This window comes from Periophthalmus magnuspinnatus, chromosome 16 (assembly GCF_009829125.3).
Source record: "Periophthalmus magnuspinnatus isolate fPerMag1 chromosome 16, fPerMag1.2.pri, whole genome shotgun sequence".
Lineage (NCBI taxonomy): Eukaryota > Metazoa > Chordata > Actinopteri > Gobiiformes > Gobiidae > Periophthalmus > Periophthalmus magnuspinnatus.
The window spans coordinates 1-51,606 of NC_047141.1; the positions used below are offsets into that span (position 1 = coordinate 1).

Sequence of the window (51,606 nt, forward strand, 5' to 3'; positions counted from 1 at the left end):
GCTAACCCCAACCCAAACCCTAACCCTAACCCTGCACAAAACCTAACCCAAACCAAACCCTAACCCTAACGCTATCGCTAACCCTAACCCTAACCCTGCACAAACCCTAACCCTAACCCCAACCCTAACCTTAACCCTAACCCTGCACAGACCCTAATCCCAACCCTAACCCCAACACTAACCCTGCACAAAATCCTAACCCTAAACCCAACCCTAACCCCAACCCTAACCCTAACCCCAACCCCAACCCTAACCCTAACCCTAACCCCAACCCTAACCCTAACCCCAACCCTAACGCTATCGCTAATCCTAAACGCTAACCCTAAAGGCTAACCCCAACCCTAACCCTAACCCTAACCCTAGACAAACCCTAACCCCAACCCAAACCCTAACCCTAAACGTAACCCCAACCCCAACCCCAACCCTAACCCCTAACGCTAACCCCAACCCTAACCCTAACCCTGCACAACCCTAACCCCAACCCTAACGCTAACCCTAACGCTAACCCCACCCCATCCCTAACCCTAACGCTAACCCCAACCCTAACCCTGCACTATCCCTAACCCTAAACCTAACCCCAACCCCAACCCTAACCCTAACCTCAACCCTAACCCTAACCCTGCACAAACTCTAACCGTAACCCTAACCCCAACCCTAACCCTCATGCTAACTCCAACCCTAACCCTAACCCCAACCCTAACCCTAACCCTGCACAAACCCTAACCCAAACCCCAACCTTAACCCCAACCCTACACAAACCCTAACCCCAACCCTAACCTCAACCCTAACCCCAACCCTAACCCTAGCCCCAACCCAAACCTTAACCTCAACCCTAACCCCAACCCTAACCTAAACCCTAACCCCAAACCTAACCTCAACCCTAACCCCAACCCTAACCCTAACCCTGCACAAATCCTAACCCTAACCCAAACCCCAACCCTAACCCTACCTCTCCAACCCTAACCCTAACGCTAAACCCCACACCCTACTTTGCACAGCAAGAATTAAGTTGATATGTATTGTGGATTTTTAACAATTTCACTTTTAAAGTTTAGGGTGCCTATGGGAAATTGCATTGAATTCCGCCTAAAGTCATATGAGTGCCCTGCACAAACCCTAACCCCAACCCCTAACCCTAAACCCCTAAGACCGAACCCTAACTCTACCCTAACCCTAATCCCTAACCCTGCACAAACCTAACCCCAACCCTAACCCCATCCTAACCCTGCAAAAACCCTAACCCTAACCCCACCCTAACCCTAACCTCAACCCTAACCTAACCTCAAAACCCTAACCCCAACCCTAACCACCCCAACCCTAACCCTAACCTAACCCTACTAACCCAACCCTAACCCAACCCAACCCTAACCCTAACCCTAACCCCAACCCTAACCCTAACCCAACCCTAACCCAACCCTAACCCTAACCCTAACCCTAACCCTAACCCTGCACAAACCCTAAACCTAACCCTAACCCCAACCCTATCCCTAACCCCAACCCTAACCCTGCACAAAACCTAACCCAAACCCTAACCCCAACCCTAACGCTAACCCTAACGCTACCCCTAACCCAAACCCTAACGCTAACCCCAACCCTAAACCCTAACCCTGCACAAACCCTAACTCCAACCCTAATCCTAAACCTAACCCCAACCCTAACCCTAACCCTGCACAAACCCTAACCCTAACCCCAACTACAACCCTAACCCCAACCCTAACCCTAACCCCAACCCTAACCCTAACGCTAACCCTAAGGCTAACCCTAAGTCTAACACTATCCTAACGTTAAACCCCACGCCCTACTTTGCACAGCAAGAATTATTTCGATATGTATTGTGGATTTTTCACAATTTCACTTTCAAGTTTAGGGTGCTTATGGGAATTTGCAATGAATTCCGCCTAAATTCATATTAGTTCCCTTCACAAACCCTAACCCCAACCCCAACCCTAACCCTAACCCTAACCCTAAGCCTGCACAAACCCTAACCCCAACCCTAACCCTAACCCTGCACAAACCCTAACCCCAACCCTAACCGCTAACCCTAACGCTACCCTAATCCTAACCCTAACCCCAACCCTGACCCTAACCCTAACCCTAAACCTAACCCTGCACAAACCCTAACCCTAACCCCAACCCTGCCCCAACCCCAACCATAACCCCAACCCTAACCCTAACGCTATCGCTAACCCTAACCCTAACCCTAACCCTGCACAAACCCTAACCCCAACCCCAACCCTAACCCTAACCCTAACCCTAACCCTGCACAAACCCTAACCCTAAACCCAATCCCAACCCTAACCCCAACCCTAACCCTGCACAAAACCCTAACCCCAACCCCAACCCTAACCCCAACCCCAACCCTAACCATAACCCTAAGCCTGCACAAACACCTAACCCTAACCCAACCCTAACCCTAACCCTGCACAAACCCTAACCCCAACCCCAACCCCAACCCTAACCCTAACGCTAACCCTAACGCTAACCCTAACCCTAATGCTAAACCCCACACCCTACTTTGCACAGCAAGAATTAAGTTGATATGTATTGTGGATTTTTCACAAATTTCACTTTTAAAGTTTAGGGTGCCTATGGGAAATTGCATTGAAATCCGCCTAAAGTCATATGAGTGCCCTGCACAAACCCTAACCCCAACCCCAACCCTAACCCTGCAAAAACCCTAACCCTAACCCCAACCCTAACCCCAACCCTAACCCTAACCCTGCACAAACCCTAACCCCAACCCTAACGCTAACCCTAACGCTAACCCTAATCCTAACTCTAACCCCAACCCTAACCCTAACCTTAACCCTAACCCTGCTCAAACCCTAACCCTAACCCCAACCCTGCCCCAACCCCAACCCTAACCCCAACCCTAACCCTAACCCTAACCCTGCACAAACCCTAACCCCAACCCCTAACGCTAACGCTAACGCTAACCCTAACCCTAACGCTAACACTAACGCTAAACCCCACACCCTACTTTGCACAGCAAGAATTAAGTTGATATGTATTGTGGATTTTTCACAATTTCACTTTTAAAGTTCAGGGTGCCTATGTGAAATTGCATTGAATTCCGCCTAAAGTCATATAAGTGCCCTGCACAAACCCTAACCCTAACCCCAACCCCAACCCCTAACCCTAACCCCAACCCTAACCCTAACCCTGCACAAACCCTAACCCTAACCCCCAACCCTAACCCTAACCCCTACCCTAACGCTAATGCTAACCCTAACGCTAACCCCAACCCTAACTCCAACCCTAACCCTAATCCTAACCCTGCACAAAACCTATCCCTAACCCTAACCCCAACCCTAACCCTGCACAAACCCTAACCCTAACCCCAACCCCAACCCTAACCCCAACCCTAACGCTAACCCTAACCCAAACCCTAACGCTTAACCCCACACCCTACTTTGCAAAGCAAGAATAAAGTTGATATGTATTGTGGATTTTTCAAAATTTCACTTGTAAAGTTTAGGGTGCCTATGAGAAATTGCATTGAATTCCGCCTAAAGTCATATGAGTGCCCTGCACAAACCGTATTAGTTATGAGTGAGTTTGCTGCTGAAATATACTCATTTTTACTTGAGAAGCACCCACAATGTATGAAAGCACAATTCTGATCACTTATATCAGAGTACTGTGAAGTTGGCGAAAATGAGCTTTTCAGCGCCTGAAAATGCAATTGCATCAATGAAAGATGAAAATGCCCAGGACTTTAGTTTACAAGGTGAAAAACCCAAACTTTAAAATGTATTTTGTACAAGTCCCCATGCCTTACTTTGCACAGCAAGAATTAAGTTGATATGTATTGTGGATTTTTCACAATTTCACTTTTAAAGTTCAGGGTGCCTATGGGAAATAACATTGAATTCCGCCTAAAGTCATATGAGTGCCCTGCAAAAACCTTAACCCTAACCCCAACCCTAACCCTAATCCTAAACCTAACCCCAACCCTAACCCTAACCCTAACGCTAACCCTAACCCTGCACAAACCCTAACCCTAACCCCAACCCTAACCCCAACCCTAATCCCAACCCTAACCCTAATCCTAACCCTGCAAAAAACCTAACCCCAACCCTGACCCAACCCTAACCCTAGCGCTAACCCTAACCCTGCACAAACCCTAACCCTAACCCCAACCCTAATCCCAACCCTAACCCTAACCCTGCACAAACCCTAAACCTAACCCTAACCCCAACCCTATCCCTAACCCCAACCCTAACCCTGCACAAAACCTAACCCCAACCCCAACCCCAACCCTAACCCAAACCCTAACGCTAACCCCAACCCTAACCCTAACCCTGCTCAAACCCTAACCCCAACCCTAACCATAACACTAACCCCAACCCTAACCCTAACCCTGCACAAACCCTAACCCTAACCCCAACTACAACCCTAACCCTAACCCCAACCCTAACCCTAACCCCAACCCTAACCCTAACGCTAACCCTAAGGCTAACCCTAAGTCTAACACTAATCCTAACGTTAAACCCCACGCCCTACTTTGCACAGCAAGAATTATTTCGATATGTATTGTGGATTTTTCACAATTTCACATTTTATAAGTTTAGGGTGCTTATGGGAAATTGCAATGAATTCCGCCTAAATTCATATGAAAGCCCTGCACAAACCCTAACCCCAACCCCAACCCTAACCCTAACCCTAAGCCTGCACAAACCCTAACCCTAACCCCAACCCTAACCCTAACCCTGCACAAACCCTAACCCCAACCCCAACCCCAACCCTAACCCTAACGCTAACCCTAACGCTAACCCTAACGCTAACCCTAACCCTAATGCTAAACCCCACACCCTACTTTGCACAGCAAGAATTAAGTTGATATGTATTGTGGATTTTTCAAAATTTCACTTTTAAAGTTTAGGGTGCCTATGGGAAATTGCATTGAAATCCGCCTAAAGTCATATGAGTGCCCTGCACAAACCCTAACCCCAACCCCAACCCTAACCCTGCAAAAACCCTAACCCTAACCCCAACCCTAACCCCAACCCTAACCCTAACCCTGCACAAACCCTAACCCCAACCCTAACGCTAACCCTAATCCTAACTCTAACCCCAACCCTAACCCTAACCTTAACCCTAACCCTGCTCAAACCCTAACCCTAACCCCAACCCTGCCCCAACCCCAACCCTAACCCCAACCCTAACCCTAACCCTAACCCTGCACAAACCCTAACCCCAACCCTAACGCTAATGCTAACGCTAACCCTAACCCTAACGCTAACACTAATGCCAAACCCCACACCCTACTTTGCACAGCAAGAATTAAGTTGATATGTATTGTGGATTTTTCACAATTTCACTTTTAAAGTTCAGGGTGCCTATTTGAAATTGCATTGAATTCCGCCTAAAGTCATATAAGTGCCCTGCACAAACCCTAACCCTAACCCCAACCCCAACCCTAACCCTAACCCCAACCCCAACCCTAACCCTGCACAAACCCTAACCCCAACCATAACCCTAACCCTAACCCTGCACAAACCCTAACCCCAACCCCAACTCTAACCCCAACCCTAACCCTAACGCTAACCCTAACGCTTAATCCTAACCCTAACCCTGCAAAAACACTAACCCTAACGCTAACCCTAACCCTAACCCTAAAGCTAAACCCCACACCCTACTTTGCACAGCAAGAATTAAGTTGATATGTATTGTGGATTTTTCACAATTTCACTTTTCAAGTTCAGGGTGCCTATGGGAAATTGCATTGAATTCCGCCTAAAGTCATATGAGTGCCCTGCACAAACCAACTTACTTATGAGTGAGTTTAATGCTGGATTATACTCATTTTTACTTGAGAAGCACCCACAATGTATAAAAGCACAGTTCTGATCACTTATATCAGAGTACTGTGAAGTTGGTGAAAATGAGCTTTTCAGCGCCTGAAAATGCGAATGCATCAATAAAAGATGAAAACGCCTATAACTTTAGTTTGCAAGGTGATAAATCCAAACTTTAAAATGTATGTTGTACAAGTCCCCAGGCCCTACTTTGCACAGCAAGAATTAAGTTGATATGTATTGTGGATTTTTCACAATTTCACTTTTCAAGTTCAGGGTGCCTACGGGAAATTGCATTGAATTCCGCCTAAAATCATATGAGTGCCCTGCACAAACCAACTTAATTATGAGTGAGTTTGCTGCTGGATTCTACTCATTTTTACTTGAGAAGCACCCACAATGTATGAAAGCACAGTTCTGATCACTTATATCAGAGTACTGTGAAGTTGGTGAAAATGACCTTTTCAGTGCCTGAAAATGCAAATGCATCAATAAAAGATGAAAACGCCTATAACTTTAGTTAGCAAGGTGATAAACCCAAACTTTAAAATGTATGTTGTACAAGTCCTCAAGCTCTACTTTGCACAGCAAGAATTAAGTTGATATGTATTGTGGATTTTTCACAATTTCACTTTTCAAGTTCAGGGTGCCTATGGGAAATTGCATTGAATTCCGCCTAAAGTCATATGAGTGCCCTGCACAAACCAACTTTCTTATGAGTGAGTTTAATGCTGGATTATACTCATTTTTACTTGAGAAGCACCCACAATGTATGAAAGCACAGTTCTGATCACTTATATCAGAGTACTGTGAAGTTGGTGAAAATGAGCTTTTCAGCGCCTGAAAATGCGAATGCATCAATAAAAGATGAAAACGCCTATAACTTTAGTTTGCAAGGTGATAAACCCAAAGTTTGAATTGTATGTTGTACAAGTCCCCACGCCCTACTTTGCACAGCAAGAATTAAGTTGATATGTATTGTGGATTTTTCACAATTTCACTTTTCAAGTTCAGGGTGCCTATGGGAAATTGCATTGAATTCCGCCTAAAGTCATATGAGTGCCCTGCATAAACCAACTTAGTTATGAGTGAGTTTGCTGCTGGATTATACTCATTTTTACTTGAGAAGCACCCACAATGTATGAAAGCACAGTTCTGATCACTTATATCAGAGTACTGTGAAGTTGGTGAAAATGAGCTTTTCAGCGCCTGAAAATGCGAATGCATCAATAAAAGATCAACACGCCTATAACTTTAGTTTGCAAGGTGATAAACCCAAACTTTAAAATGTATGTTGTACAAGTCCCCATGCCCTACTTTGCACAGCAAGAATTAAGTTGATATGTATTGTGGATTTTTCACAATTTTACTTTTCAAGTTCAGGGTGCCTATGGGAAATTGCATTGAATTCCGCCTAAACTCATATGAGTGCTCTGCACAAACTGTCTTAGTTATGAGTGAGTTTGCTGCTGAAATATACTCATTTTTACTTGAGAAGCACCCACAATGTATGAAAGCACAGTTCTGATCACTTATATCAGAGTACTGTGAAGTTGGTGAAAATGAGCTTTTCAGCACCTGAAAATGCAAATGCATCCATAAAAGCTGAAAATGCCTATAACTTTAGTTTGCAAGGTGATAAACCCAAACTTTAAAATGTATGTTGTACAAGTCCCCTTGCCCTACTTTGCACAGCAAGAATTAAGTTGATATGTATTGTGGATTTTTCACAATTTCACTTTTCAAGTTTAGGGTGCCTATGGGAAATTGCATTGAATTCCGCCTAAAGTCATATGAGTGCCCTGCACAAACCCTAATCCTAACCCTAACCCCAACTCCAACCCTAACCCCAACCCTAACCCTAACCCTAACCATAACCCCAACCCCAACCCTAACCCCAACCCTAACGCTAACCCTAACCCTAACCCTAACGCTAACCCTAACCCTAACGCTAAATCCCACACCCTACTTTGCACAGCAAGAATTAGGTTGATATGTATTGTGGATTTTTCACAATTTCACTTTTCAAGTTTAGGGTGCCTATGGGAAATTGCATTGAATTCCGCCTAAAGTCATATGAGTGCCCTGCACAAACCGTCTTAGTTATGAATGAGTTTGCTGCTGACTTATACTCATTTTTATTTGAGAAGCACCCACAATGTATGAAAGCACAGTTCTGATCACTTATATCAGAGTACTGTGAAGTTGGTGAAAATGAGCTTTTCAGCGCCTGAAAATGCAAATGCATCAATAAAAGATGAAAATGCCTATAACTTTAGTTTGCAAGGTGATAAACCCAAACTTTAAAATGTATGTTGTACAAGTCCGCACGCCCTACTTTGCACAGCAAGAATTAAGATGATATGTATTGTGGATTTTTCACAATTTCACTTTTCAAGTTTAGGGTGCCTATGGGAAATTGGATTGAATTCCGCCTAAAGTCATATAAGTGCCCTGCACAAACCCTAACCCTAACCCCAACCCCAACCCTAACCCTAACCCTAACCCCAACCCTAAAACTAACCCTAACCCTAATGCTAACCCTAACGCTAACCCTAACCCTAACCCTAATGCTAAACCCCACGCCCTACTTTGCACATGAAGAATTAAGTTGATATGTATTGTGGATTTTTCACAATTTCACTTTTCAAGTTTAGGGTGCCTATGGGAAATTGCATTGAATTCTGCCTAAAGTCATATGAGTGCCCTACACAAACCCTAACCCCAACCCCAACCCTAACCCCAACCCTAACCCTAACCCTAACCCTAACGCTGTTAGTACACTGTTTAAGACTGTGTTTATACCTGATTTAGCCCTGGTTTTTGTTCTGTTTTAGACCCGGTTTAGTACTGGTTTATACCTGATTTAGCCCAGATTTAGACCCTGGTTTAGACCTGGCTTTTTCCTGTTTAAAATCTGATTTATCCATCCATCCATTTTCTTCCTCTTAGGTTGCGGGGGCAGCAGTCTCAGCAGGGACTCCCAGACTTTCCTCACTCCAGACACGTCCTCCAGCTCCTCCGGTGGGACCCCAGCGTTCCCAGGCCAGCCGAGAGGCATAGTCCCTCCAGTGTGTCCTGGGTCTTCCCCAAGGCCTCTTTCCAGTGGGACATGCCCAGAACACCTCCCCTAGGGAGGCATCCAGGTAAAATCTGATTTTGTCCTCGATTAGACCTGGTTTAGACCTGGTTTAGTCCTGGTTGAGACCTGGTTTAGTCCTGGTTTAGACCCGGTTTAAACCTGGTATAGTCCTGTTTAAGACCCAGCTTAGACCTGTTTTTTCCTGGTTTAGACCTTGTTTAGTTCTGGTTGAGACCTGTTTTAGTCCTGGTTTATTCCTGGTTTATTAGTGGTTTAGATCTGGTTCAGTCCTGGTTTAGTCCTGGTTTAGACCTGGCTTAGTCCTATTTATGACCTGGTTTAGACCTGGTTAGGTTCTGGTTAAGACATGGTTTAGTCCTGGTTTAATTTTGGTAAAGACCTGGTTTAGTCTTGGTTTCGTCCTGGTTTAGTCCTGGTTTAATCCTGGTTTAGATTTTTTTAAAATTTATGGTCTAGACCTGTTTCATTTTTCCTGGTTTAGACCTTGTTTATCCTGGTTTAATCCTGGTTTAGCCTCAGATTAGTCCTGGTGTAAACGTCGTTTAGGCCTGCTTTAGTCCTTGTTTAGACCTGGTTAAGTCCTGGTTTAGTCCTGGTTTAGCCCTAGTTTAGTCCTGGTTTCGATTTGGTTTAGTCCTGGTTTAGACGTTTTTTAACCTATTTTAGTCCTGGTTTAGACCTGGTTTGGTCCTGGTTTTAGACCTGGTTTAATCCTCGTTTAGACCCCCTTTTGTCATTTTTTATACCTGGGTTAGTTTAGGTTTTCAAACTGGTTTTAGGCCTGGTCTAAAGTTTTGGTGCATGGCAACTGACAGAGGGATACAGGAGTATGGGAGGGCATCTGGCACACAGGGATACAGGAGGATGGGACAGTATGGGAGAGTAGGGATGAGAGGTCCTCTGACGCAGGAGCTTCTTTCTGATGTCATTATAATTCAAATGTATTCTTGCAGATGAGCGGTGATTGGCTCCGCCTCTCGGCCCCTGGGATGAGATCCAAGACCAGACTGGAGACCAGACCAGATCGAAGTTCAGACCAGAGACCAGACCGGAGGAGAGAGACATAATGAAGTGAATGACAGAGGGACAAAACACAGTCAAACCAAAGGGACCCAGGAGACAAGGAGACAAGGACAGAGGACAAAGGAGACAAGAATTTATTGTTTTTTTATATTTTTGTGTTTTTGTGGAATAAGCGTGATGCTGCGTCTGCTGCTGCTGCTCTCTGGACTCTCAGGTCAGTGCTTCTCACACAAAGACTAAAAGATCCAGAAATTACCTTAATTCTGGTCATGTGACTTTAAAGTGTCATAGTCAGAGATGGGGAGAAAATTTTGTACTGTATTCTGAATACTCTGAATACTTTTACACAGAGTAACATTTAAATGAGAGTAAAAATGTAACAGGATTAAAAACAACTTTATGATTGTTTCTGTTTGTTCTGTATTTCCATCACAAATCTCACCTGCCTCACCACAAGAGCACACGTTGGATTTGTCTTACTGATTCTGTGCAGTCTAAAGTTTATGAACAAATACTACAATGTATTCCTTTGACTTTAGAAAAGTAACTGTAATCTGAATACCACCAAATAAATGAGTAACTGTACCGGAATACAGTTTCTCAGAATGAGTATTTTGAATATATGTTCCCAGTACCTGTGTTCAGTTCCAACACTGGTCAGTAGTGTATGGGTCCTTATGAAACACCCGTCTCTTTAAATGACAGAAATGACCTCGTGCCTCAGGTCAGAGTTAGTCCTGGGTCAGGCCCGGTTTAGTCCTGGATTACTCCTGGTTTAGTCTTGGTTTAGTCCTGGTTTAGTCCTGGTTTAGTCCTGGTTTGATCCTGGTTCAGTCTTGGTTTAGACCTGGTTTAGTCCTGGTTTAGTCCTGGTTTAGTCCTCCTTTGATCCTGGTTCAGTCTTGGTTTAGACCTGGTTTGGTCCTGGTTTAGACCTGGTTCAGTCTTGGTTTAGTCCTGATTTAGTCTTGGTTTGCTTCAGGTTCGGTTCTGGTTTAGACCTAGTTTAGACCTGGTTTAGTCCTGGTTCAGACCTGGTTTAGGCCTGGTTTAGACCTGTTTGATCCTGTTTCAGTCCTGGTTTAGACCTGGTTTAATCCTAGTTTAGTCCTAGTCTGATCCTTGTTTAGTCCTGGTTTTAGACCTGGTTTAATCCTAGTTTAGTCCTGGTCTGATAATTGTTTAGTCCTGGTTTTAGTCCTGGTTTAGTCCTGGTTTAGGACTGTTTGATCCTGGTTCAGTCCTGGTTTAGTTCTGGTTTAGACCTGGTTTAGTTTAAGTTTAGACCTGGTTTAGTCCTGGTTTAGTCCTTGTCTACTCCTGCTTTAGTCCTGGTTAAGTCCTGGTCTACTCCTGATTTAGTCCTGGTTTAGTGCTGTTTGATCCTGGAACAATCCTGGTTTAATACTAGTTTAGACCTGGTATAGTCTTGGTTCAGTCCTGGCTTTGTCCTGGTCTGATCCTGGTTTAGTCCTGGTTTAGTTCTAGTTTAGACCTGGTTTAGTTTAAGTTTAGACCTGGTTTAGTCCTGGTTTAGTCCTTGTCTACTCCTGCTTTAGTCCTGGTTAAGTCCTGGTCTACTCCTGATTTAGTCCTGGTTTAGTGCTGTTTGATCCTGGAACAATCCTGGTTTAATACTAGTTTAGACCTGGTATAGTCCTGGTTCAGTCCTGGCTTTGTCCTGGTCTGATCCTGGTTTAGTCCTGGTTCGATCCTGGTTCAGTCCTGGTTTAGACCTAGTTTAGACCTGGTTTATTCCAGGTTTAGTCCCGCTCTGATTCTGGTTTAGTCCTGGATTTAGTCCTGGTTTAGACCTGGTTTACTCCTGGTTTAGTCCTGATCTGATCCTGGTTTAGTGCTGGTTTGGTCCTGGTTTAGTCCTGGTCTGGTCCTGGTTCAGTTCTGGTTTAGCCCTAGTGTAGACCGGGTTTAGTCCTGGTTTAGTCCTGGTATGATCCTGGTTAAGTCCTGGTCTGGTTCTGGGTAATATTTGTGCTGATGTTTTTGTGCTCTGTTTGTTGTGCGTGAGATATGAGGACTTCAAAGTTTGGCCCTAGTTGAAGTCCTGGTTTATTTCAAGTTCAAGTCCTGGTTTAGTCAAGTTCAAGTCTCATTTCGATCCTGGTGTGAACTTGAACTCATTGTGATGCAGAGGTCACGGGGGGTTGAGGAGCAGACGCGTGAGGGATGATGTGTGCTGGAGGGTGCTGGGTGAGGAGGAGAGGATGACGAGGAGCAATTGTTGTGAGCAGCTGTTTGTTTGTCTCTTTGTGAACCTGGAGGAGGCGGGGCTTTTCCCATGACCCCTGTGACCTGTGACCTTTAGGCTTGTCTGCCCCAGTAAGTGCTGTGAGTCCAGCTGCAGTGGATTACACCGGGTTTATGCAACTCTTATGGAAATAAGCTCATCAGGAGTTTTTCTCTGTTTTTTTAGATCTGGTTTAGGGCTGTTTTGTTATGGGTCAGTCCTCGTTCAGTCCTGTTTTAGTCCTGGTATAGACAGGGTTTAGACCTAGTTTAGTCCTGGTTTAGTTCTGGTTTGATCCTGGTTCAGTCCTGGTTTAGTCCTAGTTTAGACCTGGCTTAGTCCTGGTTTAGTCCTGGTTTAGTCCTGGTTTAGTCCTGGTTTAGTCCTGGTTTAGTCCTAGTTTAATCCTGGTTTAGTCCTGGTCTGATCCTGGTTTAGTCCTGGTTCAGTCCTGGTTCAGTCCTGTTTTTGTCCTGGTTCACTCCTGGTTTAGTCCTGTTTTAGTGCTGGTTCAGTCCTGATTCAGTCCTGGTTCAGTCCTGCTTACGTCTTGGTTCAGTCCTGGCTCAGTTCTGGTTTAGATCTTGTGTTGTCCGGTCCCTAAACCCTGACAAGCTGAGTTTAGGTTTTACAGAACTCATCCCCAAACATATGTGAAAAGTAAAAGTAAACCTGTCAGGACCAGTGGGACTCCGGATCTTGAACTGGTCTTGGTCAGGATGACTTTAGCTGGAGGATTTGACCTGTTGTGCATGTTTTGGGGTAGATGGGGGAAACTGGAGGAAATTCAAATAGACACAATGAGAACATGCAAACGCGACACAGGGAGAACATGCAAATTCCACACAGACACAGGAAGAACATGCAAACTCCACACAGACACAGGGAGAACATCCAAACTCCACACAGACACAGGAAGAACATCCAAACTCCACACAGACACAGGGAGAACATGCAAACTCCACATGGAAAGTCTCAGGAGTCCAACGAAGAACTGTGTTGCTGTGAGGCGTGAGTGCTCACCACTCTGCCACAGATGAGAGACGTCTTTATTGTCTGCAAATAGAGCTATGTGTCTTGGACATCTGGGACAGTGAAAATATAAAAAAATCCAAACACAGTTTGACACAAAGTCCAGAGCTCACTCTCTGAATGAGAGCTGCACCCCACAGACCATATGAGCCACCAGCAGCCTACAAACAGCTCATCTCAAGGGATTAGTTTCAGTTTATTCCTAGTTTAGTCCTGGTTTAGTCCTGGTCCGTTCCGGTTTAGTCCTGATTTAGTCCCACTTCAGTCCCGTTTCAGTCCTAGTTTAACCCTGGTTCACTTCTGGTTCAGTCCTCGTTCAGTCCTGGCTTAGCCCTGGTTTAACCCTGGTTCAGGCCTGGTTTAGTCTTGGTTCAATACTGGTTCAGTCCTGGTTCAGTCCTGAGTTAGTCCTGGTTCAGTCTGGGGTTAGTCCTGGTTCAGTCTTGGGTTAGTCCTGGTTCAGTCCTGGTTTAGTCCTGGTTCAGTCCTGGTTTAATCCTCATTCAGTCCTGGTTCAGTCCTGGTTTAGTCCTGGTTCAGTCCTTATTCAGTCCTGATTTAGTCCTGGTTCAGTCCTGGTTTAGTCCTGGTTCAGTCCTGGTTCAGTCCTGGTTCAGTCCTGGTTTAGTCCTGGTTCAGTCCTGGTTTAATCCTCATTCAGTCCTGGTTCAGTCCTGGTTTAGTCCTGGTTCAGTCCTTATTCAGTCCTGATTTAGTCCTGGTTCAGTCCTGGTTTAGTCCTGGTTCAGTCCTGGTTCAGTCCTGGTTCAGTCCTGGTTCAGTCCTGGTTCAGTCCTGGTTCAGTCCTGGACATGGGTTGTTGAACCTGAACTTGACTTAGAGACAGATGAAGTCCAGACTTGGATTAAGCCAGGACCAGCTGGTCTTTGTCAGACCTAATGAGGATCAGTGATTAGACCCAGTCTGACCCCAGAGGAGGTGCCTATTGTGGGATGTGTGTGTGGGGGTGGGGGTGTGGGGGGGGGGGGGGGGGGGGGGGTGTTTGTGTGTGTTTCTTTGTAAAGAAACACACACTGTCTGAGGACATTCAGGACATGTTCTTGAGACTTGAGTTTCTCAGACTCCCCCCAAAAACCTCTGACCTCAGCATCGCCTGTACCGCTGTCTCTCCTCTGTACTTCTGTCCCTCCTCCGTACCTCTGTCCCTCCTCTTTACTGTATATTCACTATATTTCAGATGACATCACAACACTATAGTCCAGATATATTGAGCACAGGTGGAGCATCTCAGATTAATCTACAAATGTGTGTAGTAGTAGTAGTAGTAGTAGTAGTAGTAGTAGTAGTAAACAGGGAAATGTGTCTCATCTGAGAATATGACATGATCACTTACTACAATCTCAAAAACATAGATTCACTAGTCCTCCTCTGGCCCTCCTCCAGGCCCTCCTCTGGCCCACCTCTGGGCCCTCCTCTGGCCCTCCTTTGGTCCTCCAGTAGTAGTAGTAGTAGTAGTAGTAGTAGTAGTAGTAGTAGTAGTAGGAGTAGTAGTAGTAGTAGTAGTAGTAAACAGGGAAATGTGTCTCATCTGAGAATATGACATGATCACTTACTACAATCTCAAAAACATAGATTCACTAGTCCTCCTCTGGCCCTCCTCCAGGCCCTCCTCTGGCCCACCTCTGGGCTCTCCTCTGGCCCTCCTTTGGTCCTCCATTGCTCCTTTGAAGGTTCTTGTGAAAACTCACTATTTTCCATTGACCTGGTTTATCTCACTTGTGGCCTATCCACAAAAACTAGGGATTCACTGATCCAATACTGATATCAGATATCGGCAATACTGAAAAATTTACTAGATTGGATTTCGTCTTCTAAATATCGGTTCAGCTGCTGTTGTGACTGGACATATAAACTGATGTATTATGGCAGACAGGAGCAGACAGGAGCAGATGGGAGCAGACAGGCGCAGACGGGAGCAGATAGAAGCAGATGGGAGCAGGGTAGATGCAGTGGAGACAGGCTGAAGTGTGGGAACGCAGGTTCAAGTGCAGCTCTTGTGACTTAAACACAGACACTTTTATAAATGTGACATTTATTATCATCTGAATAGAGCAACCTCCAACCTCTGACCCCATCCACTCACTGTGACCCTTGGAGGGGGTGGGGCTACGTGTGTGTGTGCTCCAATGATCTGCAGCCCAAGTCACGCTCCTCCCTCTGTGTCTGAACGTATGGATATAAATATGCATCATGGGAATCTGAAACAAACTAAAGAGAAATGACTCCTCCTCCTTCTCCGCTTCCATCTCCATCCATCCATCTCATTTATTTATCTGAATTAGGACAGTGCATGTATTTCATCATTCATATTTCGTCTATAACAGGACTATTCCAGGTCTAAACCAGGTCTAAATCAGGTCTATGACAGGACTCTTCCAAGTCTAAACCTGATGTAAACCAGACCTAAACCAGGTCTATGACATGACCATTCCAGGTCTAAACCAGATCTAAACCAAGTCTAAACCAGATATAAACCAGGTCTATGAAGGGTCTATAACAGGACTATTCCAGGTCTAAACCAGATCTAAACCAGATCTATAACAGGACTTTTTCACAACTAAACCAGATCTAAACCAGGTCTACGACTATTATACCCGCGTAAATGTGTAGACAGAGAAGTACTTTATTAAACTCCAGGAAAACACAGAGTCCAACAGTTCATCGGTGAGCCTTTAAAGGGGTGGGGCCTGTCACCTCTGAACAGGGAGTCACTGCACCTGTTTGTGTCATTCAGCTGTTTTAGATCAATATCACAGGTCACAATGAACCAAGGGTAAAAGAATATTCTACATATGTCACAAAGTAAACACAAAAACAGCACGATACGTCTCCTTTAAACTGTAAAGCGTCTGTGTGAAAGGTGCTCTACAAATAAAACTGATGGATTGATTATCAGAGTTCACTGGACTTAAGCTGTACTTTAAGAGTACTTAAGGAGTACTTTAGTAGTACTTTAGTGGTACTTTTAATGGTACTTTTATTTACACATGAATAATATCTGATGCTAACACATTTGTCTTTTAGCCGTGGTGGGCGGAGCTTCAGAGCTGCGCTTCATCAAAGAGCCCGGTGATGTCATTGCGGTAAGGGACCGGCCGCTCCTATTGGACTGCGAGGCCGAGGGGGAGGGGCCTATCAGCGTCACCTGGAGACGTAAGGGCGTTGCAGTGGAGAGCAGCAACAGGGTTAACGTGCTTGCTAACGGCACGCTGCTTATCAGGAAGTTCTCCAAACGTCGCCTTGACAACGAGACAGATGCCGGCGAGTACGAGTGCGCCGTCACCAACAGCAACGGGCTGGTGCTTGTGAGCCGTCGCGCACGGGTCCGCCTGGCATGTATGTATATGTTAGCCACTACTACAACTACTGTAAAGTCTTGTAACTACTGCTAACAGTAATACTTGTACTCATACTGTAAACTGATGCCTCTGGCCATGTGAGTGTTGAGAGTAAGAGTGATATAAGATTTGAAATAAACATTTTCAGTTCCTTACAGTGAAAATGAGGGATTTATTCTATATATAGTATAATACTTGTAATGAAAGTGATTCATTTTAATTGTATCTTTTTCTGTTTATTATTATTATTATTATTATTATTATTATTATTATTATTATTATTATTATTATTATTATTATCATCATCATCATTATCATCATTAGTAGGAGTATCTGTTTCAGTTTATTGTAAAAGCCAAAGTTAAAGACATGGACGACCGTGGGATTACACAGACATATACGTTTATTACATATATTCATCTTTATTTTTAGCTCTGTCCAAGTTTTTGTCGCAGCCGCAGTCTCTGGTGGTGCCTGAGGGGGGCATGGCCCGTCTGAGCTGTCAGGTGAATGGAGTCCCCGAGGCCAACATCACCTGGCAACGCAACCGACAGGCGCTGCCGACAGGTGACCACAGGTAAGAGCGCCCCTTAGAGAGAGAAACAGGGCCCACACACACAGCACCTCATACCAACAGACAGGACCAACAGGTGTAAACTATAACACAGAGAGCACCTCATACCAACAGACAGGACCAACAGGTACAAACTATAACACAAAGAGCATCTCACACCAACAGGCAGGACCAACAGGTGTAAACTATAACACAAAGAGCATCTCACACCAACAAACAGGACCGACAGGTGTAAACTATACCACCGAAAACACCTCACACTAACAGGCAGGACACTAGACTGCTACACTCCTAATGTATAGTACTTTCTCTTGTACAGGTACACACTGCTTCCTGTGGGCATCCTACAGTACTGTAGTAGTATTTATGCATATTAAAGTACTTTCTCTCATACAGGTACACACTGCTCCCTGTTGGCATCCTGCAGTACTATAGTAGTATTTGTAGTATATATTAAAGTACTTTCTCTTGTACAGGTACACTCTCCTTCCTGTGGGCATCTTGCAGATCTCGTCCGTCAGTCGCACAGATGCAGGTTTGTTTCGCTGCGTCGCCTCAAATGTTGCAAACACTCGACACAGCGACGAGGCACAGCTGTCGGTCACAGGTGAGACATGCCCCTTTACACCTGATCCTGCCCCTTTACATCTGACCCCAGCCCTTTAAACCTCACTGGCCCCTTTACCTCTGACCTGTGTCGCTTTAAGCATGGCTGGTCTCTCTCTCTGGTCTAAACCCGATCCCTCTCTGGTCTAAACGCGGTCTGGTCTCTCTCTGGTCTCTGGTTTAAATCTGGTCTGGTCTCTGTCTGGTCTAAACCCAATCTATCTCTGGTCTAAACCCGGTCTGGTCTCTCTGTGGTCTCTGGTTTAAATCTGGTCTGGTCTCTCTCTGGTCTAAACCTGGTCTGGTCTCTCTGGCCTTAACCCGGTCTCTCTCTGGTCTAAACCTGGTCTGATCTCTGGTCTCTAGTCTCAGTCTTTGGTCAGGTCTTTGGTCTCTATCTGGTCTAAACCTGGTCTCTCTCTGGTCTAAATCTGGTCTCTCTGGTCTAAACCTGGTCTCTCTGGTCCAAACCCGGTCTCTCTCTGGTTTCTGGTCTAAACTCTGTCTGGTCTCTCACTGGTCTAACCCTGGTCTCTCTCTGGTCTGTGGTCTAAACCCGGTCTGATCTTTCTCTGGTCTAGTCTCTGGCCCACGCTCGTACCAGGACCCTGTGATCTTGTCCGGACCACAGAACCTCACCATCACAGTCCACCAGACGGCTATTTTAGAATGTGTCGCAACTGGCAACCCTCGACCGATTGTGTCCTGGTCTAGACTCGGTAAGTCCTGATTCAGTCCTGGTTCAGTCCTGATTCAGTCCTGGTTCAGTCCTGGTTTAGTCCTGTTTTAGGCCTGATTTAGTCCTGGTTTAGGCCTGATTTAGTCCTGGTTTAGTCCTAGTCTAATTCTGGTCCAGTCATGGTCCATTCCAGATCTAATCCTGGTTTAGTCTTGGTTCAGTCCTGGTTTTAGTCACAGTTTAGTTTAGTCTTGATTTGGACCTAGTCCAGCCCTGGTCCAGTCATGGTCCAGCCCAGGTTTAGTCCTGGTTTGGTCCTGGGTTAGTCCTGGTTTAGTCCTGGTCTAATCCTGGTTTAGTCCTGGTTTAGTCCTGGTTTAGTCCTTGTTTAGTCCTGGGTTAGTCCTGGTTCAGTCCTGTCTAATCCTGGTGTAGTTTTGGTCTAGTCCTATTCAAATCTTGGTTTAGTCCTGGTTTAATCCTGGTTTAATCCTGGTTTAATCCTGGTTTAATCCTGGTTTAATCCTGGTTTAGTCCTGGTTTAATCCTGGTTTAGTCCTGGTTTAGTCCTGTCCAGTTCAGTATTGGTTCAGTACTGGTGCAGTTCAATTCAATTTTCAATTCAATTATTTTTGTAACGCCCAAAATCACAACAACAGTTGTCTCGAAGGGCGTTTATGTTTTGGTTGATGGGGGAAACCGGAGTACCCGGTGGAAACCCATCCAGGCACGGGGAGAAACATGAAAAACTCCACACAGAAAGGCCTGGCGACCCGGGGATCGAACCAAACCCTCTTGCTCTGAGGCATGAGTGTTGCCACTCAGCCACCGTGCCGCCAGTTCTGCTTTAGCGCTGGGTCAATTCTGCTCTAGTCCTGGTCGAGTCCCTGTCCAGTCCTGGTCTAGTCCTGGTCCAGTCCTGGTCCAGTCCTGGTCCAGTCCTGGTAGTCTTGGTCTAATCCTGGACTAATCCTGGTCTCTTGCAGATGGCAGGTCCATTGGGGTGGAGGGGGTGCAGGTTCTTGGTTCTGGGAACTTGATGATCTCAGACGCCAGTGTGGACCACAGTGGAGTCTACGTGTGCTCCGCCAACCGTCCAGGCTCCCGGACGAGGAGGACCGCTCTGGGACGGCTGCAGGTCCAAGGTACCACCAAAACCGGTTATGATCCTCCTCTAGACCATAGACTGTATGGACATAGCTAACCTGCTAGTCGCCGACAGGAAGTGAGTGTGGGCACAATTAGGCTCCATCAACTCTGGCTCCAATTCATTTTCTATTGAAAAAGCATGGCCTCTCTCTCTGTAACTGCTGTTGTCAGACTCGTCATCGTCTGATGATCCTGGGGTTTTTATTTCACCATTTTGTACCTAAATCAAGATATGAACATTAATAACAGACCCGCTTATCAAACCTGTCCCAAAGCCCTAAAGTTCCTTGGTCCTAAACCTAACCCTGATTGTTATACTAACCTTAACCGGAGTTGAAAAAATATATTGTCAAAAATCAACATTTGCGTCTTAACTAATACCACACAGAGTCAGTTTGTCAAAACTGTGTTTTGGTTCAAAAATGGAGCCTCTGATGCATCAACAGAAAGTCAAAAGAATCTGGATATGTTTTTGTTGTGATTATACATCTACATTGGCTTTGTCTTGTTGTAATTTTGAAGGAGATAGCTGACCAGGTAGAGAGTTGAAAGAACTTTATCTGATCAGATGAATCACATGAAAATCACCGACAGCAGGGACATGCGTTGCATTTCAAGGGAGTTTTCCAGTACTTATAGCCCAAGTACTATCTATAGAAGGCTGGTCCTATGAGGACTTAACTCATTTTACATACTGTCCGTACAGGGTCATAAATGGATATACCATTAGCATTTTACAGGAAGATAGACTATAGTCACTAAAAAGATGCTTGCAGTCACTGAAAAGATGTATTACAAGGTCTCTTGTGAACCTGAAAATGAAGAGCTGTATCATATAACTGAAGTAGCCGGTTCCACTGTAAACATCTTAAAATAAGCATGTGTCACATTCTTACAGAGAAACAATTTCACCTCAATGCCAAAGACACAGTATTCAACACAAGGTTTAAGAGTAAAGTAATAAAACAAAAATCACTTGTTAAAAGTCTGTTCTTTGGACCTGACAGCAGCAGCTTAACTGAACAGGGAACATTGTTTAAAAGTGGGTTGCCATGACTGCAATAGAATATCTAGTCCCACCCCCGCAGGAAATGCCAAGCTTTTAGGGAGTCCCGAGCTTCATCTGGAGCCAAATGCTGTGGGTGACGTCACACTCCCTCAGTCCGCTTCTTTATACAAATTATGCTCTAGACCTGTTCAGATCCTCCCTGTTAGTGTTGTCACAATACTAAAATGTCAAACTTGATTTTGATACTAAGGAATGGACTTGATACTCTACACCGAGGAGACTATTCATCCTATTCATCCATTTTCTTACGCTTATCTGGAGTCAGGTCACGGGGGCAGCAGTCTAAGCAGGTATTTCCAGACTTCACTCACCCTATATACGTCCTTCAGCCCAAGGCGTTCCCAGGCCAGCCGAGAGACATAGTCCTTCCAACGTGTCTTCCCCGAGGCGTCCTCCCGGTGGGACATACCTGGAACACCTCACTAGAGAACATCCAGGAGGCATCCTGAGCAGATGCCCCAAGCCACCTCAGCTGGCTCCTCTCAATGTGTAGGAGCAGCAGCTCTACTCTGAGCTCCTCCCGTGTGACTGAGCTCCTCACCCTATCTCTAAGGGAGCCCCCAGCCACCCTGTGGAGGAAGCCCATTTTGGCCACTTGTATTTGCGATCTAGATTCCGATACCACGATGATAATAAAAACACTCTTTCCTTAGATTGCCCCTCATCCTGTGATTTTCCACATTAGACTTTCTTTTCTATTCCCATGTGGCCTTATATTGGTGTAATCCCTCAGTGGTCCAGGTAGGTTCCATAGTGGTCCATGGGTGTATACTAGTCTTATACTTGTTGTGATACAGCTCAACAGCATTGTAAAGATATTCAGGAAAGATTAATTTCTGTCCTACTATCGATACCTGCTCAAATGAGGATCTAGTTTTGAGACAGGGAGAGAAGGGGTGATAAGGAGCAGAGCTGTAAAGACGATTGGAAATACAAACTCCAAAGATAAATATAAGGCCTTTTGTGCATGTGTGTGCTCTATAGTTATATTGTATGACACCCATGATCATTATGTTATTATTTGCACTTTCTAAATCAACAGCATGACAACCAAGTACAGACCGGGCGCCCCCTATGGATAGCTGCACATCAGACTAGCAAGCAGCCAGTTTTTTTCATTTGTACCAAAATGACTACACGACTGTGTCGAATCCTACAAGTATCACTTATTTCAAGAAAATAAAACTGGAGAAGGAAGTGTCTACGTCACAGTGGTCGTGTACATCACAGTGGCCGTGTATGTCAAGGTGTGCATGTAATGGTGGAGGTAGATCGTCAAAATGGCATCTTGAAAATAAGAGATTAAAGATTACTCAACATTAATCACTCTAAATACAACCTCAAAGGGTCAGTGAGAAGAAACAACAAGAACATTGTTAAAGCTCTGAAAAGTCCAGTTTGCAGAATAGCTCTGGTTTAATATAGATTATAAACATGGTTATTTTCACTGTCTGCTATGATATTTAAGATTTAAACTTTTGTGTTTCTGTAGCTCCTCCAGAGTTCACCCAGTGGCCGCAGTCCCTCTCACGTTCTCCAGGGGGCAATGCGGTCTTCACTTGTACGGCTGCAGGTGTACCTGAGCCCAGCCTTACCTGGCTCAAGAATGGCCGTCTGTTAAAGGCTAATGTGAATGTGCGCATTAGCAACAACAACTCGTGAGTCATTTATGTTTTACAATGCAGTCTGGAGTTGGGGTAGTTATAGTAAACACTGTTAATGGTGGTTTTCAGATTGTAGAATGTGATGATCATACTCCCAGATGTGGTCAGAGCCAAATACTTCTACATATATGTCTATGGTGGAATGTTCAGCAATTACAATGGTGACACAATGCAAACACAGTTAAAGCTGTTTCAAGATTATCTGAAAACTCAAGAAAAAATACAAAATCCAAGCCTGTTTACGACTTTGATTTTCAACTGAAAAAGTGTTCGATAATGTTAGCTAGCTTGTGACTTTGAGAGGGGCTTATTTAACAGCACAAATCAGCTCACTTGTTGAAGTTCCTGCTAAGTAAATTCTTTCTGGTCAGATGTGGTAAAACAAAGCTCAGATTTAAGTTTAACTAGAGAAACAGAGCTTTAGACAGAGCAGTGCCTGTAACTAGCATCACACCTCCAGAGAATGTTGATGAGCAGCAAAGTATCAACTGATTACATTGTACTTCACTATTTGAGCTGCTCCATCTCTTTTTAATATGAACAAGTTGTGTGTTAAATTCTGTTTTACAGTGTAATCTAGGGTAAATGCTTGCCATATTTTACAGTGCAGTATGTAGCTGGGGTTGTGGGTTAAACTGCCTCTGTGTTTCAGGACTTTAGTAATCACTCGGATCACGGCTGAAGATGAGGCCATTTACCAGTGCATTGCTGAGAACACTGCTGGTAACTACAGCTCCCATAATGCACCTCTCTACATCCAGTTCTTCCTGTGCTCTGCCTGATCTGTATCACTGTAGTTTAAAGCAGTACAGATCAAGCAGGTGTCTCTCTTCTTCTGTCACATGTTTGTCTATGCTCTCTACCTGATTCTTCTCACTGTAGTTTAAAGAGGAGGTATTATGTAAACTAGATTTTTTTGTTTATTTAGTTAAATTTACAGGGACAGTGTATAGATAAATTGAAGAGATGTACCAGATTATAGCTCTTGGAACTCATTTCCATCTGCAGTCCCTGAGACACAAAACACAGAATACACTAACAGCATAAACAATGCAATTTATATAAAAACAGTGATAAGCTTAGTAGAGCTTTCTATCATGTTATAACATTATTTCCTCATCAAAAACATGCCTGAAGTGATTTTAGATGTCATCCATGCATCTCCCCCTCCATGTAGTTAGCAGTACGAACCTATACAAGACTCCGCCCACAACCTCCATTATCCATGTTCCCACTCGACAATTCCCCACAAATATGATACATGATATAAAACTGTACACAGCAACTTGACAAACCTGATGTGATGTGCATTAGTTTCATTAGCAGGATGCGCATTGATTGTGTTGTGATAGTGCTCTGAAGGGAAAGTGATAAAAAGAAAAGTGAAACTTATAAAATATGTTAATATTTTGTTTTGGGTGAATATAGCATTTTCAAAAGATGTCAACAACAAAAGGAAACATGGTGATCTAAATATGTTGTGTTACCAGTGAATACGCCATAGAAGTGTAATAACCCTTCTTTAAACCAGCACAGATCAGGCAGGCATCTCTCACCATGATTCGTGTCACTGTAGTTTAAACCATGATTCACTATATGAGTCTGCTCTCCCTGATCCATGTCATGTTTTTGTGAATAGGAACGAATCAGGCGAGTGCGCGGCTAGCTCTGACACAGGGCTCTGATTTCCCTTCATGCCCCACTCGAGTGCAGGCTAAGCCCCTCACCTCCTCCTCCATTGAATTGAGCTGGGACCTGCCTTCACCAACAGGGGGGGCTTCAAGTCCCAGGGACATCATCGGCTTTGTGGTGCACATCCGCAAACTGGGAGGTATGAGAACAGGATGGCATCTGGCACACAGGGAGGGCACCTGACAATCAGTGAGGGAGGGCATTTGATTCGTTGACAGGGCCATTAACACAAACGGGAGGGCATCACACTTACTGGCAGGGCATCTGACTCAATGTGTGCAGAGCCAGAGAGCAAAGAGCTGCAGGAGGCCGTGTCCAGGTCAAAGTTCAAACATCAGCTCCTAAACCTGGAGCCTGCCACAACCTACGACCTCAGAGTCCAGAGCTACAGCGGCTTGGGGGCCTGCTCCGGCTCAACCGCTAGGACAGAGATCACCACGCTCGGGGGAGGTAAGAGAGTGGGCAAGAGGGTAACCTGCCCGCACCACTGGTTTGGCAGGGAGCCGGTGTTTAGCAACACTGTCCACCTGCTGCTAACGCTAGCGGCCATGGTGTTCTAGCTTTAAAAACGTATACAGGTTAATGCACTGCTGAGTTGTTTAATCCTTAAGTACTTACTTATACTTGTTTTCTCCTCCCTCTATCCTCTTTTGCCTCTCCTCTTCCCCCTCCTCACTCTTTTCTCCTCTGATTCTCTCCTCATTCTCTCCTCTCTTTCCTCTCTCTTCTTCCTCTCTTTTCTTTCTCTCCTCTCCCCTCTCTCACCTCTCTTCCTCCTAATTTTCTTCTCTCTCTCCTCTCTCTTCTCTCCTCCCTTTACTATTTTTACTCTTCTCTCACCTCCTTCCTCTCTGCTCATCCCCCTCCTCGCTCTTTTCCTCTTCTCTCTCTCCCCCCTCTCTTCCCTCTCTCGCCTGCTCCCTCTTTCCTCTCTCCCCTCCCTTTCCTTCTTCTCTCCACTCCTCTTTTCTCCTCCCTCTTTCCTCTCTCCTCTCTCTCCTCCCTCTCTTCTCTCTCCTCCCTATCTCCCCTCATCTCTCCATTCTTCTCTCCTCTTTTTTCCTCCCTCTTTCCTCTCTCCTCCTTTCTCTCCTCCCTCCCTCCTCTCTCTTCTCTCTCCTCTTACACTACTCCCTTTCTCCTCTCTCCTCCTCACTCTCCTCTCTTCTCTCCGTTCTTCTCTCCCCCTCTCCTCTAACTCTCCTCTCTATCCTTCTCTCTCTTCTCTCGCTCCACTCCCCTCTTCCATCTCTTCTCTCTCCTCTCTCTCCTCTCTCTCTCCACTCTCTCCTCTCTCTTCCTCCCTCTTTCCTCTCTCTCCTGCTTTCTCTCTCTCTTCTCTCTGCTCTCTCCTCTTCTCTCTCCTTCCTGGTTACAGTCCCTGAGTCTCCGAGTTTCTTCACTAAGGTTTTGAACCAAACAGCAATGCAGGTGTACTGGGACCTGCCTAAACCCGGACAGGTGCAGGGCTTCAGGGTCCTGATCCAACAGGCGCAGAGTGGACAAGTGCAGAGTGGACAGGGGCAGAGCAGACAAGAGACACTGCCAGCGCACATCAACACACACACCTTCTGCCACCTGGGTAATAACATGCACACGCATACACATGTGCATGCTCACCGAGTAGTACCAGCAGTGGTAGTAGCAGTAGTAGTATTTATATTTGTGTCTTTGTTGCACCTCAGAGTCTGGAGGTGTGTACAAGGTGGAGCTTGTGGCGTTTAATGGAAATGGAGATAGTTCCCCAAACAGACGCCTGGTGTCCCTGAGTGACACCAACACTACAGGTATTCACACCTCCATACAGTTATTCAGGTACTTGAACTTCAAGTCATTTTAAGTCTTTAAACCAAAGTGTCAAATACAGCTTGCTATGCAAACCCAGGTCTAAACCAGGTCTAAACCCGCACTAAACCAGGTCTAAACCAGGACTAAACCAGATCTAAACCAGGACTAAACCAGAGCTAAACAGAGACGAGACAGAATTGAGACAAAGACGAGACAGAGACAAGACAGAGATGAGAGAGGTGAGACAGAGACGAGACAGAGACGAAACCATGACGATACCGGGACTGAACCAGGACTGATCCAGGGTTAAACAGAAACGAAACAGAGATGAGACAAAGGCATCACAGGGGCTAACCAGCTATGTGCTAACCAGCTACATGCTAACCAGCTACATGCTAACCAGCTACGTGCTAACTAGTATCCATAACCCAGTTGTTTTAAGTCCAAAAAGCACATTTAAAACACAACATTCAGTGAAATGTTTTAATAACTCAGTGGTTTATAAAGTTTCAGAGACAGATTTGAAATAAAACTAAAGTGGCCATTAGTTCCACAGAGCTCATCAGCCCTGAGCTGTTTTCAGAAAGTCTAAAAGAAAATTTAATACGAAATGAGGAACCAGGGGGGCAGCACTCACTGTTGAGCTCCATTTACCTTGAGGCATAGACCAAGAGCACTTTAATCACATGACCTGTGTGTGTGTCATGTGATCAGGTTGTGACTGCTCCCGTGGTGACCACTCCTCTCTCTTGATTGGTCTGCACAGTGGCATGGCCTGTGTCCTGTGCTGCCTCCTGCTGGTGCTTCTGCTGCAGCGACACAGGTACAAGGACTACCTCCTATCTCTTCATCTCCTAACTCCTCTGTACTCATCTCCTCTCTCCTTGTTTCTCTGTCCTTGTCTCCTCTCTTTTCGTTTTCTCTCTCCTTTTCTCCTCTCTCTTCATCTCCATTCTCCTCATGTCCTCTGCCTCGTTTCCTTTTTTTTTCTCTCCTCACCTCCTCTGTTTTTGTCGTCTTACTGCTCTCTCCTCTGTCCGCCTTATCTCCTAATTCCTCTGTCTTTGCTCCCTAACTCCTCTATCATCCTTGTTTCCCTATCTCCTTGCCAACTATTGTCCTTGTTATTTTGGTCTTAAAATTATCCTTGTATTTTTACACATCACACTCACTTAGTCCACTTCTTTACCCAGTCCTCCTTGTCTCCTTGCCTCCTAACTCCTCTGTCCTTGTATCCTTACCTTCTAACTCCTCTGTCCTTGTTCCCTAACTCCTCTGTTCTTGTCTCCTTGTCTCCTTGCCTCCTCTTCTCCTCTATCCTTTTCTCCCTAATTCCTTATCTCCTTGCCTCCTAACTTCTCTGTCCTTGTCCCCTCGCTTCCTCTTCTCCTTTATCCTTGCTTCGTAACTCCTTGTCTCCTCGCCTCCTAACTCCTCTGTCCTTGTCCCCTCACTTCCTCTTCTCCTTTATCCTTGCTTCCTAACTCCTTGTCTCCTCGCCTCCGAACTCCTCTATCCTCGCTCCCTAATTCCTTATCTCCTCGCCTCCTAACTCCTCTGTTCTTGCTCTCTAACGTCTTGTCCGCTCACCTCCTAACTCCTCTGTCCTTGTCCCCTCGCCTCCTCTTCTTCTTTATCCTTGCCTCTTAACTCCTTTATCCTTGTTGCCTAACTCCATGTCTCCTCACCTCCTAACTCCTCTGTCCTCCTCAGGTCCCGCACTCTCAAACAGGATTCGGGGATCAGAGCCAAACCGGAGAACTCTGAGCTGAGTCAGGTGAGCAAGACAGTAGGGATGGGACGATGTACGATAATATCATTAATCACGATAAAAAAGGTCCGCAATTAATCATTTGTGGCATTTTTTAATAATCGTGATCATCGCGCACGATTATAATCGCCTTTACGGCACCATACTGCCTCATGTTTCCAGTTCCAATACAACGTTTAGATGTTAGTTCTGGTGTTTGCACACTTTGTCATAGCAATGACACTTGTTAGCTTCTGTGCTTATCTCTGTCTGAACTATATTCTGCCAGATATCAACAATAACAAAGTCTGATCCGTAACTGAGGTATTATTGCATAAATAAAGATAGAGACTGAAGTGTAGAAGAACCAGATAACTTTACTCCATGTGTTGTTCAAGTACAAATACACACACACCGTAGTTCAGAGAATAGGTAGTGTTATGTATCACTCTGCGTAGCACACTATATTCTTTGTATATAAGACATATTACAACATCCCCTCTGTTTAGTTAACTCTCATAGTCAACAAAAAACAATCACATGAAGTGACTATGCATTTTTTCAGATATCTTAACCAAAATATAATTAACATTTTTGTGCTATATTCTTTAAAGAGCAATATTAAACATAGCATTCTGGTTTTAATAAAATATATATATATTTTTTTTACTTGCATGTAGGTATAACAACCAAAATAATAACCATTAATTACTCATAACCAACAGATTCGGTTTTTTTTTTTTTTTTTCTAAACATAGTCTTTGTAATGAGTTGGCTTGTTTATAACTCTGCCGGATCTAGTGCATGTTTGTTGTATACGGTTTTGTTTTTCACAGTTCATGTCTGTTTCATGTGCTGTTTCACTGATTACCTCTGCAGAGTCATTGTGACCTTTGTGAGTTTCAGCTTGTTGTAGTGGCTCTGCAAAATGAATCCTCCTTGTGTTGCTCTGCATATTTGGTTTGAAAAGTTCTCTTAAATGGCTCCTGCAGCATCTGATTTGATTCCCATTTGGTGTTTGAACAATGTAACTCCTTGGCTCACTGCTCTTTTCCACAACGGTTGCTGGGTGCCATGTTCCCCTTTCTTCGTTCAATACAGTCACATGTTGTCCTGGGTGAAGAGGTGGTAATTCCTTATGACTGTTTCTGTCATGATGTTCCTTCATGTCTGCTGTTCGTTGTTCTAGTTGCAATCTGTGCTCTTCTCTGCCAGGGTCTGTTCGACTTGGTAGAAGGGTGGTGATAGGTCTGCCAAAAATCAGTTCTGCAGGTGAAGGAAGTTTACTGTCAATCGGTGTTGCTCTGATCTGTAGTAATGCCATTTGTAGATTTCCACCATTTTTCAGTGTCTTTTTAACAGTTGATTTGATGTGTCGGATGTGTCTTTCACTGCATCCATTGCTTTTTGGGTAATGGGGAGAGCTTGTGATGTGTTCAATACCCCATTCCACTGTGAACTTTTTGAAAGCATCTCCTGTATACTGTGTTCCATTGTCCGTCAATATTTCATCAGGAAGTCCAAATAGTGACATATACATTTGCATCTTTTGTGCTACTGTATGACTTGAAACTGTGTGTAGCTCATCCACTACAGGGAACTTGGAATATCTGTCCACAGTCAATAAATATTGACGACCGTTCACTTCAAATAGATCTGAAGCTAGTGACTGCTATGGCTTGGTTGGTACCTTATGTGGGTGGAGAGGTTGTTTTGGGTTTGCATCCTGGTGCTCTATACATATCGCACAGGATCTGCACATCCTCTCAATGTCATCATTCATTTTTGTCCAGTATACACTTTCTCTTGCAAGACCTCCAATTGGTGCAGTTAGAGATTTCCTGCTGTTAGAGCTTCATGTTTTCGTCCTTCAATCAACACTTCAGCAAGGGAACAACCTTGTGGTTTACTGTAAAGCTCATTTCTGAATGCTTCATGTGGTGTGCTGGCTATAATAAGCTTAATGAGATGTTCATGGAGTTCCTCATCTGTAAACTGGCATTTAAGTGCAAGAGTTCTCGCTCTGGTAACAAAGTCATCAATACATTCATCTGTTTTTTGTCTATATTGCATGAGATGAAGTCTGTGAATCCTGAAGTTAACATCCAGCTTTAACTGACCTTCGAAAAAATTTCCACAGTTTTGAGGGCACTTTTTTTTCATCTGCTGTTAGCCCGCTAGCATTTAGCCTCTTTAGCCCCTCATCTCCGATACCTCAGCATATTTTCCTCACCTGCTTTCCTTCGTCTGTTATTTCCTCATCCTCTAGGTACAGACACATTTTCTGCTTGAATAACTAGATCGCCTCACCCAGATCCGGGTCGGACCAGTTCATTGTAGGTAAATGTGATGCCATCTCGTATCGTTAGCTTTAGTGTTAGCGTGCAGTTAGCAACAGTAATTATTCTCGGACAAACCAATCGCTTCAACACACGCCGTGGGAGAGAAGCCAGGCCTTTTTCTCTTCATTCCTCAACTTTCCTCTGCCACCATGAGGTATTATTGCATAAATAAAGATAGAGACTGAAGTGTAGAAGAACCAGATAACTTTACTCCATGTCTTGTTCAAGTACAACTACACACACACCATAGTTCAGAGAATAGGTAGTGTTATGTATCACTCCACGTAGCCCACTATATTCTTTGTATATAAGAAATATAGCATAGATGAGATGCTAATGTGTGTACATCTTATATTTTTACCTACAATAATGCAAACTGCAGAATAAAACAACACCTTTTAAACAATAGACAAATTAAGTCTAATTCATACAGCTGAATACAAATGTGCCAGAGCGCATGGTCCAAATGCGCACTATGTGCACAGAAACAATGCTAACGATTATACATGGTATATTTTACCTACAATTAAGTCAATAGCAGAATAAACCATGTTTACCGATCGAGAACAGCATCCAATCCATCAAAAAATAAGGTCCTTTACTCCTGAGTCCACTGTGGGATCTTTACTCTTTGCCATGAACCGCTCCGGGTCCGAGATGCCTCTAGTATAACTTGTACAAACATCCACAGTGTCCTTGATCACGTACTCCCTTTGTTTTGTTTGTTTTGTCATGTTTAAAACGCAAAACAACAGTGCGTAAAATGCGCCATTACGCACAGATTTCTGCATCCACTCTGCTTCGGCCGTTTCCCAATTTGCCAAAGTGCCTTAATTGCATCGTTTGTGTTCGTCGACGGGCACTTGCGTCACTTCCGGCGTGACAAGGACTGGTCCATTTCGACAACATGGCATTGAGGAGTACACAATTTCTTCCGGGTACGTCTGTTTACGGAAAACCATGGCATGTGATACATCATCCTGTTCCGCTGCTCATTGGCTGTAAGGGAAAAACGTCACTAAATGTGTGTAATGTAATTGGTTGATTCTACAAGGGGAAGAGAGGGGGGTAATCTTTCAGTCATCTGTAGTACTGATTCGCTGTCTGCGGCTCCAGTAACCCACAACCCCCACTTTATTGGCCAACACTGGCCAATAAGGTGGGGGCTGTCAATCACAAGCTAACATGTGTGTTTAGCACTGAACAAAGTTGGCACTGTCAGAAGTTTATTATGCCTGAAATCAAATCTGAAATGCAAAGAAGTGACGGAGCAGATTTCATATTTGGAGTACTTTCCTGCAGCAGATTGGACATGGATGATCTTATTTTGTGGACATAATTTCTTGACTGGATTATATTCTCTGGACCTTTACGGAACAAATGAGACCAACTTTGTGTAAATATGTTGATGTTTGACAGAACCAGAGTGCTCAATGGTAAGTGAAGTCCAAATTCACACTTTGTGACTTTTCTGTAACAACGTCTTTCCTGTCAGCACTGTGGTGATTGCAGGTGTAAATGGTTTGCATATCCAGAAAGACAAGCACGGCAGCTTTCATTTGATGTGTAGATTGTGTGGGTGATGCAGAAGTGTATGTACATTGCTGAAAAGTTGTAAAGTAGGCACGGGCTGTCGGAACGTTAACAGGTTAATAATTATCGCGATAATATCATTAATCACGATTATTTTGGCCACAATAATCGTGAGTCTAAAATTTAATATCGTCCATTCCCTACAAGACACTGCAGTCCTCTGTTTGTGTCTGTGTGGTCTAACGTTTGATTAAACTCTTTCTTTTTTCTTTTTTTTTTTTTAGAGAAATCCTTTGCCACCGGTCGTTGTGTCCATCCAAGGTCCAGCCTCGCCCCCCACCTGTATTAGCCCCACCCCTGACCACACCCCTGACCAAGGCCGCGTTCACTAGCCAATAGTACCAGAGACCAACCAACCAAACAAACAAACTGCCTCCTGCTCCTCCCTCCTCCCTGGCCTCCTTCTTCCTTTGCCTCCTTGTTCCTGTGCATTCTCACTCTCTTGCGCCCTCTCTTGCACCCTCTGTCAGCTCGCTCCTCTTCTTGTTTTTTCCAGACATTTCTCAACCTCAACATTTCTCAAAATTACACATTTGACTTTGTGTTCATTATAAAGTCTATATTTTATATATTTTTTATCAATAGTTATAAAGATAAAGTTTAAAAATCTCAGAGTGCCTTTCCATTCAGCTAGCCTTAGCATTAGCATTAGCTCTGTTCACCCTAACTCTGACTGTGTGTGTTATTTTTATGTGAGATGAGAACCTTATAGAACCACTTAAAAACTGTTTAAGTTGGACTGAACACAGTGCCTTTGACACAACAGAGCTGCTTATATTTTAATTACAACTATTTTAGTCACAATTTTTAAAAAAACACAACCTGAACGTCCACTGAACGTTATCTGAATGTACTTCACTGTTAACTTCATGGCTAGCTTCACTGTTAGCTTCAAGGTAAGCATCAGTGTTAGCATAATTTTAAAACTATATCGACTTTTCATTCAACAAATGACAGATGGAACTATTATTTTTGGGCTTAAAGTTTTATCACAGTACTTTTTCTTTGTAGATTTAGAATAGTTTTTGGAGGTAAATCTGCTTCAGGATTTTTGTGTCTGTGGCAAAATTTGTTTCAAAATGCTTGTTCATCATCTGTACTTTGGCAAAATGTCACACTTCAATATGTATGATGGTGATGGGTCTAGCATCAATGTCTGTGAAAAAAAATATTTGGACTGAGCCGACCTTTCTCCTCCTTGTCTCCTCCTCCTCTCCTCCTCTTTGTCTCCTTGTCTCCTTCTCTCCCTCCTTCCTTCCTAGTTTCCTCACCTCCTCCAAAGAGCTATACCTCAGGCTGCACCGTTAGCAGTTAGCCTGTAGCCGTTAGTTGCTGGACTTGAACCAAAACGTTTTTAAACCAATGTTTTCCTCAAAAAAAAAAAAAAAGACTTTATGATTCTGTGTGAGAAACGCCTTTTTTAAAGAGAAACATCCAAATAAGGAGACAGGTTTTAGCTGAAGATGTTAAACATTTGTAAGTTTAAAGTTTTAAAAGTCTCAAAGCAGACCCTGAGTAGTTTGGTCTCCTCATGTTTGGGCAGTTTCTCAAAGCTGTTGAATTTAAACAGTTTATTATTATTATTATTATTATTATTATTATTATTATTATTATTTTGTTTTTCAGAAAAAGGAATATCATCCAAAGAGGTTTTTTTTCTGAAAATAATTTTGTATTTTCATATTTCTGAATTGTTAGATTTAGAGCCAAATACGACTTTGACCAAAAGTTTCATAAGATTCAATTTGTGTCCAACGTCTTTACCTCCAGTGTCTTTAAATGTGAACAACCTCTGTGACCTTTCACCTCTGGTGACCTCTGAGCTGAAGGGCGGGTCATCGCATACCTTGTACCTTTAGCAAAATACGTCTTGTATAACACAAAGAGTTTTTAGTTTTTGGGTTTCTTACACAGATCCTCGTGTTCTTCACAGGAGACTGAACAAAACAGCATTATAACAGAGAATAGTGTAATAGATCAGAGAATAGTGTAATAAATCAGAGAATAGTGTAATATGGGCCATAAATATACATTTAACTCTTTCAGAGTTTATTCTTAGAAACACAAATAAAAATAATGGTATTTGAGCAGCATCCTCTAAGTTCTGTTTTACTGAAGCCTGACTTTCCTCAGCTCTGCTCTGTTTTCTGACATTTATTAACAGTTTAAATACACAATTTTCAGACACAGAACAAGTGTTTACCAGTAAAACACTTTATATTCAAGAGCAGTACAGTTACTATAGAAACTTCAACAATTGTATCTGGGCATGCTCAGTGTGAAAAACGGGACAAATGGGGCAGTGACACAGAATTCTGAGGGTAAATAAAGAATATCCTTTGTAAACTTCGTGTACAAGTTAAAAAAACAAAACTCTCTGGACGTTTGCACAGTTTAGACAAAGGTATAAAAAGGTCAGTGACATGCAGGATTCTGGCGCCACTTTAAACCACACATGTACGAACTGTACTAAAGGGAAAGTACATAGTGATTAAAGCGCTGGTGCTTTACTCAGTGCTGCCTCCTTCAGGCCGTCAGGAGCACTGCGGGAGAGTGACCTTTGCTCGTTTTCATTGCCAAAACAAAAAACTAAAAGATTTTTTTGAACTTTTTAGAACTTTTAAACTAGAATTTGAATTTAAAGGTAGAAAAGCATAGAAATAAAAGTGTAGGAATGTTGAATATAGAAACAGACGCTATGACCAATGAAATGTCGGCTTTAAACGTTTCCTGATAATGTGCTTTAAACTTTGACTCTGTAGATTCTCATTTGACATTAAACATGTAAAGAGAATATGGCAGGTTACACTCACCTCTCTGAAACACTTGAATATAAGAGATTATGTCTAGTTTTGTCTATTTTTGTAATTCTGGTGAAGTTTATAATGTCTTCCTGGTTGAAAACAGCAGGAGATGTGACATACGTACAGAGAGGTAATTCCATAACTGTTACCTAGCAACCATAATGAAAACAAGAGCCAAAATGTGTCATTTTCACAATAGTTTTGATTAGACTAACACAAATAAAAAACAACAGTTTTATTTAGTGAAATTAAGGTTTAAAGTGTCAGAAAAATGTCTTCCTTTTTGTGTGTAATCCCTCAGTCGTCCAGGTCTGATCCATAGTAAAAGCCAAAGTTAAACCTGTAAACTGGAAAAAAAAGTTATAGGAGTGAAGACATTTGGCTGCTCATTCAAGCCACTTCTTCAGTTCTGGTCAGATTACTGGTGGACACTGCCTTATATCTATCTGAAGGGCTAGCCAGTAGGAACATTTAGGCTGAATTGTTTTGTTAAGGATGTCTCAGGCACAGTGCACACTTAATGTAGCTCAATAGACATAGCCTACATACAGAAACTGTAAACTGTTTCCAGTTTTAGTGCAGTTGGCTCCTCCCTTCAGATAGACATAAGGCACTGTCTGCCAGTAATCTGACCAGAACTGATGAAGCGACTTGGATGACCAGGGAAACGTCTTCACTCCTACAACTTTTTGTCCAGTTGACAGATTTAACTTTGGCTTTTACTATCTCCCTTTTTTGTAAACTGTCTTTGCATTTTGGATGGAGTTTTCTGTGTTGATGACAGAGACAGAGGGATTCTGTTTTACAGCTCAGTGCTACTTCCTGTATTTTTGTACTTTTTTCACAAACTGCCACTTCACTGATGTAAAAGTATGATAAATATTTAGCAAAGGTCACCAAACCAAGTGAGATTTAAAAAAAATATTAAACCTATCATATACACTTTAAGTCATTTCTGTTTTGCTCCAGAATGGTAATTTAGTGAACTGTTGTGGGTCCTGTTTCACTTTTGTTTCATTTCTTAAATATGGTAAACCTTTTGTTGGACATGTGAGGAATGTGAATGGTTAGGTTTCACGGTGTAAAAGTAAAAGTCTGATTTCTGTGTTGGTTAAACTTGTTTTGTTACTTTCCTCATTCTGTAGAAACAACCAAATAAAAATAATTCAGTCCTTAAAAAAATACTTTTATTTAATTACAAAATGTGTTCAGTGCAAGAAAGGTACAGAGAGGAGCAGACCCAGAGGAGCAGACAGCTGCAGAGCCAGAGGAGCAGAGCCAGAGGAGCAGAGCCAGAGGAGCAGAGCCAGAGGAGCAGAGCCAGAGGAGCAGAACCAGAGGAACAGACAGGAGCAGAGCCAGAAGAGCAGACAGGAGTTGGATGAGAGGAGCAGACAGGAGCAGAGCTAGAGGAGCAGAACCAGAGGAATAGACAGGAGCAGGCAGGAGCAGGCAGGAGCAGACAGGAGCAGACAGGAGCAGGCAAGAACAGATCGACCGGAGCAGGCAGGAGCTGACAGGAGCGCACACATTAGGAGCTGATGTGTCGGAGTCTCCTCTCCCATACCCTGAAACCTTAGTGGGAAGGCTGAGGAATGCTCCCTGTAATTGGTGGTCGCCCTTCTTATACAGAGGGACCACCACCCCTGTCTGCCAGTCCTGTCCCCGACCACCAGTTGATGTTGCAGAGACGTGTCAGCCAAGACAGCCCCACAACATCCAGAGACTTAAGGTACTCGGGACAGATCTCGTCCACCCATGGAGCCTTGCCACCGAGGAGCTTGCCAACCACCTCAGTGACATCAGCCTCCTGAGGAGTTGGACGGTTTGCCAGAATCTGTTTGAGGCCATACAATAGTCCCCCTCCATGGCCTCTCCCAACTCCTCCTAATCCCGAGTTTTTGTCTCGGCGACAGCGCAAGCCATGGCACGCTTGGCCCACCGGTACTCATCAGCTGCCTCAGGAGTCCCACAAGCCAACAAGGCTTGTTAAGACTCCTTCTGCCTGACGGCATCCCTTACTTCTGGTGTCCACCACCGGGTTCAGGGGTTGCTGCCGTAACAAGCACCACGGACCTTATGACCACAGCTACGAGCCCCTGCATTGGCAGTAGAGGTGGAGAACATGGCCCACTGGAGAACATGTTGAGTCCATCACATAGAATGTGGCTGAACATCTGAAGACCATCCTGGCTCCTCTGATCGGCAACATGGAGCAAAATCAAGCATCTCCAATTTGATCCAGATGAGACCATGGTTTCATTTGATGTTACCTCTCTTTTCACTTGTATCCCCACATCAGTAGCGGTGGAGGCTGCAAAGAGGAGGCTACTGCAGGATACTAAATTAAAAGAGAGAACTAAACTGACACTGGACCAAATCTGTAAACTGCTGGAAATTTGTCTTAATACCACATATTTCCAGTTTAGGGGAAACTTCTACAGGCAAATCCATGGCTGTGCCATGGGCTCACCGGTCTCTCCTATTATGGCTAACTTAAACATGGAACAATTTGAACAGGAGGCTTTTGGCCTCATTTCCAGGTACTCCACCCACACTTTAGAAACTAAACAGCTGCTCCATAAGAGGATGTACCAACACCGGCGTGAGAGTTCCTCTGGACCCCAGTCTGCCGTACATCTCCATCTCAAAGCCACTAACCACTCCTTTGAAGATAGTGAAGTTCAGATTTTAGCCAGAGAAAAACATGGTTTGAGAGGGGAGTTAAAGAAGCTATTTTTGTTAGAAAAGAGAATCCTTCCTTAAACAGGAATGGGGCCCTGAGACATAACCTCTCCCCCATCTATAACACCATCCTCAGACCCAGAACAATGAGAACAAGAGCAGGGTCGTTAAGGGCTGAATAGGGTAGATCCAGCTGAAACTGGAGACAATAGATGTTTACAGTTTCAGTGTAGTTCGCCCCCTCCCTTCAGATAGATATAAGGTAGTGGCCACCAGCCATCTGACCAGAACTGAAGAAGCGGCTTGGATGAGCAGTGAAACATCTTCACTCTTACAACGATTTGTCCAGTTGACTGATTTTAACTTCGTCTTTTGCTATGGCCCACTAAGTATCCATGTCCCCAGCCTTTCCCTAGGATCTAGGAGCTCTCCCAGAGGTGTGAGTTGAACCCCACCCCGACAGAGGGCTCCGCCAGACGTTCAAAACATACCCTCATAGTACGCTTGCGCCTGCCAGGTCTGTCTGGCTTACTCCTCCTCCAGCAGATCCAACTCACCACCTGGTGGTGATCAGTTGACAGCTCTGCCCCTGCCCGAGTGTCCAAGATACGCAGCTGGAGGCCAGATGACATGACAACAAAGTCAATCATTGACCTCTGGCCTAGGGTGTCCTGGTGCCATGTGCACTGATGGACACCCTTGGGCTTGAACATGGTATTCGTTATGGACAAGCTGTGACTAGCAAAGAAGTCCAATAACAGAACACCACTCGGGTTCAGATCAGGGAGGCTGTTCTTTCCGATCATCCCCTCCAGGTCACTGCCGTTGCCCACGTGGGCATTGAAGTACCCCAGTAGTGTATTGTCTAGTACCCCTCCCATGGATTCCAAGAAGACCAAGTAGTCTGTACTGCTGTTTGGCCCGTAGGTCAACACAACAGTGACCTACGGGCCAAATGGGTTTTGGATGATGTTGCCCTGATGGCTTCATCAAGCCAGGACCTGCAGCAGGCACTGGGGCGGTTTGCAGTTGAGTTTGAAGTGGCTGGGATAAGAATCCGCTCCGCCAAATCCGAGGCCATGATTCGTGATCTGAAAAAGGTGGCTTGCCCTCTCCAGGTGGGGGGCTCTGCCTCAAGTGGAGGAGTTCAAGTATCTCAGGCCCTTGTTCACGAGTGAGGGGAGGATGGAGCGTGAGATTGGCAGTTGGATCGGTACAGTATTGGACTGTTATGGTGAAGAAGGAGCTGAGCCGAAAGGCAAAGCTCTTTATTTACCAGTCAATCTAACTTCCTAGTCTCATCTATGGTTATCAGCTTTGGGTAAGAACCGAAAGACAAGATCACAGATACAAGTGGCCGAAATGGGTTTCCTCCGCAGGGTGGCTGCCTTAGAGACAGGGTAGCTTGGTCACACAGGAGGACCTCAAACTAGAGCTACTTCTCCTCCATGTTAGAAGGAGCAGCTGTGGTGGCTCGGGCATATGTTCAGGATGCCTCCTGGATGCCCCCCTAGGGAGGTGTTCCATGTCCCACCAGGAGGAGGCCCCGGGGAAGACGCAGGACAGCTTAGACTGCTGCCCCGGATAAGCAGAAGAAAATTAACCCCTTAACGTTCCAACAGCCCGCCCTGGGGCCGTCGCCTTTACGTTACAACGTTGATGTACACACTTGGGTGAAGTATCTTGCCTAAGGACACAATGACAGAACTAAGGACACAATGACAGAAGTTGGTCTGAGCCAATCTTCACATTGGGGGACCAAAGCTCTAACCACTGAGCCACTGTCACTGTCCAAAGTGTATAAATGCTGATTCTGACACCTGTGGGTAAAACTATAGGGTGTTACCTTTACAAAGACCCCAAACTTGTGTATTTAGTACTGAGGGTTCAATAATGGTGATCATTTTAATTTGGAGAGGTCAGAACAAAGGTAATTTCACCAAAATGACCCGGAATGCTAAGGGGTTAATGGATGGATGGAAAATTGAAAGCAACAGAACAGGTGCAGTCACCATAGACCTTCGAGGAGGACTCAGGTGAGGAAAAGTTTTACCAATCATGTTTTTTTTTGGGGGGGGGGTTGTTTTGTTGTTGTTGTTTTTTAATGAAATGATACAGATACAGAGGAACAACCAGTAAGACTCATGTGATGGTCAGTGGAGAGTCCAGATTAGTCCAGAGTCTCTGAGGAGAGCAGCTGTAAGATAATTGACAGGTACTGTGAGGGGGGACCATGTCCGTGGGATTTGGAATTAGCGCTGACTGACGCAGGTGAGTGCACGTGCAGTTTGAGAGGGTCATGTGACAAAGTGCCCATAAGGTCAGTCTCGCGCTTGACCACGTCTGTTTTTGGAGCGCGTGCACACGGATAAAAAACACTATGGATGAAGAAGAACGCGCGGGGGCAGAGCGTGCGCGTGCCCGCTGTGCGTGTGTCGCGGGGGCGGCACTGCGCGCTCATGATCATGTTTCTGCGGAAGCGCAGCTTCAGCGGAACAGCGGCAGAGCGCGCGGCTGCAGCGGCCGGAGCGATGCGGAGAGCGGCGTCAGAGCGCGGCGGCCCCGCGGACTCACGGTGAGTATCTAACCCATAGACTATATATACTGTCTATGGGTTAGACCTGGTTTAGACCTGGTTTAGACCTGGTTTAGACCTGGTTTGTATATACAGTCTATAGTGTCTCCGGGTTTGTTTCGGTCTGTGCGCGTGCGCAGGTGTGCGCGTGAGTCCGCGTGCGAAAGTGTGTAAATATAGAAACACAGCGTTAGAGCGCGCTGACGTCACAACCGCATTCCTGCGCATCTGCACGCGCCTTAGCTGCATTTAGAAATAATCAAAATACAACGAACCAGGTCTACATCAGGTCTAAACCAGGTCTGAACCAGGTCTGAAAAGGACTGGACCAGGTCTGAACCAGGTTTAAACCAGGTCTGAACCAGGTCTGAACCAGGTCTGAACCAGGTCTGAACCAGGTCTGAACCAGGTCTGAACCAGGTCTAAACCAGGTCTGGACCAGGTCTAAACCAGGACTGAACATGGTCTAAACGAGGATTGAACAGGGTCTAAACCACGACTCAACCAGGACTGAACCAGATATAAACCAGGTCTAAAGCAGGTCTAAACCAGGCCTAAACCAGGCCTAAACCAGGGCTAAACAAGGACTAAACCAGGTCTAAAACAGTTCTAAAGTAGGCCTTAACCAGGAGTAAACCTGGCTTAAACCAGGACTAAATCAGGTCTAAACCAGGGCTGAACCAGGACTAAACGAGGTCTAAAGCAGGACTGTATCAGGACTAAGCCAGGTCTAAAGCAGTTCTAAAGTTGGCCTAAGCCAGGACTAAACCAGGACTGAACCAGGTCTAAACCAGGACTGTACTGGGACTAAACCAAGACTAAACCAGGACTGAACCAGGTCTAAACCAGGACTGTACTGGGACTAAACCAAGACTAAAACAGGTCTAAATCAGAACTGAACCAGATTTTCATCAGGCCTGAACTAAGACTAAAGCAGGTCTAAACCAGGATTAAACCTGGCCTGAACCAGGACTAAACCACTTCTAAACCAGGATGAAACCAGAACTGAACAGGACTAAACCAGGACTAAACCAGAACTGAACCAGGTTTTCACCAGGCCTGAACTAGGACCAAAGCAAGTCTAAACCAGGACTAAACTTGGCCTGAACCAGGACTAAACCAGGTTTAAACCAGTTCTAAAGTAGGCCTAAACCAGGACTAAACCTGGACTAAACCAGCACTAAACCAGGTCTAAACCAGGACTGAACCAGGACTAAACCAAGACCAAAACGGGTAAACGAGAACTGAACTAGGTTTACAACTAGGTTTACAGCAGTACTAGGGCTAAAGCAGGCCTAAACCAACAGTAAACCAGGACTGAACCAGGACTAAACCAGGACTAAACCAGGACTGAACCAGGACTGAACCAGGACTAAACCAGGTCTACACCAGGACTGTACTAGGACTAAACCAAGACTAAAACAGGTGCAAACCAGAACTGAACTAGGTTTACATCAGGATTGTACTAGGTCTAAAGCAGGCCTAAACCAACAGTAAACCAGGACTAAACCAGGACTGAACCAGGACTAAACATGGCCTAAACCAGGACTGATCCAGGTCTAAACCAGTTCTAAAGTAGGCCTAAACCAGGACTAAACCTGGACTAAACCAAGACTAAAACAGGTGTAAACCAGAACTGAACCAGGTTTACACCAGGCCAGAACTAGGCCTAAAACAGGTCTAAACCTGGACAAAACCTGGTCTAAACAAGGACTAAACCAGATCTAAACCAGTTCTAAAATAGGCCTAAACCAAGACTGAACATGGCCTAAACCAGGACTAAACCAGGTCTAAACCAGTTCTAAAGTAGGCCTAAACCAGGACTAAACCTGGACTAAACCAGCACTAAACCAGGTCTAAACCAGGACTGAACCAGGACTAATCCAAGACTAAAACAGGTATAAACCAGAACTGAACTAGGTTTACAGCAGGACTGTACTAGGGCTAAAGCAGGCCTAAACCAACAGTAAACCAGGATTAAACCAGGACTGAACCACGCCTGAACTAGGCCTAAAACAGGTCTAAACCTGGACAAAACCTGGTCTAAACTAGGACTAAACCAGGTCTAAACCAGTTCTAAAGTAGGCCTAAACCAGGACTAAACCTGGCCTAAACCAGGACTAAACCAGGTCTAAACCAGGACTGAACCAGGACTAAACCAGGTGTGAACCAAGACTGTACTGGGACTAAACCAAGACTAAAACAAGTGTAAAACAGAACTGAACTAGGTTTTCACCAGGCCTGAACTAGGACTAAAGCAGGTCTACACCAGGACTGTACTGGGACTAAACCAAGACTAAAACAGGTGTAAACCAGAACTGAACCAGGTTTACACCAGGCCTGAACTAGGCCTAAAGCAGGTCTAAACCTGGACAAAACCTGGTCTAAACTAGGACTAAACCAGGTCTAAACCGTTCTAATGTAGGCCTAAACCAGGACTAAACCTGGCCTAAACCAGGACTAAACCAGGTCTAAACCAGAACTAAACCAGGTGTAAACCAGGACTGTACTGGGCCTAAACCAGGACTAAACCTGGTCAAAACCTGTATTAAGCTAACTTTAAAACAAGTCTAGGACCCTGTGTCTGAGCATATTCAGACCATTTGACTTTCTTCTCAGGACATGTGACTGGCTCTGAGCCCAGTGCATCATGGGAGATGCAGTCCAGACTGAGGGCCACGCCCTCTTGAAGGCGGTGTCGCAGGGGAAGCTGCGATTGGCCCGTCTGCTGCTGGAGGGCGGGGCCTACATTAATGAGGGAAACGAGCGTGGTGAGACGGCACTGAGCGCGGCGTGCATGTTTGGGGATGCTCATGTGCGTACTCGTATGGTGCGATACCTCCTGGAGCAGGGCGCTGACCCCAACATGGCTGACTCCAGTGGGCGCACCGCGCTTATGCACGCCGTGCACCAGCGTGCAGGCGTTCACGTGGTGTCACTGTTACTAAAGCATGGAGCTGACCCCAGTCTCAAGGACTACGCCGGCAACAGCGCCCTCACACGAGCCCTCGTGCACGCTCTCAGGGATGCGCACAAACCGGACCGGGACCAGGACCAGAGCCAGGACCAGGACCAGGATCATAACCGGACTACAGCTCCAGACCTGGACCAGGACCCAGAATCCTCCCCGTCTGAAGACCAGGATCAGGGAGGGGCTACCCTGCGCCTCCTACTGGATGCGTGTGAGCGGCGCGGACACGAAGTTTTGATCCTGACCTGCTGCAGCGATGGAGGACAACGCACCGTGAGACAGTATCATCATACGGCTCCAGAGAGACACCACATCAGACAGGCTGCAAGAGCCACAGAGAGGAACTACGAGAGGAATCACGAGGGGAACCACGAGAGGAACCTTGAGAGACACCACATAAGACACTTCTCCACAGCTCTGGAGAAGAACGAGAAGAACCCTCAGGAAAGGAACCAAGAGAGGTCTCACTTCAGACAGATAGTGATGCTCCCAGAGCCTCAGAGAGACTCGGACTTGGCTCAGAGCCTCAGTGTGAACGGCCTCCCCTCTGACCTCGCTCCCTCTGACCCCACCCCTCCTAACCCCGCCACCTTGTTAGGGCCTACTCCTGAGCCCCTGTCCGCAGCCTCCCCCTCAGACGTGCATGTGGCAAGCGCGCATGGAGACGGCGTGTTCAGCTTTAGCGTGGCTCCGCCCAGGCCCCGCCCGCCCAGAGTCCGAGTTCTGAAGAGGCTGAATTCTGAGCCGTGGGGATTGAGCGTGCCCAGAGCGCCGGCTCCACCCCCCACACAGGTGAGCCTGATACGTGACACAAACTGAGCATGCTGAATAGTAAACTGCAGACTGGAGGCACAGCACCTTAAAACACATAAATGATTCTTCGCAAAAGTAAAACTAGTTAAGAATCAGGTTAGGTTTACGAACAGGGTTATGCTAATGATAAGGTTGAGCTACTGCCTTCTATCTAATTGATAGTCTGCCTACCATTATTGAGTTAAAGAAAATAAATGTATTTAGGTTACAGGATACACTGAAGTCTCATGTTTGGACAGCACAAAGTTATTTTCAGCCCAAAACCCAGTAAACAGCTAAGCCAGCACCATTTCTGCTTTATACATTGATTTTGTGGTAACAGTACATAAAACGTGACGCAATCCATGATACTGTGAGAAATCTGTGACTGACCTCAACACGGCCAAAAAATAAATGTTTGAAAAATAAAAGTTACTGATTGGCTGCAGGACGAGGTGGAGCTTCAGAAGCCGCCCTCATTGGCTGATTGTCCCCTGAGGAGACACAGCATTGAGGCGCACGACCCCGGCCTTGGCGAGCAGCTAACGGAGCGCCTAACGCTAGCTGACGAAACAACCCTGGAGCTAGAGACACAGGACTCAGACAGTGAGTACAGTGAGGTTGTGAAGCTGAGGAGTGAAGCAGTTTGAATGGATGAACATGTGAGCTGTTTCTGGTTAAAGGAACTTTAAAAGTTCTTCAGTAGGGTGTCAAATCCATGAGACTCCACCCCCTCATGACACACCACACCCTCATTACACTCCACTCCCTCCTCTCAGAGATCAAACATTCTTAAATGTTTGTTCAAAGACATGCATTATTGTAAAGGTGTTTTGTTGGATTATTTTTTTTGTTTTTCAGTTTAAAATGAAATGTAAGAGAATCTTTGAAAGACCAGATCAGTAATCCCTTCCTGGATTTCTGGTGACATGGTGCTGCCTTGACTCAGTGCAGGGAAGCATTACATGTTTGTTTGTGTTTTATGTCGGTAGTAATGAAAATGGGACATGAGCGAAAGTACTTACAGACTACATTTGTTTTTGCGTTGACTAAAAAGACATCAATCCAAATAATAAAGACTACATAAAAGAGATTAAAAACAGAAAAAATAAGGTTTTAAGAACAATGATCAATGATGATGAATGGTTTGAACTCAAAAGAGGATGAGCGGGATCTCAGGGGAAGAAGGATGAAAGCGAGAGAAGGGATTAGCCTAAGGGTCAGGGAAGTGCTTAATACCAGAGAATCAAACAAACTAACAAACTTCAAATCAAATATAGGCACCGCATGTTGTGAACGAATATGGGAAGGCCAATGAGCTGAATCTTTTTATAACCTCTTTGAATGCCCATCAGGTCAATTAGAGCTGAATGCTGAATATGCTGCCCTCACAACACGTGACTCTGCGAAGCTAGACAGCTAGCGAACTTAATAAAGTACTTTGTACACAAGGCGTACTTTTCTTGTTTAATGAAGTCTTTAACAGCGTAACTGAAACAAACACAAAAATGTACATTACAAAATTGCACGTACTATTTGTTTAAAATACACAAACACGCGATAAATTATACATAAGGCCGCTACAGGTAATGAACGAAACTTAAATTCTCATATAAATAAACTAATACATTCAAAACATTCACAGGTGCTTATGAACACAAATACTTACAAAGACGAAAATTTCCCCAGGCACGAACATATAAAGAGCACATTTAGCCAAAAACATTGCCTTCTTTTTCACAGGAGGAAAATTACGTCAAAGATCAATTGTGTAACAAGTGCTCACTCTGTAAACATCGCAATGATCATTTAAACTGCAGAGGTCTCACTCTGACAAGCTTCCTTTACTTTTTAACTTTGTCTAAAATTAAATGAAATATTCATAATATATTTATGAAGTTGTTTTAAACTTTTAACATAACTTATTAACTTATCTTTTTAACCAAAAGACATGACACTGAATCTCAGAACATGCTTCTAGTTGACCAGGGGGGATCACCACGATCGTTAAAAGACTTAATAACAAAAAGACTGAGCAAGGTCCCCCTTATTCCAACTTTCAGCAAATACAGGAGAGATACCTGTGCTCTGGAAAAAAAAAAAACATGATAGCCCCGTACCAAAGACACCCTGTCCTAAGGAGAATAATGTTTCTGAGGGTGGAGGTAACAGGTCATTTAAGCATGTTATGGTGGGGTTTCTGAGGATGAATGTAGCTGATCATTTTAGTGGGTTATGGTGGGGTTTCTGAAGGTGGAGGTAGCAGATCATTTGAGCGGGTTATGGTGGGGTTTCTAAGGGTGGAGATAGCAGATCATTTGAGCAGGTTATTGTGGGGTTTCTGAAGATGGGGGTACCAGATCTGTTAAGCGTATTATGGTGGGATTTGTGAGGGTGGAGGTAGCAGATCATTTGAGCGTGTTATAGTAGGGTTTCTGAAGGTGACAGTAGCAGATCATTTGAGTGGGTTACGGGGGAGTTTCAAAGAGTGGAGGTAGCAGATAATTTGAGTGAGATATGTTGGGGTTTGTAAGGGTAGCAGCAGATCATATGAGCATGCTATGGTGGGTTTTTTGAAGGTGGATGTAGCAAATCATTTGAGCTGGTTATTGTTGAGTTTCTAAGGGTGGAGGTAGCAGATCATTTGAGTGGGTTATTGTGGGGTTTCGGAAGACGGGGGTAGCAGATCTTTTGAGCGTATTATAGTGGGATTTCTGAAGGTGGAGATAGCAGATCATTTGAGCGTGTTATGGTAGGGTTTCTGAAGGTGACAGTAGCAGATAATTTGAGTGGGTTATAGGGGAGTTTCTAAGGGTGGAGATAGCAGATCATTTGAGCGTGTTATGGTAGGGTTTCTGAAGGTGACAGTAGCAGATCATTTGAGTGGGTTATAGGGGAGTTTCTAAGGGTGAAGGTAGCAGATCATTTGAGTGTGTTATGGTGGGGTTTCAAAGAGTGGAGGTAGCAGATAATTTGAGTGAGATATGTTGGGGTTTGTAAGGGTGGAGGTAGCAGATCATATAAGCGGGTTATGGTGGGCTTTCTGCAAGTGGAGGTAGCACATCACTTGAGCAGGTTATGGTGGGGTTTCGGAAGGTGGAGGTAGCAAATCATTTTAGCAGATTATGGTGGGGTTTCTGAAGATGGAGGTAGCAGATCATCTGAGCAGGTTATGGTGGAGTTTCTGAAGGTGCAGGTAGCAGACCATTTGAGTGGGTTATGGTAAGGTCTCTGAAGGTGAAGGTAGCAGATCATTTGAGTGTGATATGGTGTGGTTACTAAGGGTGGAAATAGCAGTTCATTTAAGTTTCTTATGGTGGAGTTTCTAAGGGTGGAGGTAGCAGATTATTTGAGCATGTTATGGTGGAGTTTCTGAAGGCGTCAGTAGAAGATCATTTGAGTGTCTTATGGTGGGGTTTCTATGGGCGAAAGTTACAGATCATTTGAGTGTGTTATGGTGGGGTTTCTGAAGGTGGAGGTCGCAGATATTTTTAGCGTATTATGTTGGGGTTTCTGAGAGTGGAGGTAGTAGATCATTTGAGGTGATTATGGTGGTGCTTCTGAAGGTGGAGGTAGCACATTTTTTGAGCGTATCATGGTGGGGTTTCTGAGGGTGGAAATAGCAGATCATTTGAGCAAGTTATGGTGGGTTTTCTGAAGGTGGCAGTAGCAGATCATTTGAGTTTGTTATGGTGGGGTTTCTGAAGTCGGAGGTACCATACAATTTGAGTGGATTATGGTTTGGTTTCATAAGGTGGAGGTAGCAGATCATTTGAGTTTGTTATGGTGGGGCATCTGAAGGTGGAGGTAGCAGATCATTTGAGCGGGTTATGGTGGGGTTTCTGAAGATGGAGGTAGCAAATTATTTGAGCGGGTTATCATGGGGTTTCTGAAGGTTGAGGTAGCAGATCATTTGAGCGTGTTATGGTTTGGTTTGTAAGGGTCAATTTGGCTGACCATTTGAGCGGGTTATGGTGGACTTCCTGTTGGTGGAGGTAGCAGATCATTTGAACAGTTTATTTTGGGGTTTCTGAAGGTGGAGGTAGAATGTCATTTGAGCGTGTTGTGGTCACGTTTCTGAAAGGTGGAGGTAGCAGATTATTTGAGTGTGTGTCAAGAAAACTGTTCTCGACATGCTGTTTACCAAAAAGACTCAAGACAAGTGTTAGACTTTTTTCTTCCCTGATCAGAGGGGAGAAAAAGCACAGACGAAGAGCTTCGAGTTTTTTCCTCAGTGCTTCTCTGTCTTCCCCCTTTTTACAGCGGTCTTTTATTTGGACTAATGACAGATTCTCTAAACACATGACATACATTTCTTTAACACATGACACTTATTTAACACATCATTAAGACACATGATTTCAACACATGACTTAACTCAGCATTTTTAACAATAGCACTCTGTATCTTTCCACACAAACATCTCCTGTTTTTCATTTCTGTTACACAAGCTTATTGTTTTCACCGCACTGTGTTGGTTTCGTATACAAGATATAAGCATAATTTTATTCACAGTGTGGTATGGTGGTGTTTCTAAGGGTGGAGGTAGGAGGTAATTTGAGCATGTTATGGTGGGGGTCTGAAGGTGCAGGTAGCAGATCATTAGAGCGGGTTATGGTTTTGTTTCTAAGCCTAAAGGTAGCAGATCATTTGAGCAGGTTATAGTGGGGTTTCTGAGGATGGAGGTAGCAGATCATTTGTGTGTGTTATGGTGGGGTTTCTAAGGGTGGAGGTAGCAGATCATTTTAGTGGGTTATGATGGGTTTTTTGAAGGTGGAGGTAGCAGATCATCTGAGCGGCTTATGATTTGGTTTCTAAGGGTAAAGGTATCAAATCATTTGAGCGGGTTATGGTATGGTTTCTAAAGGTGAAGATAGCAGATCATTTGAGCGGGTTATGATGGGGTTTCTGAAGGTGGAGGTAGCAGATCATTTGAGCAGGTCATGGTGGGGTTTCTGAAGGTGGAGGTAGAAGATCATTTGAGCTGGTTATGGTGGGGTTTCTGAAAGTGGAGGTAGCAGATCATTTGAGCTGTTTATGGTGGGGTTTCTGAAGGTGGAGGTAGCAGATCATTTGAGCGGGTTATGATGAGGAGGGTCATAAAATACTCACCTTGTTCGACTTTGCCTAAAGTTTCTTTATGTGTAACATCATGTTCACCAGAAGAAGACTGGCCTCACACACACACACACACATTGAGGAACCCTACTGTCCAATCTCTCCCTCTTACTGTCCGCTCTTTCCTGTTACCGTCCGGTTCTCTCCTGTTACTGTCCGGTCTCTCTCCTGTTACGTCCACTTTCTCTACTGTTAACATCCAATCTCTTCCTGTTACCATCCAGTCTCTCTCCTGTTACCGTCCAATCTCCTCTCTGTTATCGTCTAGTCTCTCTCTCCTTGATTTTATGGCTTTATAGAAAACCACAAGTTGTTCTCTGGTAGTCAAGATGGATTTAGAGCCAAGAGATCCACATTACTTGAGTCTTAATCGATTTAATTGAGGAAATATTGAATGGAATTTGTAATTTGTAAGTAGGATTTTTATTGTTCTTCAAAGGCCATATGACACCATTGATCTTCATACTTTAATACATTGGAAAACTATGGCATTAGAGGATTGGCAAAAAAAAAAAAAACAAAAAAAAAAGTTATGGAGCTATTTGAGGGAAAGACGACAAATTGTACATATTGAGACAGAGTCTAGGGACATAACGGGGTACCTCAAGGTATTGGAGCCTACATTATTCATAATGTACATGACTGAAATATGTAAAATATAATAACATTATATTATATGTTACGAGGATGATTTGAAGCAGCCTTTGGCTCAAGTGTTCTGATGCTGCTGTTGTATATATTTTCTACCTATAAGTATTGTTTTTTTGTTTGTTTTTTTTAAGCATATCTTTTTTTTTTTACTTTGTGCATGCCCTTATCTGTATTTGTATTTATTCAGTGTGTTTTATGTTGCACTTTATCACCGAAGTAAGTTCCTAGTTTGTGAACTGTGTCCACAGACGATGGCAATAAAAGTCTTCTGATTCTGATTCTGAAGTAACTTATATATGTAACTATGAAAATTAAGTAAAAAAAAGTAATGTTATTTGGAAATCAAAAAACTCATACCAGTTCAAATAATCATTGCTAACACATGTATTGAAAGAGTTGAAGAAAATACTTTTTTTGTGGAGTTATAGTAGAATAAAACATTTCCTGGAAACCTCATATAAGTTACTTATGGACAAAAGTTGTTAAATGTGTGATGTCATTTTCTGAAGGACAATGCCCTACTTTTACTCTCTCATTCATCTGTTCTGTCTTGTTTAAATGATTGTACTGAAGTGTGGGAAACTGCTGTAAGACTCATTTACTGCTCCTAATTTCAGTGCAAAAAAGAGCCATTAGGGTTGTACACGAGGTCCATTATATGCATCCAACAAATCCACTGTAAAACTCAGCACAGTTCAAACTTCAGGATCTGGTAAACTTTAACAGGGCATCTGTTTACTCTCTTCCAGCTAATTTACAATATCTGTCAAGATGGAGATGCTCATCATAACTGTTATGTGTTATGTCAACCCACATTTAGAATTACTTTCAAATCAATGTGTCTCAGTGTGTGGAGTTAGTCTGTGGAATAACCTAACAGAACAGTTTAAAGTTTATAGGAACCTGGTTCAGTTTAAAAACATATTTAAAAGTGAAAAAAATGATTAAATACCTGGAGGAGAGAAAGTAAGGTCTTCAGCATGAGGTCAGAGTGAAGTCCTCAGCACAAAGCATGGTGTCAGAGTGAGGTCCTCAGCACAGAGCATGACGTCCTCAGCTTAGAGCGTGAGGTCAGAGTGAGGTCCTCAGTTCAGATCATGTGGTCAGGAGGAGGGACGTGAAGGGTTAGAGAGCGTGAGGTGAGAGTGAGGTCCTCAGCAGAGAGCATGGGGTCAGAGTGCAGTCCTCAGCACAGAGCGTGAGGTCCTCAGCTCAGATTATGAGGTCAGGAGGAGGGAGGTGATGGATCAGAGAGTGTGAGGTCAGGCGGAGGGAGGTGAAGGGTCAGAGAACATGAAGTCAGTCAGAGAGAGGTGAAGGGTCAGAGATCAGAGAGTGTGAGGTCAGGAGGAGGGAGGTGAAGGGTCAGAGAACATGAAGTCAGTCAGAGGGAGGTGAAGGGTCAGAAATCAGAGAGTGTGAGGTCAGGAGGAGGGAGGTGAAGGGTCAAAGAGTGGTATGTCTTGTCTGTCTGAGTGTTTTGTTGTGTGTGTCATGTGTAATACAGTTGTCTATTGATCACTGAAGTGTTTTTGTGATGAGTGGGAGGGGGCTGGACATAAAATATAAGTATATGTATGTATAAAAATGCATATTCTGCACCCATCTCCTTTTCAAACTGTGTACTGTACTGTTATGTGATTATGTGAATTATACGTGCAGGTTTGAAATAAATATGCTAACTAAACCATAGAATCCATGTAAACACTGGTTTGATGCAATGGATGTTGAATTACATATGGTACAATTTGTTGCTATAAAAATCGTATTTTTTAACATAATCCAAACCAACTATATTTTATAAAAAGTATACACAATCTGATATGTGTCTAATATGTGTGGAATATTTGTGTTATATGTGTCTAAGGTCAGGTGACTTATGCGGTTATAAATCTATTATTAATAATCTGTCCTGTGTTTGCTCAGATGGGGGCCCTGAGGACGACACAGCTCAGTCTTTCAGGCGCCGTTTCCTTCCGCCTCCATGCGTAGGTTCGTCTGAGAATCTGTCCAACACTACGTCGCCTTTAGTGGCGCGTCGCGGGCGTCAGGGGGCAGGACTTCTGGAGCGGCGCGGCTCCGGGACGCTGCTATTGGACCACCTCTCCCAGCCCCGCCCCGGCTTCCTCCCACCGCTCTTCAACCCTCAGCGGCCAATCCCAGACATCCGCTCCACTAACCCCGCCCCCTGCGGCTCCAGCCCCGCCCCCGGGTCTGCCTCCAAACGAGAACTGAGGAAAAAACTTCTGCGACGCCACTCAATGCAACCAGAGCAAATGAAGCTGCTGTCGGTGTTTCAGCATGTGCTCAGTGAGAATGAGGAGAAGTGAAGCATCATGGGAGATGTGGTTCTCTGTGTCTGTACACAGAGGGTAGAGGGGAGGGCGGACGAGTGAGACATCATGGAAGATATGTTCCTCTGCCTCTGCGCACAGAGGGGAGGGGTTAGGCATCATGGGAGATGTAGTCCTCTGCATCTGTGCGGAGAGGGTAGGGGTTAGGTATTATGGGAGATGTAGTCCTGTGCGTCTGTGCGGA

The 51,606-nt window shown here is 44.5% G+C and overlaps 2 protein-coding genes across 2 annotated transcripts; both read left to right on the forward strand.

Annotated features, from left to right (window-relative positions):
- The first annotated feature begins 10,104 nt into the window (after positions 1-10,104).
- On the forward strand, positions 10,105-31,804 carry LOC117383400 (immunoglobulin superfamily DCC subclass member 3-like). The gene is made up of 15 exons (XM_033980577.1): positions 10,105-10,141; positions 16,253-16,564; positions 16,999-17,143; positions 17,617-17,747; positions 18,328-18,465; positions 19,412-19,570; positions 22,136-22,301; positions 22,960-23,030; positions 23,947-24,138; positions 24,282-24,449; positions 25,378-25,581; positions 25,685-25,786; positions 26,502-26,610; positions 27,501-27,564; positions 31,697-31,804. The coding sequence occupies exons 1-15, from the start codon at positions 10,105-10,107 to the stop codon at positions 31,802-31,804; spliced, it is 2,106 nt and encodes a 701-aa protein (XP_033836468.1).
- A 7,648-nt stretch (positions 31,805-39,452) lies between these two features.
- On the forward strand, positions 39,453-51,398 carry LOC117383401 (ankyrin repeat domain-containing protein 34A-like). Its single transcript, XM_055227713.1, has 5 exons — positions 39,453-39,536; positions 42,156-42,546; positions 42,679-43,299; positions 43,749-43,905; positions 50,995-51,398. The coding sequence occupies exons 2-5, from the start codon at positions 42,187-42,189 to the stop codon at positions 51,396-51,398; spliced, it is 1,542 nt and encodes a 513-aa protein (XP_055083688.1). The 5' UTR covers positions 39,453-39,536; positions 42,156-42,186.
- The last annotated feature ends 208 nt before the right edge of the window (positions 51,399-51,606 follow it).

Bases quoted from the DNA above. Each gene is read 5' to 3' on its own strand.
- LOC117383400 (XM_033980577.1), top strand. From the start codon at position 10,105: ATGCTGCGTCTGCTGCTGCTGCTCTCTGGACTCTCAG. The intron at 10,142-16,252 runs GTCAGTGCTTCT...TTTGTCTTTTAG, and splicing joins GCTGCTCTCTGGACTCTCAG to CCGTGGTGGGCGGAGCTTCA. The intron at 26,611-27,500 runs GTACAAGGACTA...TGTCCTCCTCAG, and splicing joins CTTCTGCTGCAGCGACACAG to GTCCCGCACTCTCAAACAGG.
- LOC117383401 (XM_055227713.1), top strand. From the start codon at position 42,187: ATGGGAGATGCAGTCCAGACTGAGGGCCACGCCCTCTTGAAGGCGGTG. The intron at 43,300-43,748 runs GTGAGCCTGATA...GATTGGCTGCAG, and splicing joins CGGCTCCACCCCCCACACAG to GACGAGGTGGAGCTTCAGAA. The intron at 43,906-50,994 runs GTGAGTACAGTG...GTGTTTGCTCAG, and splicing joins AGAGACACAGGACTCAGACA to ATGGGGGCCCTGAGGACGAC.